General features: G+C 34.1%; 4 protein-coding genes across 4 annotated transcripts; 2 read left to right on the top strand and 2 right to left on the bottom strand.

Moving 5' to 3' along the window:
- The first annotated feature begins 44,368 nt into the window (after positions 1-44,368).
- On the top strand, positions 44,369-47,381 carry LOC145001999 (UDP-glucose 4-epimerase GEPI48-like). The gene is made up of 9 exons (XM_078961316.1): positions 44,369-44,991; positions 45,580-45,629; positions 45,714-45,849; positions 45,927-46,028; positions 46,103-46,330; positions 46,424-46,502; positions 46,599-46,681; positions 46,775-46,866; positions 46,981-47,381. The coding sequence occupies exons 1-9, from the start codon at positions 44,803-44,805 to the stop codon at positions 47,060-47,062; spliced, it is 1,041 nt and encodes a 346-aa protein (XP_078817442.1). The 5' UTR covers positions 44,369-44,802; the 3' UTR covers positions 47,063-47,381.
- Positions 47,382-47,628: 247 nt separating this feature from the next.
- LOC145002001 (photosystem I reaction center subunit II, chloroplastic-like) lies at positions 47,629-48,428 on the top strand. The gene has a single exon (XM_078961318.1). The coding sequence runs from the start codon at positions 47,734-47,736 to the stop codon at positions 48,340-48,342; it is 609 nt and encodes a 202-aa protein (XP_078817444.1). The 5' UTR covers positions 47,629-47,733; the 3' UTR covers positions 48,343-48,428.
- A 374-nt stretch (positions 48,429-48,802) lies between these two features.
- On the bottom strand, positions 48,803-49,607 carry LOC145002000 (uncharacterized). Its single transcript, XM_078961317.1, has one exon. It carries the CDS (start codon positions 49,505-49,507, stop codon positions 48,926-48,928), a length of 582 nt encoding a protein of 193 aa, XP_078817443.1. The 5' UTR covers positions 49,508-49,607; the 3' UTR covers positions 48,803-48,925.
- Positions 49,608-50,142: 535 nt separating this feature from the next.
- LOC145001028 (phosphatidylinositol 4-kinase gamma-like protein) lies at positions 50,143-52,928 on the bottom strand. Its single transcript, XM_078960347.1, has 2 exons — positions 50,910-52,928; positions 50,143-50,751 (listed from the first exon to the last, which is right to left on the bottom strand). The coding sequence occupies exons 1-2, from the start codon at positions 52,152-52,154 to the stop codon at positions 50,374-50,376; spliced, it is 1,623 nt and encodes a 540-aa protein (XP_078816473.1). The 5' UTR covers positions 52,155-52,928; the 3' UTR covers positions 50,143-50,373.
- Positions 52,929-72,089: the final 19,161 nt, after the last annotated feature.

Genomic DNA, 72,089 nt, shown 5'->3' with positions numbered 1-72,089 from the left:
TATTAAGTTTCTTTTGGAGATTCTTATTACATAATGTGAATGGGTCACATGTTGATGTTTTTTAAGAATCAAAGAAAGGATAGGAAGCTTAAAGTACGTATATGTTGGTTCTGATTGCAAAGGTGGGTTTCGATCGCATGGTTCGGTAATCAGAATTTTGAGCTGTTGCTTAAGAGTTATAATATATTGCTAATGAATAGATAACAATAAGGTTTTCATGTGGATTGTAAGGATAATTTTTTTCGCAAATTTTTAAAATAAAAGAAAAAAAACGGTTTTAATTTTATTTATTTTAAAAATATCCTTACAATGGCATCTGTGGAAAATGGTTGCTTATATGTTTCCAGTAATAGGAATATTGGAAAGTGGATTTGATTCCTTCATTTGTGGTAGTGTTTGAATTTACCAAATGAAGAAAGTTTTTCATCACCCAAGTTTCAATTGGACAGAAACTTGGAATCATACAAGTTGTATTTCATCACCCAAGTTTCAATTGGACAGAAACTTGGAATCATACAAGTTGTATTGTATGATGAATGAGAATTTTCATCTTTGAAAATTAATACTAATTCTTTGATCACATGTATATGTGAGTCAATTGAAGGACTAAGGAATTAGGTACATTGGGTGTGCGCTGGTCAAGGTCCACCACAAAGATTGATTTGTCATGATTTAGTAAATATTAGTAAATATGATTATACTTATAAGGTTAAGTATAATTCTGTAACATTGGAAAGGATACAATGTATGACTAAACAAATGAGAAGAATCAACTTAGGCAGAAAGATAAAAGTTTCTCAAATCCGAAAGGATGGGAGAGTACTTTAGTATCATATTTCATGATCATCTTAATGATTATGAAACCATATCACAAATTCATACTCTAAGGACGTCTTAGTGCATTGTTATGGCTAAGAAGAGAGGTCATGAATTGTTGTATTGGTTAAAATCAAGAAGATGAGTCATACTTCGTTCCAAAACAATTCTTAGAGTCATACTCCAAGATTGTAACATTGAGTGACATAAAGTAAGGTTTATTAACACTAGTCAAATGTAAGAGTAAAATGTTTTCTACTCTTGTACATTTGAGATTGGTAAGTTGTGATGTCTTGGATGAGACAAAGACCAACTAAGACCAATTGTGTGAAGTGTTAGTCTTGATAAGAATCCGCACTATCCCTTGAATATTAGTTTTGTCAAGGAATGGTTCTTGATTGGGGAAACTTATATGTCAAGGGGACAGTGGGAGCCTTAAAGATCCTGAAAGAGTTTCAAGATTTAATCAAGAGTAAAACCTGTAATTTATCACTAGCACACGACTTAAGGTTTGCAACCTATCGTATTGACATAATTCTTATTTCTGTACCTACTTCAAATAAGTTGATTTTGCATGTGAGTTATCAGAGTTCAACTTGGAAGCATTGGTGGGCCTTGTGCTACCAAGGTGACAAGAAACTAAGATTGAACAAGTTTGATCCATGTAAGGCTGAATTTGTCACTAACCTTATCTTGTGATTATGGTTTTGATAAATTCACATGCATAGGAACTCAAACACTATAAAATCTAAGTGTCATAAGGTTTCTCTCCGATTCATGAAAATGATGGTGAGGAAACGCTTTCACTAAGTAGATTTTACGTAGATATCAATTGTGTTATTTGCATTTTCAAAAGTCATTAGTGGAGCGCGTGTGGTTCACCGGCACACTAACATGGACTTGTGAGAAGTGGCAACGGTCTAAACAATTAAGACTATGATTACGGTATCCCTTTTCATAGTTCTGAAAATTGTTTAGACACACATGTGAGCTATCTAAGAAAGAGTGTATGAATCTAAATTTCAGAAGTCCAGCAGATTTCTGGAAATATGTCAGAGCTAGTGGGAGCATAAGTGTTATGCTGATAATCATAATGTTAGTGGGAGCATGATTATTATGTTTAGTGTTGCAAGTTAGCAATGTTAATTATAGAAAACAAAGTTTCAATTCATGAAGTTGCAGGGGTAGAAAAGTTGTTTTGCTATAATTAAGGGAGAGGAAACTATACTTCATTTCAATTCTAAAGCTTAGATTGATATTTTAATCATCTTTAGTCAAGAATATATATATATATATATATATATATATATATATATATATATATATTGCGTTTTCAAAATTCGATTATGATTACGGCATCCCTCTTCATAGTTAAATTTTGAAAACATGGCAAATAAAAAATATTGTAGCAAAAGACTGGTCTAGTATCATGTCTTTATGTCAAACATCATGAATCGTGTCCCATATGCTTCGGATATAGGATCGATTGCATGTGCTATAATATTCATCCTTTCTAAATTTTCCAAATGCTCAGGGCATTTAGAAGGGAAAAATCTAGAACTGGATATGACTAAAGTGATTAAGAAATTGTCGAGGACAATCTGAGGTTTGCCAAAGATTGGTTGCTCAGGGAAAGTTGGAAGTATGATGTAAGTTGTCGGAAAGGACTGTATTGACATGTTCTGAAAAGAAGTAACTCTTGTTCGGAAGTGATAGTCAAAATGGGACTATGGAAATGTCTCCATAGGTGGAAGTTATTCAACCTATGTAAGATTAGAAAACCTTAATGCAAGAAGGATGTTCAAAGCAATGTACTTTGAATATGAGACTTCCGTTCCATAGAAGTTGACCTTCTTTGGAATACTCTGTAATGACTGGTGACAGGGTTTTGGTGACTTTGTGAATAATCATTACAAGAGGAACATTGCATAAAAGTTTAAAATCTAACAGATTTTTTTTGGGTAAATGATAGGAATCGGGGATTCTCACATTTACAATAAGGATTGTGAAATGAGTATCATTGGAAATCATGTTCAATTGATCTACATCACAATGTAAGGATTATAGACAAACATAGTGTGCATACTTGGAGTATGGCATAACTATTGTTTAGAAAAACAAAGTGTACATGCTAGGAGCATGGGACGACTGTTGTTTTTATTCAAGTCTTAAGTTGATTATTTGAAACATTATACAATGAATAATGTGTAATCAATATGGTGATAAATAAAAGGTGGTTCTATTTATATTCAAAAGGGTTCTGAGACCATATTGGATTTGATTATTATTGTGTTTCACTTTGCATGTTTTGACTTCCAAAATATCTAGGTTATTCTTTCCGAATGACTAAGTTATTTAAACACTCCACAATTGTTCATATGTTGGAAGTAGGTATGAATCAAGACTGTCCTGAATCGAGTTTGTAGATGGCTAAATGGGTTTAGTCATAGCAATGGTTGCTACAACATTCATGAGTTCTCATAAGTTATGAGTATTGGAATAAACCCACGCTCACTTGTATCACTTCATGGAATTTATCTCGAGTGATCGTGAGACGATAATATCATATAAATCTTTAAACCTAGAGATATGAGTTGTTACCTATGAGTTGGTTGTGCATTGATTGCACGTAAATGCATCAGTAACTTGATGTTATAAAATGTGCCTTTGTGTACAATTCAACAAGTAGTAGAACAAGCATATGAGTCGAAGTTTATCCGTTCCTTCTAGAAATAGAAGCAATATCTGGTCCCCTCGATGATTTTGTTGTGACCTATGTACCGTCCGGTCAGAACTAAATTGATGTGTTCGATTAAGTTCTTTGTCAAACAAATCGAAAATCGGGAAACAAACTGTTGGACAATAAGTACGACGTTGTTCCATGTATTTTTCCGGCTGATATCATGAGAAAAGAGGATTATATGATCACTTATCTAAAATGGCGCTTCATAGTTCAACAGAGTTTTCGAGAGCTACGATTGCTGGTTGGTTCCTGAAGTAACATACGCAAATATAGTTATAAGACTTATCCAAGTGGGAGTCTGATGGATAAGGTGTCTAAGTCCATACCTTATTTGGTATATACTTGACCCGACCCGGCATGGTCCATTTGGGTTGCATTTCATCCAAATGATTTATGGATAATTTTATGAGAATTGTATACTTCCGATTTATTAATATATTATAAGTTATAATATATTAATATGAAGTCATGTTATTTAATTAGTTTTAGTCTTAAATTAATTATGAATTAATTTAAAGATTAAAAAGAAGACTGATTAAATTATGGGCTATTATATTTTATTTAGTGTGGGCTAATACTCATTTGTTAATGGGCTAAGCTAATATGGAAGTCCATGGATGATCCATGGAGCTTTTAACCCATGGATCCTTGGAAAGGAAAAGACATGGGTTATTAGGGTTTCACCCCAACCATGCACACTATATAAAGAAGCATATGATGCAAGAAATGAGACTCTAGTTGTGTGAGACTTAGTGGTGGCCGATTCCACATGAAAGTATACTACTCACTCAAAGTTTTCCAAACGTTTGTGGTGATTTGTGATTCCATTTGAGGCATTCACACTATTGGTTCTTGGCTCTCAAACTCCAAACAATCAACCATCATCAAAAGGTATGTATTTCTACTAGTAGTTTTATGATTCATAATTCTTATGCTATGCTAGTTAGGAAGAAATCTTGGAAATTATTATTTGCATGTATTTTAGAAGAAAACATAGATCCAAGGTTCATAGGGTTGCATGCACACTTAGGAAGTGTTAGATTGCTCAAAACCCAACAGGCTAATGCTCCATGGATAATCAAGTTGTGCTAAAACCCATAGGATGGTCCATGGATGCTCCATGGTGTATTTGAACCCATGCATCCAAGGAAATGGAAAGCCATGACAATTAGGGTTTACCCTAATTGTAACAACTATATAAGATCATATTCTTTGACAAAATCGGCCACTAAGTTAGGAAGAGAGTGAAGGGCTAGCCGATTTTAGAAGTGTTAAAGTTTCTCTCAAGTTATTCCAAGTGTATTTAGTGTCGTGTGAACCATTTGAGGTGTCACACTTGGGGCACTAGACACTCAATCTTCATGAGGACATTCTACACCAAATATGTATGTATTCTATCTTGTTATATTCATTGTTTTATATGCTAGATTAGGATAATACCTTGGATGTTCATATTTGCATGTATAATAGAGAAAACATAGATCCAAGGTATTTAGGGTTGCATGTACACTTAGGAGTGTTAGAATGCTCAAAACCCAACACACACTTCACACTAGGGAGTTTGCGACCGTACACAGCTTCTATGGTGGAGGCTACTAGGGCTTGTAATGATGTTTATATAGGGGAAAACCCTAAAATTAGGGTTTTCCTTAAACATCCCTGACTCACGGCCTTCCGACTCGTCGAGTTTCTTTCGACCCGTGCCTAAAATGCCTTGACCCTACTCGACGAGTTGGACTCCTAACTCGCTGAGTCCATGCATAACATTTCCCCCGAATGGTACTTTCTAACTGATACTCAAAATAGCTGTTACAAGCCTCCCCCACTTGAACTAGACTTCGTCCTCGAAGTCCGCCACCCCAAGCAAATCTGGGTAAAACTCTCGCATCTCTTCTTCTGACTCCCAAATCCATTCGGAGCCCCTTCGGTGCTTCCATTGCACCTATACCAATCTTGTTCCCCTATTTTGAAGGTCTTTGGTCTTCCTATCAAGAATTGCAACCTGCTTCTCCAGATAGTTCGGACTCTCATCTATCTGAATGTCATCCAATGAAACGTCAGCGGACTCGACCATGACACCCTTCCGAATCTAAGACACGTGGAAGGTGTTGTGATTCTGGCTAAGCCCCTGTGGCAGGTCCAAGTGATATGCCACATTGCCACCCGGACTGAGATCCTAAACGGCCTGAAAACCGCGGCCCCATCCTGCCTCTCTTCTAAAACCTGATAATCCCTTTCCAAGGAGAGACCCTTGGCAATGCGAAATCCACATCGACTCATCATTGAACTGGTTCCTCGAGAAAACCGTTCTAAATGGATTAATTCCCACTCGCAATAAAAAAATTCACCGATCCACCGCGACTAACGAATAACACAGAACCCAAATCAATGAAGTCGCTCCTACTCCTCTTGATGCCACATGGTTGTTTTCCAGAAGAGCAATCGGGGACCTCCCTGGCCCCAACCTGTCTACCCATTGTCCGGAACATCGTACACCTACCCGATTCTGAGCCAAACCACACTCAGCAGTCCCATGTGACCTCCGAAGGATACCTTGTTTAACCATAACTGTCCTATCTCGTTCCATCCGACTGATCCATCTGCTCATGATAGGCTGAAAATGTGTCGCCACTGAATCCGATGCAAAAAGGTGAGTACTACCATAATGGTTGTAGTCTTACATCAAACTTGGTCTCCTTCGACCTGCCGTTTCCTGATTCCAACATGTCGTGGATCTATAACAACTAGAGCCACCCGGGGACACATCCTAATGACTTAAACCACCATCAAACCAACCCGTTCACCAACCTGGAATTCTGTCGTCGAGGCCCTTGACATATAGGTGCCCCACATCCCATCTCGCTAAAATGAGATCCTGCATGAATTCCGATTTAGGTTCCTATATAAATCTGAATCGTTGCTCCTATCCAGAGATCAACGAATCGGCATTTGGATAATGCACCATGACCTCCTGCCCTCCTTTACTTGACCGGTTACTAAATACCCTGAGTCAATTCCCTGAGACTTCTAGTCTTGCACCCGGTCCAACCACGAGGTTCCTATGAGATCCTAAAACAGGGCTACCCATCTTCAACCCTACAGAAACATGCACCACTCGATCACAAGATCCTGCATCATAAGGTCCAACCCTTTGTTGGACTATATGTCTAAGCCCATAAATATTATTGGTATGTACTTGACCCGAGAGTAGCATGGTCCATTTGGGTTGGGTATCATCAGGACAATTTGTTAGGATGGACTTTTAAGAGAAGATGTTATATATGATCTGTTAATATATTATAAGTTATAATATATTAATATGAAATAATATGAGTTAATTAGTATTGATCAATAGCTAATTTGGAGATCAAAAGAGACTAATTAAATCAATAGGGACTAATTATGTTAATTAGTTATATTTATATGTGTTTTGCTTATGATCCATGTTGGACCAAGTTTATGTATGGATACATAAAGAGTAGGGCCACATGAACCATGGATCATTAAACCCATGGGTATGGATTTGGGTTATGGGTTACACCCATGACTCTTGGATTCCTCACACATATAAATAGATGCTTTTAGTCCAAAATCGACACTTACTCTAGTCTTAGAGTTCATGGAGTTTTTTGGTGCATGGAGATTTTCTCTCAAGTTCATTATTTGTCTATGATGTGTTGTGATTCCACTTGAGGATTCCACACTATTGGGGCTAAGCTCTTAAGGCTAGATACATCAAGACTACAAGCTCCTCCATAAGGTATGTTATCCTAACTAGATTCTTATGTAGTACATGATATTTGTATGCTAGTATAGGGTAATACCTTGGAAACTCCATATTTGCATGTATAATAGAGAAAACATAGATCCAAGGTATTTGAGGATGCATGTACACTTTAGGAGTGTTAGAATGCTCAAAACCCAATAGTGGTATCAGAGCCTAGGCTTGTTTTCAATTATACTTGATGCAAAGTGCTGAAAAATGCTAAAAAAAATCGATTTTCGGGCTGTCTGGGCACTGGACTCGCCGAGTGCATGAAGAAACTCATCCTACTCATCGAGTAGGTTCATACACTCGACGAGTAGGACCCCCTGACAGCATATTTTCGACTTTTAAGGCTAGATTTGGACTAGAATCATTACCCTAAGTTGTTTTTGAACCTATAAACCTGTTTTTGATGTGGTAATGTTCATTTTAATCCTATTCAAAAGATAATTATCAAAAGTTTCATGTTTTGTCTTAGTTTAATGATTAGGCTAATTACATGAAAAATTGTTTGATTTGAATTGTCTTGTTCATGTGAGTTTAATGAAGATTATGAATATTGCTATACATGTTTGTGATAGTTGTTTTCAATCAAAATTAATCTAAAGGTTATTCATTATATGTGTTTTTGTAAGTTGTCCTCAAGTTATATGAAAATTCAAATTAAAAAAGGTTATTAAAATCATAGGTTAAGAAACTTGAAGAGTCTTTTCCTCATAAATAGTTTTATGAACTCCATAACTTGTCCTTAAGTTATGGATGTTCAAGAGTCTCCATTAAAAGTTTTAAAAACCTAAATTAAACTCATATGTTATGAATATGAAAGGTTTTGAATAGTTTCAAAACTTGCCCTCAAGTTTTGGGAAGATGCAAAGTTACCTCCCCATGTATACTTTAATTGCAAATTAAACCCTAGAATTTTAAAAGTTTAAAATTCAACCTTATATTATTATAATATTAAAAGTTAATGGTTATATATATGTATAAGATAAAGTCAATCTTACTGTTAGTATGCCTCATTCACGAAGCCGATCTCTAAGAGGGGTATAAGGTTACTACCTATAAAATGGAAGTTTAATGGGTGTCCATTCTCATCCACCGCTTCCTTGACTGGTGGAGGGTCGTTAGCCGAACGGGTAGGATAGGATGCTAATTGTACTTTCATTAAAAGTATAATGATAAATACTAAGTAACTAAACACTTATAAATTCCCAATCTTAGTTACTTAGGAAAATATGAAATGGTGCTAACCCATTAAATTACACTTTTCACCCTTGTTAAGTCGTTAGTGGAGCGTGTGTGGTTAACCGTCACACTAACATGGGACTGACAATGTGTGGCAAAGGGTGACTTAAGTTTTATCATAGATCGGTGGAGCGCGTGTGGTTAACTGGCACATCGATTGGGTGATAAAATTAAGGGTACCAAGTCAATTTACATGGTTATTCACACCTTGTTTGTGATCCTCGACATCCCAGTCACAAACTTGAGAGGGCACAATCGAGATTTAAACATGTCATTGAAAGTTCAATGAAGCACAAAAGAACTAGGAGTTTCAAATCCAATTAAAACTTAATAATTTATTTTGTTTTCCATGGTGGAAATTGGTAAATTATCATTTACCTACCTTTAAATATTTTATAGCTTGGATTACGACATCCCTCATCCAAGTTATAAAATAGTTTGTTGGGTCCTAGCCTTAATATTTCATATTGGGTGTTATGTTGAGGACTTAAATCAACTGAAACTTGAATTTCTCCCTCATAGATGTCTAAGTTCAGACAACTATGATCTTCCACGTCCTTTTGGAACAATCTTTCCTAATGAAGATGATGTCTCGTGGTTGGCTCATGGAAATCGTACTTCACTTCCTCTACCTCCTCCAATTATTCTCCCTATCCCACAAGTTCAAATACTTGAAAATTTCAAGGTCACTCAATCCCTATTGGCAAGCTGGGAGAGTTGGGTGTCGAAGTCTCGAGGCAGCTGGTTGTTGACTTGGTTCTTCAGTCACACCCTGATAGCAGACTTTGACATGACCTATAATGATCTTACCTATTTGCTTGATGTTGCTAAATCAACAATGATTTGGGGCACTGGTATAGCAAAATTTTATTGGAAGATCAACTTTCCAAACTTCCATGGACATTAACAATGGTAACATTAGAAGTTCATAAAAGATTTCTCTTCCCAATGGAAAGAGATCCGCCATGGTCAAGTCATTTGACCTAATGGTAAAGAGAAAGGATAAGTCTAAGATAGTCTCATGTACCATTTCCAAAGAATCCATATGTTTCTTTTTCCAAAAGAAGGGGCATTGGTTGCGAAGCTTCCAGATATACCTGAAAAATCTGGTAAAGTTAAAAGTTTGACTCTACTTCAGGTAAAGTACATTATCTAACCCTATTAAGTGTCTTTTGGAGATTATTAATACATAATGTAATCTAATTACATTTTGATGTTTTAGAAAATCAAAGGAAGCTTAGAGAAAGAGTATTCTGATTCTGATCACGAAAATGGTTCGGTGATCATAATGTTGAGCAACTTCTTAAGAGTTAAGATAAATTGCTTAGGAATAGATATCAACATAGTTTTCATACGTATTTGCATTGTAAGGATGAGATTTTTCCACAAGTTTTAAAATAAAAAACAGTTTTGATTTATTTATTTTAAGTATCCTTATAATGACATTTGTGAAAAAATGTTGTTTATATGTTTCCATTGAAAGCAATATTAGAAAATAAAATTTGATTATTTCATTTATGGTAGTGTCATAATTTTCCAAATAAGGAAAGATTCTCATCACCCAAGTTTCAGTTGGATAGAAACTTGGATTCATGCAACTTGTATTGTATGATGAATAAGAATGATAATTTTTATCTTTAGGAAATTAAGACTAAGTCCTTGCTCACATGCATGTGTGAGTCAAGTGGGGGACTAAAGGATTAGGTACACCTGGTTGTGCACTGGTTAAGTCCACCACAAAGATCAATAAATTTATTCATTATGATTTACTAAATTTTAGTAAATATGGTTATACTTACAAGTTTAAGTGTAATTCTGAAACATTGGAAAAGTTTCAATGTATGACAGAATGAATAAGAAGAATCAAATTAGGCAGAAAGATAAAAGTTTCTCCAATCTGAAGAGATAGGAGAGTACTTCAGTATCTTGTTTTATGATTATCTTAGTGATTATGGAACCATATCACAATTGATCCTCTAAGAAAACTTTAGTGCATTTGTTTGGCTAAGGAAAGGAATCATGAATTGCTGAAATGGTCAAATCAAGAAGATAAATCATAATTCATCCCAAAGTCAAGTCTTAGAGTTGTACTCCAAGATTGTAACTTGAGTGACATAATCTTAAGGAAGGTTTATAACACTTGTTAAATGTAGAGTAAAATGCTTTCTCATTCTTGTGTATTTGAAATTGGTAAGTTGTGATGTTTTGGATAAAACAAAGACCAACTAAGACCAACTGTGTGAAGTGTTAGTCTTGATAATTATCACAAACTCTTGAATATTTGTTTTGTCAAGGAATGGTTCTTTACAAAGAGAATCTTATATATCAAGAGGACAGTAGGAGTCTTAAGGATCTTGAAATAATTTCAAGAACTAATCAAGAGTATTGTTAATCACTAGTCCACGACTTCAGGTTTGTAACCTATCATGTTGACATTTTCTTGTTTCTGTGCCCATTCCAGTTAAAGTTGACTTTGCATATGAGTTCTATGAGTTCTCGATTGTTTTCATAACAACTTGGAAGCAATGGTAGACCCTTGTGCTACCAGGAGGCACGAAATTAAGATTGAACAAGTTCAGTCCGTATGAATTTGGATTCGTCACTAACCTTGTCTTGTGATTAAAGTTATGACAGATTCACATGGATATGAACACTTACACCATTAAAAATATGAGTGTCATAAGGTTTCTCTCCGATTCATGAAAATGATGGTGAGGAAACTCTTTCACTAAGTGGATTTTAAGTAGTTAGCAATTGTGACATTTGCATTCTCAAAGTCATTAGTGGAGCGCGTGTGGTTAAGCGACACACTAACATGGACTTGTGAGAATGGAAAAAGGTCTAAACATTATGCTTACGACATCCCTCTTCATAATTGTTTAGACATACATGTGAGCTATCCAAGGAAAGGTGTATGATTTTGATAAAGTCTTATCAAAGCATCTCGTATTAGAAATCTGAACTTTGGTAAGAAAGTCAATAAAGTATTGATTTCAAGAAGTCCAGCTAATTTCTGGATACATGTCAGAGCTAGTTGGAGCATAAGTGTTATGCTAATAATCATCATGTTAGTGGGAGCATGATTATTATGTTAAGTGTTGCAAGTTAGCAATGTTAATTATAGAAAACAAAAGTTTCAATTCGCCTTGATAAGTTGTTTTGATATAATTAAGGGAGAGGATTTTATACTTCATTCCAATTCTACAAGCTTAGATTGAGATTTTAATTAACATTAGTCAAGGATATATATGAATGTTATGTTGGAATGGTTCAACATAAGGAAATTCTATATACGTTGCGTTCTCAAAATTTTATTATGAGTACGACATCCCACTTCATAGTTCGAATTGTGAGAACATGGCAAATAAAAATTCTATAGCATGAATCGTGTCCCATATGCTTTGGGTATAGGATCGATTACATCCATTCTAAATTTTCCAAATGATTAGGGCATTAAGAGGGAAAAAGGAATAAAACCGGATATGACTAAAATGATTAAGCAATTGTCGAGGACAATTTGAGGTTTACCAAAGATTGGTTGCTCGTGGACAATTAGAAGTATAATGTAAACTTTAGAAAGGACCATATTGACATATTCTGAAAATGAGGCAACTCTTGTTCACAAGTGATGGTCAAAATAGTAATATGGAATGGTTTCCATAGGCGGAAATTATTCTTTGAATCTGTGTAAGATTAGAAAGCTTAATGCAAGAAGGATGTTCAAAGGAATGAACTTTGAATTTGAGACTTCAGTTCCATGGAATTTCTCTCCATTGGAATTCTTTGTAATGTCTGTTGCCAAGTCATTGTGACTTTTGTGCGTAGTCATTACAAGAGAATCATTGCATATAAGTTTAGAATCTAATAGATTACAGTAAATGGCAAGAGTTTGGTATTCTTACATTTACAAAAGGGATTTGGATTGTGAAATGAGCATCATTGGAGTCGTGTTCAATTGATCTATTTCACAAAAGAAAGGACCATAGGTAAACATAGTGTGCATGCTTGGTGCATGACATGACTAATGTTTTTATTCAAGTATTTAGTTGATAAAATCGAAACATTGAATAATGAGTAATCAATATGGTGCTTAGATAAAAGGTGTTTTTATTTACTCTCAAAGTGTTGGAGCCATATAGGATTAGTATTATTCTTGTGTTTCACTTTGCATGTTTTGACTTCCCAAATAACTAAGTTATTCAAACTCTCCACAGTCAGTCATACGTTGGAAGTAGGTATTGAATTAAGATTGTCATGAATCTGGCTTGTAAGATTTGTGTAACGTGCATTAGACATAGCAATGGTTGCTACATCATTCATGAGTTCTCATAAGTTCTGAGTATTGGATTAAACCCACACTCATTTAACTCACTTCATGGATTTTATCACGAGTGAATCACGAGATGATAATATATTATATTCTTCAAACCTAGAGATATGAGTTATTGACTATGAGTTGGTTATAAATTGATTGTACGAAAACGTATCAATAACTTGATGTTATAAAATGTGCCTTTGTGTATGATTCAACAAGTAGTTAGTACAAGCATAAGTGTTGAAGTTTATCCATTCCTTTTACCTCATAAGGATAAAGCGATATATGTGGGCCCCTCGATGATTTAGTGATGACACCCCAAAGTGCTTGGCCAAGCCTAGACTGATATGATTTGTTCAATTAGTCAGTTGTCATAGATTGAAAATCGGGAAACAACAAATGGACAGAGAGAATGATTATAATCCATGTCTCAATCCATATGATATCTAGAATGGAGGAATATATGATCACTTATCTAATGGACACGTCATTTGGTTTGTTCAGAGTTCGACAACGGCTTTAAGAGCTACGATTGCTAGTCAGGTTATGAAGTCATACTTGCAATAATAGTTTTAGACTTATCCAAGTGGGAGACTGTTGGATTAGATGTCTAAGACCATAACTATTTGTGACAACCCCAAATATATTGCCGTTACAAACCCTATTTTCACTAACGGAATGCATCAACATACGTTATTTTATGTAATATTTGGAATCGTCAATATCCGAATATCTAATTATATGCATGTCTTAATATCATCATAAGCAATATAACTCGTACGTGTTAACCCCGTTTAACCTAATAGAGTTGTATTACTTTTTCAACCACTTCACCCGGGTAAAAAGTTTTAATCCAGTTAACTTTAAACATCGGGTAGCCGTGTATCGAGTGCGATACCCGAGACATATGAAATGGGTGTGCACAACATTTGAATACTCTTTTACCACACACCCACTTTCTCACTCTACTTTCTCTCTCTAGACTCGAAATCGGCCCCGAATCCGCTAATTTCCGACTTCCAAACGTAAGTACTCATCCTCTATCTTAATCTAGTCATGCTTCATTGAATTTAGGGGCCAAAATCATAGAAATCAAGGACCATAAAGGAGTTTACAACCTAAGAAGCTCCTTAGGCCGTAAACCCCTAAAATCATGCCAAAGATCAAGTTTTTCCTTATTTTAAGCTAGTATACTAATTAAGGCATGTATCTAGAAGAGTTTGGACACTAAAACACAAGGATTTGACATGTAAAAAGGAGTTTACGGCCCAAGCTTGTGCTTAGGCCGTAAACACCTCAAACACCCCCATAAATCTATGTTTAAAGCCCCAAAAACTCTTCTAAGATGTTTGGTAAATTGGACTTGCCTCCAAGGAACACTTAAATGCATCAAACAACTCCATTTGAGGACAAATTGAGGAGTTTACGGCCTAGCTTAAGCTTGGGCCGTAAACACCCAAAAATTGGTGTCAAACAAGTCCCTAAACTACTCTAGTGCTTGTAAGGAATTTAGCTAAGGCCTTTGGAAGTGTGTTGTACCATTTAACTTCACATTTGGATACAAAATGAAGAGTTTACGGCCAAGGATGTTCTTGGGCCGTAAACTCCCCAAACGTGCATGCCAAATTGTCCCAAAACTCACTATAGGGCCTTCTAGGATTTATCTAAGGTGTATGAGACCATGTTGTACCATTAAAACATACATCTTGAAGGATTTATTGGAGTTTACGGCCCAAGAACAATTCTTGGCTGTAAACTCCCCAAAAATGTCACAAATTATGATGTTTAATCCCTCCCTATTAGTCCAAGACACATACCATTAAATTAAGGAAGTGAAATAAGGCCCTAATCATACATTTTTGAGTGTCACAAGAGTTTACGGCCAAGCCTAGGGGGCTTACGGCAGTAAACTCCCAAAGGATGGCCTTTGGGCCATAAACTCCAAGGGAGTGAGCTCATGGACCCTCCCGTAAACCATTCATGACCTTGTACCACTCCCGGGAACCCTTTCTAGGCCTTAAAACCCCGAAAACGATGCTAGAATGTCCAAATACTATAATGAAAAGCATAAGATGATTAACTTCTTGTAAAATACATATTTCATATGACATTAGGGTCCTAGGAGGTGCTCAAGTGGTTATTTGGTACCAAACACTCAATCGACACTTTTACCCGATTTACCCGATTCACCCGATTTCCTCGATTTCAGGTGAGTTCATACCCCTTTAATGAACCTTTCAAATGTTTTAGATGTTCTAGGGGGGAGATACAAGTTGAATATACATGTTTATGAAAAGTTATACAAGACAATTTTTCATATTACAGACTTAATCACATGTGATTCACAACCTGTAGTTCAAATCACATGTGATTTATCACTATGCTTTATAAATAAATCAATTGTTTTCAAAACTATCTTGGATAAACAAACAAGCTTTATATGTTTCTTTTGTACAACACTTTTGTTTAACAAAACTCCTTATAAAAATGTAACCACACTAATATATTTATATAAGTAAGACTTGAAGGACTTAGGACCGATAGCTCGCCTTATTTCCTGTTTCTTGTTTGATTGTGGGCTTAGGGTAGTGGTTATCCGTCCGACTGTCATTGATTTCTTAGCTATATATCTCGTATATTAGTACGGATTACGAGTACTTATTATTTCATTAGATGCCTAAATCACTAACCTAACTAGAACCATACACACTAATTTAACTATAATAGGTATAGTTAAGGACTCTATCCCTTGTTTTAACTACTACTCTACACTACTATAATTCTCTCTATTATGAAGCAATACACTAATAAGAGAATACAATACAAGTTATACAAAAGACTACTATACTATAATACAAGAGAATGTACCAATCATGAGATAATTCATTAATCCACTACGAGATACTCTATACGCTACACACTACGCCCGAAGTTTTCCGATAGGAAGACGACACTATATGTATAGATCTATACGGGGCAGATGCTATTACATCCTGACTGATAACTTCAGTCCGAGCCGCTCAGGTCCAGGGATGCCTTTACTCTACTACACTATGCATGACAGGGAAGGTCATGAGGGTCCGCTATTACTCACACTATTGGTAACATACAAGAAAGACACTATAACCGTACTAAAATACTAAAAGAAAGATGAAGTAATATCCCGAAGTAAATAAGTATCTAATACTAAAGGATGCTGCACCACTATTATGTACTCCAAGAATAACTCACTATATTGCCTTACTTAATGGTGAGTCACTATTACACTTCTATGATAAATGGCTTTCAAAGATAGAACCAATATACTTCTTAAAGATTTTTATTTACTATACAGTTTTGGAAAATATAGGATTTTCTAGGTTTTACCATTACTTATGATTACAAACTTCAGTTTTCAGACTAATGATTCTAATGCTTTTTATATACAAGAATTCACACTAAACTCTTATGAACTCACCAGCTTTATGCTGATATTCTTTTCAAAATAACTTGTATCTTCAGGTTAAAGATAGACAGGTACAGCTGCAGCATTTTTGGAGAAGATGGAGTATGCAAGACCCATCTCTTATTTTTGTTTACTTTTGGTGTTTGTCAAACATTTCAAAACACACTTGTAAATACACTTACTATGTAAATGAAATGGTTGCATGTTTCTTGCTTTTACTATTATGCAATTGTGATGATACTGTACACTACGTCATCCACCCCGAAACGTATTCCGCCGTTATCAGTTTTGGGGTGTGACACTATTATTGGTAAGTACTTGACCCGAGAGTAGCATGATCCATTTGGGTTGCATATCGTCAGGACAATTTTTTAGGATGGACTTTTGAGATGAAATGTTATATATGATTTGTTAATATATTATAAGTTATAATATATTAATATGAAATCATATGAGTTAATTAGTATTGATCAATAATTAATTTGGAGATTAATTTGGTGATCAAAAGAGAGACTAATTAAAACAATGTGGACTAATTATGTTAATTACTTATATTTATATGTGTTGGGATTATGATCCATATTGGACCAAGTTTATGTATGGATACATAAAGAGTTGGGCAACATGAACCATGGATCATTAAACCCATGGGTATGGATTTGGGTTATGGGTTACACCCATGACTCTTGGATTCCTCACACATACAAATAGATGCTTCTAGCCTAAAAATCAGGACTTACTCTAGTCTTAGAGTTCATGGAGTTTTTTGGTGCATGGATATTCTCTGTAAAGTTCATTCTTTGTCTATGATGTGTATTGATTCCACTTGAGGCTTCCACACTATTGGAGCTAAGCTCTTAAGGCTAGATACATCAAGACTTCAAGATCCTCCATAAGGTATGTTATCCTAACTAGATTCTTGTGTATTATATGATATTTGTATGCTAGTATAGGGTAATACCTTGGAAACTCCATATTTGCATGTATAATAGAGATAACATAGATCCAAGGTATTTAGGGTTGCACGTACACTTTAGGAGTGTTAGAATGCTCAAAACACAACACCCTTAGCTCAGCAGTCTCTACCGGTTCCAACCTGGAACTCCTATACATGTCTGGGTTTGCCCTCGGATAACTAACCTATCAACCACCTCGAATCCTGATCCTAACTAGGTCATGGTTCTCCTACAACCCTGCAAACCAGCCTACCCTAGTCCAAATCACCTTAAAGAATCCGTGAATGCTACGGCACACCCGTAGTCTTACAACACTCTCTACCGCTAGTGAATCCTATGACATCCCCCCCCTCGTAGTCTTAAAACACTCTCTACTGCTAGTGAATGCTACGGCTCCCCCATAGTCTTACAACACTATACCATAACTGACCATTAGTGAATGTTATGGCTCCCCCATAGTCTTACATCACGTTCACCCCATCTGAACATTAGTGAATGCTACGGCTCCCCCGTAGTCTTACAACACCTTCACCCTTGCTTCTGACCCGAATACTGGGCGGGTCTCCCCCACTTTGATTCAACTAATTCTGTTTTGCACATGAAAATTGCAGGATTCCCAATCCTCATTACGTTCCAACGCTCACCTTCTTGATGATAGGTGCTTATCAAAGCTAAAACACCGTGCATAACTCTTCCCAACAACACATCTTTCGAAAACCAACTAACACTTCTAGAATCTGAACAATGCCAATGACTCTAGCTGCCCAGACTGATATTACACTTAGATCTCAAAATTCCAAATGTCGGATACTCCAATCAAAACTTCAGTATCAACTCTCTCTTCCTTTGACAACCCCGAATTCCTTTCCAAACATAATAGCTAAGGTTACTAGAACCTAGACATAATTCCCTCGTACGGACCCTTGAACCAAACCCAACCATTTCCCCAAGATGATACTCAAACACTGGACAATCCGCGATATACAAGAAGACGACCCCGTACTATTCCACCCAAAATCGTGGCATGCAGATGGCATTTAACTCTTCTTGAAGGTACATATTACTCAACCACGATCAAAGATAACAACCAATGATATGCCTACTCACGCTGGTTAGGAGGTAAAAGGGTACATACCTTGCACCCTTGCCTGTCGAAATTCTGATCTCTCCTGTCCGATCCTGTAAGTGGGTCCCCTCTTTGTTGGGCTCCGACTCTACCCTCTCATCCATTGGTTATCCGCAAAATAGCCGGAGCGGATACACTCACCGCTCTTCTCTTGATCATCAGGTAGTCGACCTCCTTGTCACCCACCTGCCCACAATGATAATATGATGGTCTTGCCCCCTATGGTTAGTCCCTGCTGTCGTGGCCAAAGTGCTACACCGGTAGCAATCCAGATCACCGAACAATTTCCGACAACGAATCGGAGCAATCACGGAATATGCTGGAACCGCTCCGCGAGATATGTCCGTTTGGAGGTTCCTCAAAATTCATCGGCATGCTATCTAACATCTGACAACCCTTGCTAACCCAGAAAATGTCAGAGAACCAAACCGAGATCCAACTTATCACCATTCCCAAAGCAATGCAAATTCTCGATATACACCGGGAATGACCGAAGATAGAATACCCGCAAACATCTGGAGGAATCCTGACCACTTCCTCCTGAGTTACCCCCCAACCATCCTGAGAACATGATGTAATACTTTCTTCTGATCCTAATGAAAATCCAACCCTTGGAGCGAAACTCCATCATGAAGTTTCTGCAAGCATTGCACCGAATTTGGCCCTCACTGGCCTCTCAAAAGCTTATCAAAGCTTCTAGATATCTTTCCGAGATCCTCTACTAACTTCACATGGCATGAACCTCTCTGCTCGAGGTATTCCTACTCAATCTTCCGCCTCGGGCTCTGGAATCCATATCATCCAGGGTCTCACACCCTGACCCACTCTCTGGCTCAATTGCCACGACTACATTGCAATAACTTGAGCAATAATTGCTCTAAACCGGGCTACATCTCCAAACCCGAATGTGCACCAAAACGTACCATCCTTGCCGCCTGATCTTAGGTGAACTCAAAATCCTGACATTCCTTCCGATATCTGGCTCACCACCAGAGTTGGGACCAAGCCCTGGTCCTTCTCCTTGCGTTCTCATCCACATTCTTCACAATAGCTATCCCCACGGTTCAATCATAATCAAAATTTCTCTTTTCCAGGCTTCTTAGATTCTCTAAGACTCTCAATCATTCGAGTATGGATCCTGTGCTTTCAGTAGTACGGGTCCATACTACCTTCGACAACTATCCATACTTTCCTCAGCAATCCTCTCGGATCCTCTAAGTCACCTACCCCATTAATGCATCGAATTTCCGCTAGACCGCAACACAATATCTCCCGGAGCACCTACTAGGCTTCCAACCTCACTGAACCGCCCACTATCTCACTAGAGCATAACCTAGGCTTTCCTAAGTTCCCAACCTCACCCTACCATCAGTTGTGTAGGAACTCCTCATGATGCCAACCATCCACCTCCTGGATATCGTCATATCCACTTAGTGGCTGGCATTCATCACTTAAGAGTTCTACGAAGCACGAAGCAAGCAACATTTGTGAAGAAACAATCCAATCCAAAGAATTGCCATAGATTGTCAAATAATTATACACAAAACAGGATCAAATAGATTGTCGAATAATTAACTCTACCCTAGGACCACAACCATACAAGGAACAGGAAATAAGGCCAAATCAATTATTCTAATGCTATAAGATCCTAACCGTATACAATTTTAAAAGCATACACATAGCAGTTACAAATACCAATTATCATTCTCATTCCAGCATGGCATCCAATATTCCAAGGCTACAAGCATCACATATCAAGCCAAACTATTTCTAACTACTCAACACTAGCATGCAAGTCTACCAGATCATATAGCATATACAGGCATCTCCCCTAGCCCTAACTAGCATGCGAGTCACATATTCATAAACCAAGTCATAAAAGACAACATATGTGGGTATTTTGGGAAACTTACTTGAGCTCGACTAATTGCATGCATCACACACATTGTTCTTTTCAAAGTTCTTTTCCCTTTTTAGCTTCTTTTTCAAATTCCTTTTTGTAAAAATGATTTTCTTTTGGAAAATTTTCATACCAAGTCCTCAATCTGAGGTACATTCCTATTCCCATTTAGGTATTTGCTCAATCACTGGAGGTTCAATCCTATTCCCATTCGCGTTCCCGAATCCGCTTCGGGTTCTTGCCATTTCGATCTATTCGCCAAATCAGACGTTCGGGGCGAAACAACGAGAATTAAGATAGGAAAGACTTTATTTACGATCGATGTGTAAATCTCCTTATTATTCTGAAAAGTTATATGCCAGTTCTACCGTAATTAAACGTTTAGAAATTTGAACACATAAAATATCCAGATCCGGTCGGCAACAAACCATAGATCCGTTCAAACTATAGCACCGTAAAACATCACAATTTATTTAGCACATAAAGCATGTTAGGCATTTTCCCTAAATAAGCTAGTGCTTGTGTCTATTCAGGTGTATTACCTAAATTTTATTAGACACACTCCTCATAATCATTGCTTAGCATTCTAAGTTTAAGTCTAGAAATAAATCCATATTCCTAGTTCGCTTAAAATAATGCTCTGATACCAACTGTGACATCTCCATTTTTACGGCCAGAAAAAACCAATTTTGTTTATGCTTTATGTAAATCAAAGTACTTCTTTTAATAAAAATGTTGCGGAATTTGTTCCCAGAAAAACATGATAAATACGTTATCAAAACATTTCTGGAGAAATGTATTTTTATTCTTTTAAAACAATTGGGGTGTCATCGTCAATTCAGAAACATAAGCATAAACAGAACTTTCATTCATTTACACTAGTGATCTACATCTCTTTTAAATCTCTCAGTGTAAAGTAGCTTCATATCGACACCTGTGATACAAATAAGCTTGAGTGGGTCACGTTGGGAAACCTGGTGAGTACATAGGGTTTTCAACCCACAATAATATAATCATTATGTTTAATCATCAAACACTCAATCAACCCAATTACCAATCCCCATTATCTTATTTACTCTTAAGGATCTACCCTAAGAATCAACTATTCCTCGTTCATTCATTCCTAAGGATTATCTTAAGGAATAGCTGCCAGAATTGTGACATTACTTACGAGGCGCATGTGCAGGTATTGTCCTTTAGGCACATCTGCCAAGGTTATGATGTTCGCTATTAGGCGCTTCTGCCGGTAGAGTCCTTTAGACGCATCTGCCAGGGTTATCTCGTTTATTGACAGTATCATTTTCGAGAGTCCAATCGCAATACATGTCAATGGGTTTCTAGAGTACACCGGTGAACACACCGTTTACAACATCTACATGTTGCGAGCCTACTAGTGTTCCACTGGACTATCTAGAATAGTCCGTGGTTGTCATCCATACTCTGCCAGATGACGGGGCCAACATTTGGGAAAAAGGCTTCTCACATCGTCCACCTCTCACCCTTACCTCATGATCTATATTACCTCTTAACTTATCGTCCAACTCATATTTCATCTACCCATGTTTTACCCAACATATTATGTATATATAAATACGTATACAGTTTAAATCATTTAAAACTTGTATAACATCATTTATCCAACATAGATAGCAAGTATACAGATAATATGCACACATAACATGTAGTTTATATAAAATACTTCATATCTGTGTGTAAGATGAAAGTAACTATGCACTCATAACACATAATTTATATTAAATACTTCATATCTACATGTAAGATGAAAGTAACTATGACTTCACCTGTAAATGTGGTGACTTGGTACTCGGACATCACTTCGTTTACTTAAAACAACTTCCTTGGACAAAACCTATTATCATTACCACTAAAGTTTAGTCTATTGTTAACGAAGACTAATTAATAGTCTTGCTATTATTACTATTATATAAGCGTTAAAACAATACTCTTCACCCACTATGTACAGACAGGGCCAAACATGGAACATCGGAGGACATGATCATTTTGGCATATAGCACTTCTGAGCCACAATAATAGCCCAAACATGGAACCCCGTACCGTGAGTTGTTAAAAAGATATTATAACGACACTTATATAACTCACAATAATAGCCCAAATATTTATTATAAGGTCCTAATAGCATTACTATGTTGAAACATAAGCTATACTAAAGATATGTTAGGCGTAGCTCACTTACAACGGGTTTTTCTCAAAAATGGGCTCCATTGGAGCAACGTTCCCGAGCCAAAAGGCTCTTTTATTAGAACCATCGGGCACTCCGGGGCTTCCGCCTCGTGCTAGGGAGGTTCCCTAGGCTTTTCGGGGGGGGGGGGTGGTTTGGGGCTAGAGAGAGGGGGAAGTGATGGGAGGTGTAAGGAATGAAGAGAGATTCACCTCTTATTTATAGGGGGATGGAGGAAGATTCACGTCATAAATTTCTTAATGTTCACGTCGTGAGTGAGCTTCGGCTCCAAGTCTAAGCCAGGTGCTGACATGTGGCATCGCACACAGGGTGGAAATCAGCCGATTTTCAAAAATTCATAATGTTCACATACGAGATCCATTTTTGACGTTCTTTATATCCACGCGTAATTATAAATAAGATCTATAACTTTCATTTTGACTCCATCGGCTAATTCTCGACCGATCTTAAATTTGATAGTACAAGGAGATTATACTGTTAAATGTCCGTGTAAAATTCATAACTTCTACATACAGACTCCGTTTTCGTTTTTCTTTTTACCGTTGAGTTCCTATTAATGAGATCTTTAACTCTCATTTAGGTCGCGTAGGCCAAAAACCACTCTATCTAAAATTCGAGTTTGGGGTTGTGCACTGCTATGCCAAATCTTAGAAAATTAGTAACTTCCTCATACAAAGTCAGATTTGAGCGCTTTTTTTGTATGTTCTCGGTTTAACATATACCACAACTTTTGTTTAGATTTCTAAGGCTAAAAAACCCTCCATCGTAAATTCACTATTTACGTCTCCCGGTGTCGTGCTCGTTTCACCGAAAAACTTCGACGGGTCATAACTTCTTCATTATAACTCGGATTTCGGAGTTCTTTATATGTACGGAACCCTTGTAACATATACTAACACTTGGAAAAGATTAATCATTCTAAATAATCTTCTATCGAAAACTCTTTTTTGTTGCTTATTGTCTTTAAATTGACTAGCCTGGATCTGCGGGTGTTACAATTATCCCCCCCCCTTATGATGATTACGTCCCAGAATCATCAACGAAACAGGGCAATATAATGACTCCATACATTATCTCTTCATCCTAGGTAATAATCGTAACTTTTTTGTTCCTTCGAATGAGTATCTAACTCTTAGACTCCTTGACTGCACGCGGTGCTCGATCTTGCACTTGATCCCTATCTTAAAAGGTAGCATTTCTAGCTACAAGCAACTATCGCGATACCTCTACTGATTTCTTTCATTATCTTTCATTTCAATCTTCCGGCTTAAGTCAAATGCTACCTCGAACTTGGTTTTTTGAACCACGTAACATACTCATCGTAGTCGGACTCAATTTGATATGACCACTGGGTACAGAATAACAATCATCTTCTTAGTCATTCCGACACAATGGTAACGACATACTTGAATAAAATGAATTCAATTACTAGCTCCTTGGTAACCTTGTGACTTTCCCTGATCCAAGTGTGAGTCCTGTGGTTCCGATAGTATAGGCCTCTACTACCATTCCCAAGTATTGTCTCGCAATTCTCCAAGTCACCATTCAAGAAAATCATATAAGAACTTAACACACCATATAACAAAATGATGGTTTTATATTATTACTTGAAACGACTACATAGGTGTTCAAGTTCACCCTAAAATATGCCTCTAATAGGCTACATCATATGAACTGCTCTCTTGGCTACTTCGTAATTTGGGTATGAATTCCTCATCCTCGATTCCTCACGTTGTTTTCTACTTCATCGAGGATCATGTGGAATGCCCTTGGCTTGGGTGGTGTATATGGCATCGCTGCCTCATTTTTCTTCGGGCAGTCTTTGTAAACACGCCCTTCTTTATTACATCTGTAACACACCGATGTGCACTTGCTGGCGTAATGCCCAGTCTTTCCACATTTGTAGCAACTCACTTCTTCGCTAAATTTACCAAAGTGTTTATTTTTACACTTCTCGCACCACTTAGCTTCACCCGCTCCTCCTTCAGACTTTGAGAATTTTCTTTCTTTGTTGGACTTTCCAGATCCCTCATGTTTCCTTTTCTTACCAACTTCAGCTTTCTCAAGACTCTTTTCTCTTATCTGGGTTTCCACATTCTTAGCAATCCAGATGCCAGCTTTCAGAGTGGTTGCTTGTTTGACTATTGGACCAAATTCCACTGGTAATCCATGGGCAAACTTGTTGACCTTGGAGAGCTCAGTTAGAACTAGGTAAGGAACAAGCTTCATCTTCTCCATAAAACTTGCAACATATTTAGTGACACTCATATATCCCTTCTTCAGATTCTGGAACTCATTGTTGATCTCTAGGAGATCCTGCTCAGAGCAGTACTGCAGTTTTAGTTGCACAAGGAAATCTTCCGAACACATCTTTCTTGCTTCTCCCTTGGGTATTGTATTGGCTAGTAGCTTCCACCAACTTAGCACCACAGACTTTAACATAGGAATCACGAGAGCAGTCTTCTGTCTATTGCTACACTCGCAACTCTCAAACATTGTCTCGATCTCGGAGATTTAGTCCATAACTTCCACCGGTGATGGGCTTCCAGAAAGACTCGGAGTTTAGATGCCATGAAATCCTTGTACTTGCATCCACGTCCGTCATTTCCTCCATCCTGATTGTTTTGTCTAACTATCAGTGGGTTGGCTTGACCAACGGTTCCAATGTAGTTCCCTCCTTCTGATTGCCCATCAATCAGATCGGGCTGTTCGATTGGTATTGTAGCTTCCTCTCGATTCTGTTCAAGAAAAAATATGGTTTCCTCCATCTGACGATCCAACATCATTTGGATCATCGCTTGTCCTCAGGCCATCATGATTGGCTCAAAGGTGGCTACCATAATGGGTATTTGCTCAATCACTGGAGGTTTATTCCTATTCCCATTCATGTTCCCGAATCCGCTTCGGGTGCTTTCCATTTCGATCTATTCACCAAATCAGACGTTCGGGGCGAAATGACTAGAATTAAGATAGGAAAGACTTTATTTACGATCGACGTGTAAATCTCCCTATTATTCCGAAAAGTTACATGCTAGTTCTACCGTAATTAAATGTTTAGAAATCTGAACACATAAAATTTCCAGATCCGGTCGGCAACAAACCATAGATCCGTTCAAACGATAACATCGTAAAACACCACATTATATTTAGCACATAAAAGCATGTTAGGCATTTTCCCTAAATAAGCTAGTGCTTGTGTCTATTCAGGTGTATTACCTAAATTTTATTAGACACACTACTCATAATCATTGCTTAGCATTCTAAGTTTAAGTCTAGAAATAAATCCATATTCCTAGTTCACTTAAAATAATGCTCTGATACCAACTGTGATATCTCCATTTTTACGGCCGGAAAAGACCGATTTTGTTTATGCTTTATGTAAATCAAAGTACTTCTTTTAATAAAAATGTTGTGGAATTTGTTCCCAGAAAAACATGATAAATACGTTATCAAAATATTTCAGTAGAAATGTATTTGTATTCATTTTAAAACATTTGGGGTGTCATCGTCAATACATAAACATAAGCATAAATAGAACGTACATTCATTTACACTAGTGATCTACATCTCTTTTAAATCTCTCAGTGTAAAGTAGCTTCATATTGACACCTGTGTACAAATAATCTTGAGTAGGTCTTGGAAAACTTGGTGAGTACATAGGGTTTTCAACCCACAATAATATAATCATTATGTTTAATCATCAGACACTCAATCAACCCAATTACCCATCCCTATTATCTTATTTACTCTTAAGGCTCTACCCTAAGAATCAGCTATTCCTCATTCATTCATTCCTAAGGATTATCGTAAAGAATAGGCACGAAATCCATCGTTGCTAATGACACATCTGTCAAGCACAACTACTAATATTATTACTTAGGCGCAATTTCTAGAATTGTGACATTCCTTATGAGGCACATCTGCCGATATTATCCTTTAGGCTCATCTGCCAAGGTTATGATGTTCGATATTAGGCGCTTCTTCCGGTAGAGTCCTTTAGATGTATCTGCCAGGGTTATATCGTTTATTGACAGTATCGTTTTCGAGAGTCCACTCGCAATACAAGTCAATAGGTTTTTTAGAGTACACCGGTGAACACATTGTTCACAACACCTACAGGTTGTGAGCCTGCTAGTGTTCCACTGGACTGTCTAGAATAGTCCTTAGTTGTCATCCATACTCTGCCAGATGACGGGGCCAACATTTGGCGAAAAGGCTTCTCACATCGTCCACCTCTCACCCTTACCTCATGATCTATATTACCTCTCAACTTATCGTCCAACTCATACTTCATCTACCCATATTTTACCCAACATATTATGTATGTATAAATACGTATACAGTTTAAATCATTTAAAACTTGTATAAAATCATTCATCCAGCATAGATAGCAACTATACATATAATATGCACACATAACATGTAGTTTATATAAAATACTTCATATCTGTGTGTAAGATGAAAGTAACTATGCACTCATAACACGTAATTTATATTAAATACTTCATATCTACATGTAAGATGAAAGTAACTATGCACTCACCTGTAAATGTGGTGACTTGGTACTCGGACATCACTTCGTTTACTTAAAACAACTTCCTTGGACAAAACCTATTATCATTACCACTAAAGTTTAGTCTAATGTTAACGAAAACTAATTAATAGTCTTGCTATTATTACTATTATATAAGCGTTAAAACAATACTCTTCACCCACTATGTACAGACAGGGCCAAACATGGAACACCGGAGGACATGATCATTTTAGCATATAACACTTCTGAAATCCAACAACCCAAGCGGCGCTCCAAACCAGACTCCCCGTACCGTGAGTGGTTAAAAATATATTATAACGACACTTATATAACTCACAATAATAGCCCAAATATTTATTATAAGGTCCTAATAGCATTACTATATCGAAACATAAGCTATACTAAAGATAGGTTAGGCGTAGCTCACTTACAAAGGGTTTTTCTCAAAATTAGGCTCCGTTGGAGCAACGTTCTCGAGTCAAAAGGCTCTTTTATTGGAGCCATCGGGCACTCCGGGGCACTCCGTTGGAGCAACGTTCTCGGTTTAACGTATACTACAACTTTTGTTTAGATTTCTAAGGCTAAAAAATCCCCCATCGTAAATTCACTATTTACGTCTCCCGGTGTCGTGTTGGTTTCGCCGAAAAACTTCGACGGGTCATAACTTCTTCATTATAACTCGGATTTCGGAGTTCTTTATATGTACGGAACCCTTGTAACATATACTAACACTTGGAAAATATTAATCCCTCTAAATAATCTTCTATCGAAAACTCTTTTTTGCGGCTTATTGTCTTTAAATTGACTAGCCTAGATCTGCGGGCGTTACAATTATCTTCCCCTTAGGATGATTACGTCTCGGAATCTTCAACGAAACAGGGCAGTATAATGACTCCATATATTATCTCTTCATCCTAGGTAATAATCGTAACTTCTTTGTTCCTTGAAATAAGTATCTAACTCTTAGACTCCTTGACTGCTGGCGGTGCTTGATCTTGTACTTGATCCCTGTCTCACGTTAGACTCGAAATAATGACCTTCAAGTCATAATCTCGATCCTCACTAGATATGAACTTAAGATAAGTTCTTTTATTACTACAATGGAACGATGTGTCATATTCTAATAACCTATCATTGTATGTTGCAACGCTTAGACTTATGTCTCTTAGAGTCTTCCAGAACATATTATACCTTCCTTCATATTCTAATGTGATATAATCACATCTTAAAAGGTAGCATTTCTAGCTACAAGTAACTATCGCGATACCTCTACTGATCGCGTTCATTATCTTTTATTTCAATCTTCCGGCTTAAGTCAGATGCTACATCGAACTTGGTTTTCTAAACCACGTAAAATACTCATCGTAGTCGGACTCAATTTGATATGACCACTGGGGTCAAAATAACAATCATCTTCTTAGTCTTTACCGAAACAATGGTAACGACATACTTGAATAAAACGAATTCAATTATTAGCTCCTTGGTAACCTTGTGACTTTCCCTGATCTAAGTGTGAGTCCTGTGCTTCCGATAGTATAGGCCTCTACTACCATTCACACCTACTCATACTCGTCCCAAGTATTGTCTCGTAATTCTCCAAGTCACCATTCAAGAAAATCACATAAGAACTTAACACAGCAGATAACAAAATGATGGTTTTATATTATTACTTGAAATGATTACATATGTGTTCAAGTTCACCCTAAACTATGCCTCTAATAGGCTACATCATATGAACTACTCTCTTGGCTACTTCGTAACTCGATCTTTGGGTATGAATTCCTCATCCTCGATTCCTCGTGTTGTTTTCTGCTTCATCGAGGATCATGTGGAATGCCCTTGGCCTGGGTGGTGCATCTGGCATCGCTGCCTCATTTTGTCAAAAATAAATGTTGGGTCTTTATTCGAGATTTCATATAAATGTAGGGTTAGGTTAATATGAGACCATCATATTTTGTGAGACATGGGGACGCAATCTTAACCATTATTTTTTTATATAAAAAATATTTTTAAAGCAAAATAAATGAAATTTTCAAAAAAAAAATGTAATATTAATTCCTCATTGTATTCTAAAAAAATAAAAATAAATTACCATTTTTTTTCAAAATATACGTGATATATTCTAATAGAATATTATACTGTAAATATTCAAATCAAAATTTTAAAATGTTAGAATATTCTATTGAAATATTAAACTATAAATATTAAAAAAAATTGTAATAGAATATTGGAATATTCTAACAAATCTAAAATTTCAAATAGAACATTAGATTCTTTTAACATATTTACCAATTTTAGTAGAATATCATATTATTCTAACATTCTGAAAATTCTATTTGATTATTTACAGTGTAATATTCTATTAAAATATTTAATTCATATTTCGAAAAGAACGATGATTTTGTTGATTTATTTTTATTTTCTTGGGATAAATTAGATAACAAAAATAGTATTTAAAAAATATACTTGGATTTTTTTTCTTTTATTTTGCATTATATATATTTTTTATTTTTCAATCTCCAATATGAGTGGCTAGAACAACATTCACATGTTTCACAAATTAGTATCGTCTTAAATGAATCGCTCTTTCTCTATATATATATATATATATATATATATATATATATATATATATATATATATATATATATATATATATATATATATATATATATATATATATATATATATATATATATATATATGGAAATCTGCGAAAAAGTCCCAATATTTTAGGCCAATTTACGATTTAGTCCCAAATTAAATTTTGTTTACAAAAAAGGACAGATTACCGGCTAAAACTTCGGATTAGCCCTTCGTGGCCGGTTTCACAGATTTAGCCGGTATCTCGTCTTTTTTCGTTAATTAATCCAATTTTTTGGGCTTTTTCATTAATTAATCAAAATTTTAGGACTTTTTCATTATTTATTACCAATAAACCAAAATATTTGGACTTTTTTGAAGATTACCTTTAAACTAATATATATTATATTATATGATCTAATTTAATATGTACTATTCCATATCGTCTTTCTTATGCTCTTCTAGGCTCACCGTGTGTTTTTATCGGTGTCGTCAAACCCAACAACAAAAATCTCACTCACAAGCCTCGTTAACTCCATCAATTTTCCAAAATTATATATTCACAACTCTATGATCATCTTTCAATCTCCAAATAAAGAATGGAGAAAATCCTTGTTGATTACGTGGATGTCCCTATTATCTAACCATGACTTAAACCGTGGTTCCAACACTTGGATGTTCCGATTACCTAACCATGACTTGAACCCATACACTAATGGCGTTGTCCATAGTGCTGTTAACAATAGAAGACGAATCTCACATGTTTAACCACTGATACATTGGCTCAAGTCTTACTTGACCCTTGTTTCCTTAGAACACTATAGAAGCCCCAACATAAGATGAATCCCACATGGTTCATCATTTATTGGTTTTTTTTGTCAAAAAGTAAAGCATTTTGGAAGCCCCAAATAGACTAAAACGTAATAATGACAATTATTGTAATATCACACCAATTATCATTATGACTTAAACGTAACATCACAACAATTGTCATTATTACATTTTAGTCTATTTGCGGCTTCCAGAATGCATTAGTTTTTGGCAAGACAAAAACCAATAAATGATGAAGTTTTTGATAAAGATCGGAACACAATCTTATTGATGGATCCAAGAGCTCCTTCTCGTCCCAAGCCTTTTTCTCCCCAATCTTCTTCCAAAAAATGCACTACAATATGCAATATTATCCCCTATTTCTCTCCTACAAGCATATAGCTTAATTAGGGTTTCTCTCAGAGTGTTAAGATGACAAGGGAGGCGGAAATGAAGGCTTAAGGTCCTTTAAATAGGACACAACCCCTGAAAATTAGGGTTTTCAAACTCAGCTCCTACTCGTCGAGTTGGGGTCCTCCAACTCGTCGAGTAGACTCTAGAAATTACACAACCATTAACACTCTCTACTCGGTGAGTTGGGGCCTCTAACTCGTCAAGTTGATAAGACAACAAGAATACAAATTAATTAAATATTATACCTGGGAGTCGGGATGTTACACCTATTGTAAGGAAACAAGGGTCAAGTAAGACTTGAGCCAGGGTATCAGTGGTTAAACCATGTGGGATTTGTATTTTATTGTTAATAAAACTATGGACAATGCCATTAGTGTATAGGTTCGAAATAAGGTTCGAGTCATGGTTAGGTAATAGGAACATCCGAGTGTTGGAACCGTAGCTCGTAGGTATATCAAATTAATATTTTAATAGTTTATGATGGATAGCTTGTTGACATTTTTTTTTAAAATTAGAGTTAACATTCTTCATGGTTTTCAGTACATAATATCGAGTTGGTTTTTTTTTTTACCTATGTTGTGTTTTTTAAGCTTAATGGTTCATTCTTCATGGTTTTTAAGCCCTATTGTAAGGAAACAAGGGTTATGTAAGACTTGAGCCAAGGTATCAGTGGTTAAACCATGTGGGATTCGTATTTTGTTGTGAACAACACTATGGACAATGTGAATAGTGTATGGGTTCGAAGTAGGATTCAATTCATGGTTAGCTAATAGGAACATCCATGTGTTGGAACCACGGTTTAAGACATGGTTAGGTAATAGGGACATCCACGTAATCAACAAGGATTTTCTCCATTCTTTATTTGGAGATTGAAAGATGATCATAGAGTTGTGAATATATAATTTTGGAAAATTGATAGAGTTAACGAGGCTTGTGAGTGAGATTTTTGTTGTTGGGTTTGACGACACCGATAAAAACACACGGTGAGCCTAGAAGAGCATAAAAAAGAAGATATGGAATAGTACATATTAAATTAGATCATATAATATATATTAGTTTAAAGGTAATCTTCAGAAAAGTCTAAATATTTTGATGTATTGGTAATAAATAATGAAAAAGCCCTAAAATTTTGATTAATTAATGAAAAAGCCCCAAAATTTGGATTAATTAACGAAAAAAGACGAGATACCGGCTAAATCTGTGAAACCGGCCACGAAGGGTTAATCCGAAGTTTTAGCCGGTAATCTGTCCTTTTTTGTAAACAAAATTTAATATGGGACTAAATCGTAAATTTAGCTAAAATATTGGAACTTTTTCGCAGATTTCCATATATATATATATATATATATATATATATATATATATATATATATATATATTTATATATATATATATATATATATATATATATATATATATATATATATATATATATATATATATATATATATATATATATATATATATATATTAAAAGTATCATTTAGTGAAACCAACCTTCACGTTTGATTATAACTTAGGTGGTCAATTTCTTTAAGGAGCAAAAAGTGGCAGTGCATTGACTTTTTTTATGTGCATATAGTTGACTATAATTGGTAAGATGCCACGTTAGGTGAAAGTTTAGTTTAAGTTTGTTCACTATAACGAAATTAGATTGCAAAGCACATATTCTATTGCAATAAATAAAAATCAGTTTTGCTAAATGTAATTTTATATTTTATTTTATTTGATACATTTCATTTGTCATGATTTTTTATTTATTGTTTTCTACTTATCATTTTGGTGATTTCTTTATTTTATTAAATTTTATATTATATTTAAATATAATAATTATAATAAATATAATAATAAATACATATCAATTTAATTAATGTAACTTCTTTTTAATCTCTAACTTTTTAAATTTAATTTAATTATTTTATTTGTTTATTTATTTAGATTATTTGTTTTAATTTTAAAAAATAAAAATAAAAAAGTTAAAAACAACAAATTAAAAATAACATTTTAACAATTCAATATTTTTATCTATTTCTTTATAAATTCAAACTTTTTAAATTTGTTGATCTTTATGTTTTTAATGATCTCGTATAATATAGAGGTCTCACAACTAGTTCAATGATACATAGAAAACCGAAAAAAATGAGTAAATTACAAATGTGTTTTGCGCTAAATTACAATTTTTGGTTTTATTTTTCTTTTCATTTGTATGAATTTTATAAGTTTGTGTTACTTATCTTTTCTTAATAATTGCAAAAAAATAAAATAAGTCTACATTGTTTATTATTTATTTTCCAAAAAAAGTGAAATCATCTTCCTCCACTTCCACACATAAAGAATAAAGAAGAGTCGTCACCATTTTTTTGAACTGGAACCATATACTAAAAAAGGTAGCTAAAAACTAGCAACAAAAAGTACAATCAATGAAGAACTGAAAATCGCTACCATACATTTAAGTTTTTGGACGCATTAGCGTTTCTAAACCAAAACCATTTAAAAAAACTACATTATAAAAATTGAATTAAAATTGAATTGTCTCCGGTACATACGATTGCCCAAAAACCATTACACCCTTATCACCATATCTTACTTACTCCATAAATTTTTTTCTATTTAAATAATAATATTTTTAAGTAAGATATGGACCAAACACGTAACAAAATAAAAATAGTAGGAACCACACGCGTAACAAAATAAAATATTAAGAACCTTCCGAGTTATAAAAATAAGTTATGGACGAAACGTACAAATAACCCCAAATCATAGGGACCATTTGTATAATTTACTCTTGTTTAGATAGTTATAAATTAATTATTGTATTGTTATTTCACACTTATTAACTTCTAAATATCTATTAACTGTTTGGGCTATATTTGCTTTAAGTATTGTACAAGATACTTAAAAGCCTTGTAGTATTTAAATAACAATTACATATTTTTATATCAAAGTTTTGAAACTAAAGTTGCAAGAGAGCACTTTGATTCATTATTTGTGGGCCAAGTATGCATACTACCATGTGAAATCCAGCATATATATATATATATATATATATATATATATATATATATATATATATATATATATATATATATATATATATATATATATATATATATATATATATATAAAACCGAACACACATTCCTACGTTTTTCTACTAGACTTGAAATCTTAATTTTTCAATCGGTGATAACGATTCCATCGAGATACGGTGTTTTCTGTCTCGTGGCAAATATATCATTATAAATAAAAAAAGTTCAAACAGTATAAATTAAGTTTTTGTAAATTTTCTTAACAAAATTTATATATTTGAAAAGTGCTCAAGTAATGTTTTTTTAATATAAACAATCATAAACCAGTTCCTCGTATTGTTCATCAGCTCGATCTTTATATGAAAATGCAATTCTGTGTTAGTAGATGCTGTTAGGCGTTCCATTGATTTTGATGACCATTTGAGAAATATAAAAAAATAGACCATATATATATATATATATAAAAGTAAAATTTCATTAATACTACGATAAGTCGATAAATATTATAAAAACAATCAAAACCAGAAAACGATAATATGATATATAATTTTACATAGTTATATGAATCGTGTGGCCCTTATTATTATAAACAAAGTTGGTCACCAACTTTTTGTAATCAATATTCTTTTATATACCATTCTTAATAATTATTATCGTCAATCCAGTTTGTTTTTTTTTTTTTTTTTTTTTTTTGTGACAATGTAGAACATAAGTAAGTCTTTAACAATTTTAGTTTGAAAAACTTAATTTTGCACACACCACTTTCACTAAAATAGTGAGCAAGACTTTATATGTAATAATTGCATTAAGAAAAAAAAATTAATATTTTTAAAACATTTGTAGAGTTGTCGGTAAAAACTCTTCGAACAACTTTAACACTAAATAAAATTCAATGGCATCAATATACTGATCATTCACTATTTTTAAGTGCGGGTTCGGTTGGCTACAACACATCTTAATATATGTGTCAATTAATTCTTTCAAAAAAATTTGGAAACAAAAAACCAATTTTTTATTTTCATATTCTTCGAATTGTTCAAATCTTTGTTTTAAGAAAAGTTATCGTTTGATCAACAATATGTAAAAAATAATTAACTTTAAAATTGTCATAATTTGAAAGTACGACATCTTGATTACTTGAATTCTCATAAAATTATTTTTTTATGAATAGAACACTTTAGAGGAATACCAAATCAATATTCATTTCAATCTAAAGTTCATAAACATCATCAATCATGTTTATTTAAATATGTGAAGAACTCAATCAACATATTTATTTCTTCAATAATAAGATCGAAAAGCATTTTGTTTGATTGAAAATTTTTGTTAACCAAATTCATTGTATGATATTTTAGCATGAGTTTTTAGAATTAGAACAAAACATAGGTTTTTGTCTTTGGATGATCTTATTCTCAATTGATAACCTTATGTAAAATTACCCCCTCCCTCCTCTCTCCTTTACAACACGGGTCATGTCGCCTCTCCTACACCCTTAAAGACGTCCTTGGATATTGTTACAAAAAAAATTGTTGCAAAAACTACGCTCTAATTAAGTATTTTAATGTAATGTTTTTTTTTTTTTAATACAAAACATATAATTTAATTTTTGTCTATCTTTTTTAATGGCAAATACAAATATATACTAAATTATTGCTAATTCCACTTATGTCAACAGTGGAACTTGAACCCTCGATATTAAGGAGTGACGGTAATACTGGATACCGTTGGGTTAGAAACCCTTTAAAACCAAAATTTCCTCCATTGAAGACGTAGCTGTTTGACCATCAAACTTTTATACAATGTAACAACTAAAATACCTAAAGCATTAATGTTTTCATATCGTGCACAATGGTAAAAATTGATGTGTTACTGTTACCCCTATAAATATAAAAAGTATTACCTAAACAAAATCTTGGTTTATGATATATTGTTACTATGTATATTTAACTAAATCTTGGTTGTTAGCGTGTATATATAAATGTCTAATACTAGTAATATTTATTTGCACGTATTGAACTATCATCAGCCGAATTAATTAATTAACACATTGTCTTAGTATCAAATGGTCATCGGTCTAATGATATCGGGTGTTTGAAATATACTCTTTTCCAAATGGTTAAGTTTAGAAGTATATGATTAAACGTGTGTGTGGGTTAACTATTCTAAGAGGGTGTTTGGTTTAGTTTTTTACAGTCAAGTCCTTTTTGAAAAAAAAAAAAAAAAAAAAGCAAAAAATATTTGGTAAACTAGTTTTAAAAAACTACTTTTGAAGTTTTTATACAAGAAAAATCAACTTTTTGAAAAAATCATGAAATCCTGATTTTTTATAATTTTTCCAAAAAAGATTTTTGAGCTTTAAGAAGCTAAACCAAACACCCCTTAAGGATGAAAATGAAAGAATCCATCCCCTTCCAACACACCATGTCATCTAAGTGTCACATCAATATTTCTTTCACCTTCTACTTCCAACTCTCAACTTACAATATAAGAAAATCAATACCTCCTAACTCACACCTTTCAATACAAGTTCTAATGCACATTTATAAGTGGATATAAGAAAGAAGACCAAGTTACCAAAATCACTCATCCCATATATTTCGTGGCACACACACCTCCCCCATCCGGAGGTTTTTGTGTTTAACTCCGAACACCCTAAAACACTATTTTTTTCTCGAAAGAGCCCTAAAACACTATCGTAACGACATGTTAAACTATATCATGGCATATAAATAAAAAGGTCTATTGTGAATGAAGGACTTAATAAAAAAACCAAGTTTAAATTTTTATTTTTTGGGAAAATGACTTTTGTTCTATTTCGGACTAACTATACGTCTAGTCCTGCCGAAAATACCCAATACCCGAATTATCCATCCGAATTTTTCGGTTATCGGGTAAATCGGGTCGGGTTAATACGGTATCGGGTTAACTTTTTTCAAGTTGGGTATAGGGTCCGTTTGTTGGGTTTTGGGTATACACAAATTACTTGAAGTATTTTAATTTTTTTTTCTTTCGTAGAGTTTGTACTCTATAGCAAAAATTGATCACACTTAAACTAATTATTACTCCTATTAATGTAAAATGGGAATCTATTTTATTATGGCATTATGACACTAACAATATTAAAAGTAATTGTTTATATTTCATTATGTTCTTTAAAATTTAACTATTTTGTAGATTATAGTTTTTATTGCAACTAACAAACTTATTATCTTCACGAAACTTCAGAAATGGAAAAACTTATGACTACATTTATCTTAAACATTTTACACTCTTAAACTAAGATCTTTAAGTATTTGTTTTTTAACTTATTAGATTAGATTAAGTTGTTAAAAGATTATTTAATATCTCAAGTATTATTAACTAAAAATTTCAATGTTCAAAGTTTGAGTAACTTTGTTTATACCTTATTTGTTTATATAAATAAGACTAATTGAACACGACATATTTATTTCATTAAATTTATTTTCAGGTTCCATTAAATATATATATATATATATATATATATATATATATATATATATATATATATATATATATATATATATCCTAATCTAATAAATAAGTAGATTTTTGACACGTGTTAATTGCTAAGGGCCTCCCCAAACTAATTTTCCCGCTCAAAACTTCAAACTGAAATTCCACAGTTTCGCTTAAAGTCAAACATATTATGACTAATCTAATCGACAGTATCCAAAAAATTCAGCAAGAAATTAGGAAATCTTCTATTGTTCATATTGTTCGACCGTTTCTTCTCCAATTTCGCCAATACTTTTGGAAACCAAATTAGTGATTGAAATTTTAAAACACGTCAAATCCCTAAACATTTCTCCATTCCGAAAAATCAGCACTCATTGATTAGCTAGATCGGATTTAATTCCATGGCAATCCATTAATTCTAGCTCCTTATTCTCTTTTTGTAACCCTAGGTATAAAAAATCAGCCGCTTCATTCCAAAAATATATCTCTATACTTTTGTTTAGATTAGGCTTCTTCCGGTTTTGGCTCTCCCAATTTTGCTTTTCAATGCAGGCTTTTGATTTTCTGAAACATCATATGGAAATCTATATCGTTCTCAATATTATATGCTCGAGTGCTGGATGTGCGTACATTTGGGGTTCTCGGTATATCAGTTTTGATTGTGCACTTTCTTCTTCAACTTCACTGGTAATGAAACCTCATCTACAACTTGTATCTCTATTCATTACTTTTGTTAAATTGTATCTAATGTACAGATTTGATTTTATATTATCCGAGAAGGTAACGAAAGTGTGTATTCATGAGGATTGAGGATGGGGAACTTCCGGCCGCCTTGGCACCTGTTCTGAGTTCGATAGCCTTTTTTCGACCAAAATTGAATTTAATTCTACAGATAGGAAAGAAAGGGTCAAAATCATCCAAATATCATCTGCCATCAGGTAAATATTTTTCTTAAGTTGTGTGTCTGATAATGATTTCTATGTTGCTGTTGTGTAGTTTATTTGTCTATTGCTGTTGTGTATAACAAAGACATCTTAAATCTGCACTAGCTTATAATTAATATTATTGTTATACCAAGCTTCATCAAGATAAGCAATGATACTACCAGGTTTCTGCAATATAGATACAACTTTAGAGTTTTATGGTTGAAATAATGAAAAATATAAATAAATGTAGTTGAAAGTGACTATACCTTTTCGATGAGATCTAGAACATCTTGGGTATCAACAAATTGAATGTAACTCCAATTGATAGCCTTTCTTTTTATTCTTTTTGCTCTATCTTAAAGGCATGTCGTTGTTCAAACAACTCATGCTAATAGTTAGTTATTTTAAAAATAATTATCTGGTTGAAATGTTGCTGCAAATTCTCATTTGTAAAGTTAATCGCAAATTGCTCAAAGTTGTGTGTATCATGAAATGGAGACAAGAATAACAAATGTGACTTGTTAAATCTTTTCAAAGTCAAAAATGGTAATACATTATTTGAAACTAGGTTACTAACCTGTACACTTGAAAAAATAAAATAACATTTATAAATTCTATTTTCTGTTTTAAAAGTTTCATATCATTACATTGTTTTTTGTTTTGTTTTGTTTTTTTTTTTTCAGTTTAAGTCGGCTAAATTAACATAAGAAATGATAAATTATGCCATTTTTTCCGAGAGTTTCATATTAGTAAGAGGTTCTTTTTTTATAGTAATTAAGAGGTCCACATGACAAAAAAGAAAAAAAATATGTCAAAATGACCAAATTGACCAATTATAGCAATGTACTTTGAAAGGAAAAAAAATGAAACTACACGCTATTATCAATTAAGCAATGTATGTAGTTGTAATGGGTAAATTAATAAAAAAAATCAAAAATATTTATTAGTTTTTAAGATTTCGAATTATAAATATTTTTTTTCTCACTAGAAATGTCAAAGATTGATAAACAATTAAACATGGTGGTGGTCAAGGTAAAGTTAAATAGTCATTTAAATAGGCTGGTGAATCTTGGTGTTAAGGTTAGAAATCCCTTAAACCAAAAAATGATATTTTAGGCATAAGCATTTACTTATTATTATTATTTTTTTTAAGTTGTGTATTAAGAATTTTTGACAGATTATACCACATGTAGTATCTTTGGCTAAAACAACGGATAAGAAGATACTTGGTAGCCATTTAGGTATAAAAAGTTGATATTTTGTTAGAGTTTTTTATTGTTATTATTATTTATTTTGTCATGTTGATTGCTAAATAATTATATATTTTATCAAAACTTAGACGGCCTCAGAGATTTTTACCTTTTGTAATTGGTAATCACATTCCCTTGACACCATATTGATAGATATGAAACCCGAGAATTACAAATACATTTCCTATATTATATTCCCTTGATAACATAATGTTTTTTTTTCCTTTTGTAATTGGTACCTTGAAATTTGTTTTCTTAGTACTAAATAACTCAGGACCTAAACAAACAAAAAGTATTTATCTTTTTGAGTAGTAATGAATTAATAGTAGTGTGGTTTGCTCAATATTTATCACTAATTTTAATTTTTATATCTGGTTGGTTGCATGTTAGACATAAATTATATGCATGATGTGGCATAGGTTAACGGGTTTTTTTACAGTCACTGTCCATGTGAAAAATATACGTATTTTGCTGTTTGGAGATATTCATTCTGCAAGTACTTATTTCTCCTTTCATCATATATGTTTAATGTACATGTATTAACATTGGAGGGTTGACTGTCATGTGTTATTAAAGCATTTCTGTTAATTATAGGACCACAGTAAGAAAATATCATGCGTTTTAATTTTAAAAATTGGGAACAAGTGAATGTTCATGCCCAGTTGTGACTTCTTGCATATTCGTGATTTAGCTAAGGTTTTATAAGGCCATTAAGAAATTTAGGAGTTGTGGACAATCGGACACATTAGGAGTAAGTTGAAATATTGTATTGATAGTTGTGAAACTCAAATAGAACACTCAATGATTTAGACAATTAAAAATTTAGACAAAAAAACTTATATCTTATTAATTTAATAAAATTTTATATATCTTTTGATTTTTAATTATCAATATTTTTTTCTTATCCATAGTTTCCACTGCACAGTACATTTTGCGTTAAATCATTTTTAATCTATATTCAAAAAAATAACAATGTAAAAAAATTGATTGTGTATTACAACAATGTATTGTAAAATATACCCAATTATAACATCATACTTGTGTCTCTACAAATGTCTTCTGACGCTCAATGCCATTGGGGCTGTTGTGATGATTGCTTCATAAGTCCCAGTCACTCTCATTGTTAAAGTGTTGGTTGGTGCTATGCATTTAAGAGTTAGTTGCTAAAGTTTGTTGCATCTTTTTAGGTTCTCAAGTTATTTAGCCATGACTTCTTTAAAACTCAAATTAAATCATAATTTTTCTTATTATTATTTTCTTCATTAAGACATTATATAATTGACAAGAAATGACAATGTATTTTTGTTGATTTACTTATTATAGGATCACACTTTTATTTTTTCCTGTTGTAACGTATTTTAAAAAATTACCAAACTATAGCATGCCATCCAATTAGATTTGAATATTGTTGCTTTTTTTTTTATTTATTGCAAACCACTTATTATGTATTAGTTTTGGTATTTTAATTTGTCAATCCGTGTATCACACGGGTTTTAACCTAGTGTATATATATATATATATATATATATATATATATATATATATATATATATATATATATATATATATATATTTCAGGTAATACCTAAACATTCCGTGTATCACATTCCGGTCAACATTTTGTATTCCAGATTATATATTCCAGATACCAGACATATTCTAGGAAAAAAAAACTATTTAGAAATTATTAAACGTGTATTTGTTGGTTAATTGTTCTAAAAAACATCATCTTAGTCGCACATTAAATTATATTTTGGGATATTAAAAAATTACAGTTATGAATAGATTTTCTTTAAAGGCAAATAAATATATACTTCATTTGTCTGGAATTAAACCAAGAGTCTCCTAGTTATGCGGGCTAGTCCAAACTTGTACCATTATGAATAGATGACTTAATAAAACGAACATGTTTTTTAAAGAGGAAAAATATGAGCTTTTGGAATATTTATTTTTGAACTAACTTTATGTCAAAACAAAATTACAAAAATAGTTTCTATGATTGGCAAAATTATATGATTTTGGTTCAAAAAAGTTTGGTGGTGCACAATTGGTCCAATTTTGGATATTTTTAGTGTTTTTGGTCCCTATACACTTACAATGTCTATTATACCCTTTAAATTTTTATATATTTTTTATTTTTTATATTTATATTAATGTTTTTAAATGATTAAAGATATTAAAATTCTCTCCCCCCCCTAAGAACACCCACCATACGCCACCCTCTCAAGAACACCTACCATATATCACCATCATCGTTCACCACCACGATCCGCTTGCTACCATCACTGTTCAACTCCAACAACCGCATGCCATCATCGCCATTTACCACCACCATCATCCTGCCACCATCGTTATTCTCCACCATCCTATTAAGAAAAAACACAATCTTTCTTTCTCTCTCCTCCTGCCACTATCACCATTCGCCACCACCATTCGTTGCCAACCACCTCCATCTCCCCCACCCTAACCTCTCACTCCTTAACTTGAGAACTATTCACCACCGACTACCAAACCACCACTCATCGAATTTTTTTCTAGAAAACACTACCAGATGCATATCCTTCCCAAATCTTGTTGGAAAAATCAACCCAAAAGCTTCGTAGATCTCCGACATCTTCTTATCATTCATGAAGACCTGAATCGTTAGAAAATCTACGGATTTAAAGAAGACGATGAATGTTGAACCACAGATCTATCTTCTATGGCGGCAGTCTTGAACCACAAAATCGTTGTATGTGCTGGATGTGGTTTGATATCGATTTTGTTGTCGAATGGCTGATGTTGCAAAAGGTGGCTTGAAGGGAACATATGAGGTTGATGGTGGCGGCACATCTATCAGAGAAAAAGAGAGTTGAGGGCTAGGGTTCTACTTCCCCACCGTCATTGTCCCATATCAGCTTCTAATTCATTCAAACAAGATAGGAATAAGAGGATAAGAAGTCGATTTCAAGCTGAGATTGGCATTTCCCTCTTAATTCAAGCTGAAATCAAACAACGGTGTAGAAATCGAGCAACTGTAGGAAAGGCGACAATTATCGATGATGGTGATAGTCCTGTTGTTATGGGTAGTCGATGAAGGTGGCTTTAGTATTCTTCAGTTGAAGCTTTCACTTGATTCTTTGATTCCATCAACACATTTTTAACTGGTTCGAGCCTAAATTTGTTAATGGTGTCATGATCTCATAGCGGGCAATCTAGGGTTTAAGGAAACATCAAGTTTTGGGACATCAGATGTGGTGAATTGGAGGAATGGTTGGAAATTTTCATTTGTGGCTAGAAGTAACAAGACGATGGTGTTTTCAGATTGTGCTTTTATGTTTATGTATGTGTTGAGAGTGAGAGAGAGAGAGGGAGAAAGAGAAAGAGAGAGAGAGAGAGAGGGAGAGAGAGAGAGAGAGATAGAGAAAGAGAGAGAGAAAGTGAGTTGGGTGGGCTGTATGTAGAGGGGTCTTTTTTTAAATAAAATAATAATTAAACATAATAAATTAAAAATGAGATATATAAGGGTATATTAGTCATTTCAGGTGGGGTATGGACCAAAACCACACAAAAATACCAACCATAGAGACCAAAACCACACAAATTATCCGAAATTGAACCACTGACGCACCGCCAAACTTTTTTGGACCAAAACACATCATTTTGTCAACCACAATGACCATTTTTGTAATTTTGTCTTATATCAAATTAAACATATTTTTTTTGTAACATTCTAGAATCCAGATTATAAACACGATGGAAAATAAATTATTATGGAATTTCAAGAAAATGTTCGAAATTCCATGAATAAATCTGGAATTTCAAAAAAAGTAATTTATATTTTTATTACAATTCAACAAAAAAAAAGCATAGAAAATTAAAAATAAATACAATCAAAAGACAAATATATATATATATATATATATATATATATATATATATATGGAAAAATGAATATGTGGCTGTTATGTACTTAAGCTTAGGTATATAACCTTTTAAACGACGTACTTTTAAACAAAAAAATCCAATTTCATCTTATCTTAGTTTTGTTTTAATAGAATACCATTGAATTAAGTTTAATTATGGAATGAAAAAGATGAATTATATATATTTTTTATTGCAAATAATTATTGAAGTTTATACATAAAATAAAAAATCAATAGTTTTTAACGAATATAACTCAAGCGTTTTGTATTTCAATTTAAAAACTATATCCAATGATTTTGTGAAAAACTTCATTGAGTTATGATATGTTCTTCTTTTATCTTTTATTTTATTAGTTTTCATTTACAATTTACTATGGTTGATTAAATGGTCACGACATTTAATGCTTTATGTTCTTAGACACAATGAAGAAAAAGAACATAAATTTGATCGATTTAGTAAGTTACATGATTAAGGAAAAATAGTAAAAGAGATATTATAATTAGTTTGGATATAAATGGATCAAAACTACATTGTTTGAGGGGTGTATATATAAACTTAGGTACATAATAACCACATATTCCTTAAGCCCATATATATATATATATATATATATATATATATATATATATATATATATATATATATATATATATATATATATATATATATATATATTATTGAAAACGGATAATATTAAACTTTCAAAATAGTAATAGATAACTTTTTGTAAAAATGTTCGGATACAAGTGATAAAACACATTATATATTTGTATTTTATATTGATTATATTAACATTTTCTTTAAAAAGAATAAAAGATAGAAGGAAAAGTGTGTTGTCTTCCACCAAACTTTATCTTTTCTTTCCCATTATGTAAGGCACATGAAGTTGAAAAAAATTTGGTTACAGCTCAAAAGATTTCAACCAATTCCCGCAAAGAAGTTGATCTTCCCCAAATTTCGTGTTTCCCCCAATTGGAATTGGAATTGGAATTGGGATTGCCAAATTTACACTAATCAAAACCCTACTTTAAACAATCTGTTCTGTCCCCACTCAATCAGTTACCACCCCACCACATGTATATGTATATATGGAACACCCAAACAATTGTCCCATTCAATTCTCCCATCTGTCAAAACCACACACCAATATTCTCTCTTCCCTTCCGCAGATCCCCCATATAAACTGTACATAACAAAAATCTCATTCTTTTGTAGATACATGTATATGCATACACATAGAAAAAGAGCGCGATTCGTGTAGATTCAGTCGCCTGCGGTTCAATCGGATTCCGATTTGATCGCGGTTTGGATTTGATACGTTCAATTTGTCAACGATTACAATGGCGCCACCGCATTGTGTATTGGTCACCGGTGGTGCCGGCTACATTGGCAGTCACACCGTGTTACAGCTGCTGTTAGGTGGTTACAAGACCGTGGTGATTGATAATCTTGACAACTCATCACAAATCGCTATCAATCGAGTCCAAGAACTCGCTGGTGATCATGCCGCTAACCTAGTTTTTCATCAGGTTAATGTTCTTCTTTTTCCCCCTTTTAATTTACTTACATTTTTAACAAATTGTTAGAGCTTTGAGCAATTAAGATCAGTTGGTCAATCGAAGTGTTTATATTCAATGCTTGATTTTCGAAATTGGGGTTTAACTAAACAGTTTTTTTAAGACCCTTTCAATTTCGCCATTGTTTCTGATTTCTTGAAGCGTCTTCTCGGTTCTAAATTCGCTTTCATTTTTATCAGTTTCCAGTTGATCTGGAGCCCTGAATTTGGGTTTCTAGTAGTTGAATTGTTTTTAAGTAGTTTTATTGGATGAATCTTTATCAAGTGATGTGACTTTATGTTTCAATTGAAAATTGATTGATGGAACAGTAATGGAAGTTGGTAGGATTTCCAATTTTATTGGAGGGCTAACTTTTCGATCTTTCCTTTTTCATCATTCTTAATCTTTCAAATTTAGCATGACAAACTGTTTTAGCTTTCAACCACCCCATTTCATACAAAAAAAAAAAAAAAAAAAAAATCCAATTTCATATTTTGTTCAAACAATTTTATCGCTAGTGTCTTTTTCTTATTTTCTTCCTCTTCTTTTTTTCTCTTGCAGATGGACATCAGGAACAAGCCTGCATTAGAGAAGCTTTTTGCTTCCACTAAGTAAACTCACAACACCTTTTAAATCTCATCATAAAAACTCTCATGAAACTTCAAATTTTTTAATTAACCAAAGATTTTACACAGATTTGATGCAGTTATACATTTTGCTGGACTAAAAGCTGTAGGAGAAAGTGTTGAAAAGCCATTGATGTATTATGACAACAATGTTGTTGGCACTTTAACCCTATTAGAAGTCATGAATACCCATGGATGCAAAAAGGTATTATTAATCTTTTTAACATTCTATTATTAATATTTTATACAAATCGATAACATGTTTGTTTATAAAATTTTCAGATTGTGTTCTCTTCATCAGCTACTGTTTATGGTTGGCCTAAGGAGGTGCCATGCACAGAAGATTTTCCTTTATCTGCAGCCAACCCGTATGGAAGAACCAAGGTGTAATTTTTTATTTTTTTTTTAATGAAAAATGATTTTGTTTTTTTGATGATTTGAATGTGTTTTATGAACAGCTGATGATTGAGGATATATTTCGTGATATATATGCATCGGATTGTGAGTGGAAAATGATAATGTTGAGGTATTTTAATCCGGTGGGGGCCCACCCAAGTGGTTATATTGGTGAAGATCCTCTTGGGACACCAAATAATCTTATGCCTTTTGTTCAACAAGTTGCTGTTGGAAGAATTCCTGCATTGAAAATATTTGGAACTGATTATTTAACCAAAGATGGAACAGGGGTATGTTTTTTTTTTTTTTTTTTTTTTTTTCTTTTAAAATTTTAATTTAGTTTGGAAAATAAATATATATTTTTTTTTAATATGAATTTACAGGTACGTGATTATATTCATGTTGCGGATTTAGCAAATGGGCATATGGCTGCGTTGAGGAAACTCTCTGATCCAAAAATAGGTTTGTGAATTGTGTCGCGTTTTCTATTATTATTTTTTTAAATATATTTTAAGAATCTTGAATGTTTTATTGATGATGTGATTATATATATTTTAGGTTGTGAGGTTTATAATTTGGGAACGGGTAAAGGAACTTCTGTTTTGGAGATGGTTGCAGCGTTTGAAAAGGCTTCAGGAAAGGTATATAGTCATTTTGATTTTTTTTTTTTTCAGATTTTATAAAAAGAAAAAAAAATAGTCCATTTTTATAATGTTTTATTTTTCGTGTTACAGGAAATTCCTCTAATAATAGCTGAACGAAGGCCTGGTGATGCTGAGGTTGTCTATGCTTCCACAGCAAAGGCAGAGCGTGAATTAAACTGGAAGTGAGTTTTATATTATTTTTCAATATTTTCATTTTCGTAAACATTCTTTTATTTTATATTATTCTTTTATCTGTATTAAATCGTTCTTTTTGTGTGTGTGTGTGTGTAATGTAGGGCAGAAAATGGGATAGAGGAGATGTGCAGAGACCAATGGAACTGGGCCAGCAAGAACCCGTATGGGTATCAGAACAAATAATCAAAGGGGTAAAATTGGAAATTTGCAAAGTCAGCGATATAATAGGAGTATAATACAAGTGATGTTTACCTGGTTTCCTTTTTGTCTTCTTGATAGAAGGTGTTACGTAGGCTAACGTCGAAAGTTAAAAACAAATAAACAAGTCAATAGTATTTAGTTATTATTATTATTTTTTTATTTAAAAACTGTATGGGGATCTTTTTACTTTTTACATATAGAGTCGGCTTCTTGTATATGATGAGATCTGGTGTCTGTGTAGCAATGAAGAAGAGACATATTACATATATAACAACATTCTGCATCTATTTATTTCTTTCCATTTTTCCTCTATGTTCTTTTATAAAACATGACATAACAAAAGGAATTATAGTCTATAGAGTATATACAACATAGCAAATTAGACCTTGAAATATTCTTTAAAGTGGTATTTTCCAAGTGGATTTTTGTTTGGATAGAATTATATTTACACGTGGCAATAGAAGAAGATATGAGGGTAGATCAGATACTACTCTCTCATTGGCTATAACAAAATCTTCTTATCCAATAACACCAACTAAAAACATCCATCCCACCTCCGTCACCACCCATCTAAAACTCACCACCGCCGCCACCCAACTTACACCAAATCCCCATTTCTTCGTCTTCTTGATTCTAATCAGCCACCACCACCCATGGCCATGGCTACCCAAGCTTCCCTCTTCGCACCCACAATCCCCAATCAAACCTCCCCATGGAAACAATCACAACTCACCTCCTTCACCACCGTCAAACCAACCAAACCCACCACCCGATTCACCACCATCAAGGCCGCGGCGGCAGGGGAAGTCCCCACCAAAGAAGCTCCGGTCGGATTCACCCCGCCTGAACTCGACCCCAACACCCCATCTCCAATCTTCGCCGGAAGCACCGGCGGCCTGCTCAGAAAAGCTCAGGTGGAGGAGTTCTACGTCATCACATGGGAATCACCAAAAGAACAGATCTTCGAAATGCCCACCGGCGGCGCCGCCATCATGAGGGAAGGACCGAATCTGTTGAAATTAGCGAGAAAAGAACAGTGTTTGGCTCTTGGGACAAGATTGAGGTCAAAATACAAGATTAAATACCAGTTTTACAGGGTGTTTCCGAATGGGGAAGTTCAGTATTTGCACCCCAAAGATGGAGTGTACCCGGAAAAAGTTAACGCCGGCCGGCAGGGGGTGGGTCAGAACATGAGGTCAATCGGAAAGAATGTTAGTCCGATTGAAGTCAAGTTCACCGGAAAACAACCCTACGATATTTGAATATGATCATGGATGGTTTTCTGATGGACTGTGATTATGTAATTTTCAAGTTAATTAATTTAAAGAAACATTTTCACAGTTTCAAAGTACATGTGAATTTTATAACATAACTAATCAACCTAACAAAAGATTTACGAACTAACTCCAGTCTTAAGACTTAAGAGACTTGTGAATTTATATGTGATCAACTTTTGTTATGTTTACTAGTGTTAACTTTTTTTTAACAAGTTAGATATTTTGGCATGATAAGAAAAAAAAATGAACCACAAGTTCCGATTTTCGCTGTTATGACCTTCGATATTATAATTGCTCAAACTTCTTAGCTTTGGAATTCGATTAACACACGAATGAACTAGCAATGTATCAACAAAAGTTTAAGTTTTTTGTTTTCAAAATTTTCAAACTACATGTGCTAAAACAATCTAAGACTAGTCATACAAAGTTACAAACCAAACTCTACTTGAGTTCAAAAGCCTAATCATCAAAACCTTTTATACAATTACATTGATTTATAAAAAGAAAAATATTACAATTGCAGAGAAAATGAGCTTCAAAATGCATCCAACACACAGTTATTACAAAACTAGCAACGAAAACCTAAAACAGATCCACCATTAATGGCGATAACGACTTTACACTCAGCTTTAGCTTCCACATGGTGTGTAAAGAAGTGCAAAACCCTGACCCGACCCGGCATCTCCATTTTAGTTTCTATCTCCAAACTGGGTCCGATCCGTAACCCATTCATCCCCTCCGGCTGACGGTTAATCACCGACAATAACGGAAAAGACTTGACGGAAAATGTGGCAGCCATGTACTGCGTACGACGGGCTTCAATCTTGCCGGAGGGAACAAACATGAACCCCACCTGGTTTCCGGCGTAGAGGAGTTGTAGAGAGCTGTCGTAATGTGTGAAAACGCCACGGTTGGGGTTGTTGACGGCGATGTAGTGGGAGATGGTGAAGGTGACGGTGGTGTTGGTGGTGGAGAAAGATGGAAGTTGGACGGCGGTGACGGCGATAGCGGGGGTTTTGGGCTTGAATAAGGTGAAGAAAATAATGAGGATGATGATTGTTATGAAGATTAAGAAGATGGTGGCTACGATGCATGAAGCTAGATTTGTCCTGCCGGACGGCGGCGGCGATAGATTTTTCCGGCCTCCCATTCGGGTGTTGGGTCAAAGAGGGCTCTGTTTTTCAAAAAAGAGCAATAAAACTTCTACTATTTCTCATGCTTTTACTTTTTCTCATGCAATGAGTTGAAATATCTATCTTTAATATAAAGTTTTTACATATAAATCAAGAAAATTTTAAAATGAGAAATTCACATATATATATATATATATATATATATATATTTATCTTCTTATAAAAAATCATTATTATTGATATGAAATTACTCAAATATCAGCAAAGAATTAACATTTTATTTTAAATTTAAGTTTAATCTGTAAAATTTTATAATTTTTATATATCTAATAAAAAAATTAAATATATTTAATAAATTATAAATCAGAGCTATAATTGTCTGGCACAAGGGAGCACAATAATTATTACTGACTTCCCTTGGGGCAAAATTGTCAAAAGCTGAAAAGAGAAAAGAGAGCAAGTGGGGCCAAACGGAGCTCGAACTGCGCGGAGGAGGAAGGTGGAGGTAGCGGTGGTCATCAGTCACACTCGTGGTGGGGTTGGGGAATCTTCCTTTAACCAGATTTAAGCTTTAAAAACCCTTCGATGTTAAATTTAAAAGGAAAAAAAAAATAAAAACAAACTCAAATTTACAAGTTTTTTAACACATCAATTATCATAAGCAACAAAAGCTTTGTTACATAACTACAAAATACAAATCATTCAACTACGAACCCAAATTCAGCAACAAGATCTAAAAAACACCATTGCTGATCATGATCACACTTTTATTCGTATCGCTCCAAACTTCCATCAATCACCTCAACAGAAATTCAAAGCAAATACTTCATAAAAAATAAAAAAAAACTAAAACCCAACAAATTACTCAAATCCTATACGAGCCCTAAACACACACATTCTCAAGCTCAGAATCCATGATCTTAGAGACAGTTTCAAGAAACACAGCCTCACTCCTTCCCGTGATCATGGAACCATAGGCTTTTCCAACAATCTTTTCAATCATGGATTCTTTGTTTAATGTTTCTCTACACATGATTTTGCCTATGGTGAAGGGGGAGAGCCCTTTTTTTGCACCTTTTTTTAGAAGCATGGTGGAGATGCGAAAGGTACGTGCACACTCGAGTGAAAGGTCCCACCCATATGAGCTTAAAAGTGCTATGTCTTGCTCTGCATCTAGCGAGTTTATGTAGTCAAGTGATTTTTGTGAGTAGGGTTTGCGCGCTTGTGGCCAATAGAGCCAATCAAACGTGCAATCTTCGAACTGTAAAACAAACAACAAATGCAAGTTAGACTGGACAAGACATGACATGACATGACAGAACAGAACAGGTTGTACTGCTCTAATGCTCTAATATAGATTAGGACATGACAGGACAGGACAAAACAGATTGTACTGGATTTGCAGATAAAGAGACTTACATTCTCGGGCAAGCAGTATCCATGATCGATAGGAATCAACACAATCCGATCACCTTCGCGGTTCATCAAAATATTTCCAGCATGCCTATCGGCATTTGCGGTTCTCAAATCAAACACCGTGATCTTATGAACCTCTTCCACTGGAAAATCCCGAGGCCCCAAATCCTCACAACTCCCACAATTCTTAACAAACATCTGCAAAGATCCAATCTTGATATTCTTTTCACCACCATCATACCCTTGTGGATGATTAAACTCTTCATTCAAACACTTTACCATGATTGTTGGGGGCACACCCGAAAAACCCATCTCCATTTTTGTTGACCGAGGTCCGGTCAACGGATGGTCAAGGATGTAGGCTGCAACTTCCCTCAATGCACCTTCGCCTACCTTAGTCCCCCTCTTTAGTCCTTCACCATTTGTTGATGGAGGTAGCCCTTGAGGGTTGTTAACAGCCATTGGTTCTTCATCTATGGGTTTGAAAATAGCAACGTGTTTTTTCCCTGATGGGTGTTGCATAAAATACGCGCCACCTGTCCCCTCGGATGATCTAATCGGTTTTTTCATCTTTTTTAAACCTTCTGATGCTGAATGTAACATGTCCCATATGACAGGTGGAATTTTCATTTCAGGATTGATGATAATAGGCTGCAAAAGTGATTTGTTTTGAATCTTTTTGTTTCCAAGATCTTTTCTAGGTTGAGATTCTTGAGGTTTCTGAACAACCAAATGAACAACAGCATCTTGATTCTTGCAAATGTCATCAATGAGTCTTTGATCATCAAGCTTTTCGCCATTACACAAGATTTCTTGATCATCAATGTTAACAAATGGAAACCCTTTTGCTTGTTCTGATATCTTCTGTTTCAGATGCCTTATGTTTCTAAACCTTTCAACTTGGAATTTGAATTCTTTTCTGAAAGCGGTTTCGACTGTGATTACAAGAAGGTTAGAGACCCTGAGAATTAAATGAAGAACATCACCACTTGAAACACCGTAGTCTGTAAGAAGAGTGTTGTTTCTTGATAATTCTTTTCCTTCGAAAACTAGCTTCTGTTTCTTCACTAGAAACCCTTTACATGTTTGAATCCTGAGTTTAACTGAAGCTATGGAATCGGATTCCAGAATACACATGGGAATCACAGAATCAGCGACAGTTAGGTATATGACAATGGATTTGTTCCGGTTATGAATGAAACCGGATTCTATGTGGATAGGACTCAAAGCAACATCAACAGCTGACATTGTAGCAATCCGATCACACAAAGTGTTAAACTTTTGGCTTCTTCTTCTTCTTCTTCCTCTTCACTATCTTCTTTTGTTACAACAATATTCGTCACATCTCAATCAAATAGAACATGTATTACACTTACAACAACAACAAAAAAACGAACCCTAAAGAATCAAAAGGTTTCAACAAACAAAAGTAATTACTTTGTTCAGAAACAGAAACAAAAGAAAAGAACCAAAACCCTAATGCCCTTTCAACAGAAGGACCCCCAAAAGAGCCTCGTATCAAAGGGCATTTTACTCGATTAACTCCAAAAGACGATTCAGCTGTGAGAATTTAAATAAGATCAACAATATCTCTTGTAATAGAAATCAAGTGGTAAAAAGCGAAGAGATCGGCGACACGAAGGGGGACAATCAAGAAATGGAGCGTGTTTCTAAAAGATGAAACTTTTTTTTTAAAACAATTTTCGTGGATTCTTACCTGGTTGGGAAGAACCAAAGGTCAATTTGAAGAAAGTGATGAGCTTATATCGATGTTGATGATGATGAATTGAGACGTGATCTGTTGATGAAGTGGTTACCAAAAATAGAAATGCATCGGAGGTGAGGTGGTGTGACTTGGTTTTAGGGTTCAAATGATTGTGCGAGAGTTTCGTCGGATTTATGATTCCGGGGAAAATGTCGATCGGTGGTGAAGTGAGAGAGCGAAAGTATAGCCGTTGAGTTTGGTTTTTGTCTTGACCTGAAACATCATCAACAATGATGCTTTGTATTATCAACTATCAACGGCACTTTCGAGCGTCTTGCTTTCAATTTTTGCTTTTATTTTTATTATATAATAGTAATAAAAAAAATAAACATATTATTTATTCATTTTTTAATGAACATACTTTTAGGAGTACAATTTTTATGAAACATAGTACAATTTTTATGAAACATAGTTTTAGAAATATTGTTTCTGAATTTATATTATAAACATATAATAGAAAAGCGACCGATTATTTAATATAAAACTTGGTTTGTGATAAATATTTTTTTATATTTAATTATAAACATAAAAGTTTCAAATTTTAATTTGAAAATATAGTTTCTTAAAATAAAATTTTATTAACACTCTGTTCCTGAGTTTAACTTAGGACGTGTTCGGTACAGAGCATTTGATAGCTTTTAACGTTTGACAGAACGTTCCGTTTTGAACAGAAAGCATTGTTCGTCACTACAAACTACAAGCGTTTAGTTTAAACAAAACGCTTTAAATCCAAATGTTACTTCATATGGCGTTTAACAAAACGTTATAAACTACCTGCTACCGGCTAATTTTGCCGAACACGCCCGTAATGAGGGAAAAGAAAGAAAATGAGTAGAATTGGAAAAAAGTTAAAAAAAAAAAAACTTGGTGTTCTAGAGTTTCATTAAAGGAATGAAGTAAAAGAATATGGAAGGATCGTGTTTCCTTCTAACTTTCCTTCCAATTTGGAAGGATTTAGAGAGAAGTAACAAAATGTTTAATTTTCCTCTCATTTATCTCCAACTCGGGCACACAAAATACAATTTTTTTTCCCCTTTCATTTCTCTTCCTTTCTGTTCTAAAACTCGAGAACTAAGTCTGTAACGTCCCAAAAATTATAAGGTAAAATTTTCATTTTTAATTCAACCAAAACACCAATTATCTTTTAATCATACATTTAAAGTGTAAGATAATAAAACAATCATTAGAGTACAATTCCAAAATCATCATATTGCGGAAACATGGGTAGATGCATTGTGATCAAGCCGGGTCCTTCCCTTTTGAACCAAAAGTACTTGAAACATAATCATAAAATTGTAAGCACAAAACTTAGTGAGTTACTCAAATACCACATATCATACATACCATTGGGCCTAGCCCTCGCATTGGGCTCAGCCCGCATATTGGCCCTAGCCCTGCCAAACCAATAGGCTAGCCCGATCATACAAATGAAAAATTTACAGAGACAGTTAGCACTCCACATAACATAGAATAGGCCTAGCCCTTCCTGATCCATAGGCCTAGCCCAACATACCATGCAAAAGTCACAAAGACAAATAGCATAACTTAACCTAGTGGGGTGACATTGGTGTCTTCAACCCACAGGTATAGTGAGGAAACTTACCTCAATCCGTTGATAATAAAAAAAAAATTGTTCGGGTCGCTGAACCGGATAATCTCGCACTAACTAACAATAAATACAACCTTAATTAATAGTTAACCCTCTAACCCAAAATCCAAAATCCAAGGCCCAAATCGTAATCCAACTTCCTAAAGGGTAAAAGATAAATTTACCCTTCCCATAACTAGTCCAACCTCTCATGGCCCAACCCCCAAAAGGTCCAATGCCCAAAAGGCCTAAATTAAACTCCCCAAGAGTACGCACCGCGTACTCACCCTCAAAGCACAATGCACAAGTTGTTTATGCACAAAACCAACATTACGCTGAGCAAATCTTAAATAATCTGAAATAAGTTCTTAATGGTTAAGACAAACACATCCAAACACTTATCCGACCCTAAATGATGTATTAACACATAAATTAGGCAACTTTACTCCTTTACATGACTTTATGGGACCAAATCCTTGTTTCTATCCATATTAAGAACACCAACTCATGCATGCATCAACAAGAACCCTCAAGATAACATTTTTATGACTTAATAACTCAACTAGGACCAAATATGAGGCTCAAAGGTCCTGGAGTAGCTTCTACTCATAAGAAAATGTTGAAATAGTGTCTAAGGCTGCAACTATATTTGGTAAGTACTTGACCCGATTGAGCATGGTCCTTTTGGGTTGCCTTCACCATAGCAACTTGACATGATGATTTATAATGAGAGAAGAAATATTATTAATATATTATGAGAATAATATAAGGAATAATAATATTGTTATTTGATTAATATAAGTCATAAATTAATTAGGATTTAATTTGGTGACTTAAAGAGATTAATTGAATAAAGGGGCATAAACTGTCAATTGTATGATAGTTGTATTTTGAGCAGTGATTCCTTGGGGATAAGGGGTGGAAGGATTTTAGGGTTTGGATAAGCCTATAAATCATCCAAAGGCTTATCAATAAGGAGATTGGATTTCTTAGAGCCTAAGTTATCCAATTAGGGTTTAAGGGTGAAACCCTATGAGGCTCACTAGTATAAATACACCATAGGGTTAAGAAAATCGACACACTTGGTATAGGAGAGACCCTGGCCGAATTTTCTCACCCTTCCATCTCTCTCAAATCATCCTCTTGCTAGTTGGTGTTTGTAAGCCATTAGAGGAGTGATATTTGTGACTCTAAGCTCCAAGGACAAGAAGATTCAAGCAAGTAATTCAGGGTATTCTTTTAGATCTGATTTCTTATATTATTATACTAGATCTATCAATCAAAGTCTTGGATGTATTGCATGTTCAATTAGAGAGACCTAGATCCAAGCATTAGGGTTTGTATGTGCACATAGGAATGTTCTTATGGCTCAAACCCATCAAAACAACCTTGGGACCAAAACATGGAAAACCCCGCCTAAAACTAGATCTTACCATAGAACCTTAAAGTTTGAAACTTTATACCCACAGAAGGTAGATCAAGATGCACAAAGCCTAGATCCACAAGCTTCAAGCAATCCCACATTTCTCCAAGCAGTTCCTTCTTCTTCAAAGAGCACCAAAATGCATGAAAACACACCAAAAGCTCAAGAACTACACTAATAAAGGCTAGGTTTTTGTTTCTAGGGTTTAAAGGGATAGAGGCTGAAGATAAGAGGGGTTGAACACAAGTTAACGAGCTTAAATAAGGTCCAAAACCCTAAATTAGGATTTAGGTCTTACTAGAGTACGCCCTGCGTACTTCTGGTATGCCTATCATACTCCATGAGGCTTTCGCGACCACCCTGGCTAGTACGCCCAGCGTACTAGGCTTAGCCTTTAAGCCTCCAAACTTCCAAAAGCCATAACTTCCTCGTTCTAAGTCTGTTTTTGACAATCCTTATATCCCCGAAAAGGTAATAAGAAGCTCCACACTTATATCAACTCTCCCTTGCCTTAAAACGTTTCGAACTTAAATATAAAATCCATAAAAGGTCTGAATTGACACTTTACCGATATACCCTTGAACTCTAAAACACAAACCGAACTCCCAGTTCATCAAATCTACATTTTCCACACCCAAAGGGGATTATTCTCTCTATCCCAAAGGCCCTAGGGCTTATAATAACCGATCTTCAGGTCGCGGCCCCAAATTAGGAAACGATTCAAAATAGGGTGTTTCAAGGTCTGCACGATATGTTTGTTTCAGAATAGGGTGAGAACCTATCCATGAATATACTTTTTCGCTAAGAAAGTCTCTACTGGGCGGGCTATTTCAATAATTACTTTTTTTTTCTAAGTACATAATTTACTTAAAAAAAATATAATGTAAGTATATAATACGCAAAAAAGTTACGTAACATTTTAAATATTTATGAATCGATTACTAATTAACAAACCATTTTCCATTTTTACATGTGTAACATCCTAAAAATACCGAGTAAAATTTTCATTTTAAATAAGTCAAAACCTTCATTAATTATCCCAAAAGACAATCAGAATAAAATTATTCTTAAAAAATCAGAGTAAAATCATATACAATCATTGCATATTAAATCTTCAGGGGATGCAGGGTGATCAAGTCGGACTCTTCCTTTTGAAACTGGAAGTACTTGAAACTATTTAAACCACAAAACTATAAGCACAAAATTTAGAGAGTTCCCCAAAATACCACATGTCATACTAATCAATGGGCCTAACCTTGGGGTATATTCCAACCCAACATACAATCATGGGCCCAACCCTATGGTATGTTTCAACCCGAACATGCAATAATAGGCCAAACCTTTGGGTTTATTTCAACCCACACATACAATACTAGGCCCAACCCTGGGGTGTATTTCAACCCAACAATACATGAAAGAGTCAGAAAGACAACTATCATTCTACATAACACAACCTAGTGGGATGGCATTAGTGTCTTCGACTCACAAGTACAGTGAAAAGACTTACATAAACTACTTAACATGTAACGCCCTCAGATTCGGGCTAGTCAATTTAGAGATAATGAGCGTCAAAAATGACTTTTTGATGAAAGATTATTTAGAGTAAATAATCTAAACCAAGTTATAGTATATGTCACAAGGGTTCCGTATATATAATGAACGCCGAAACTCGAGTTATAACGAAGAAGTTATGACCCGTCAAAGTTTTACGGCAAAATCAGCACGACACCGCGTAACGTAAAAAGTGAATTTTTGATAAATTAATTTTTAGCCTTAGCAATATAAACGAAAGTCATAGTATACGTAAAACCGAGAACATGCATAAAAAGAACGTCCAAATCTGACTGTGTGTGAGGAAGTTATGATTTTTCTAAGATTTAGCATATCAGTGCACAACCTGAAATTCGAATTTTAGATCGATCGACTTTTAGCCGACGTAACCTAAATCATAATTTAATATCTCATTAATAGGAGCTCAACTATAAAAAAACAGTCGAAAACCGAGTCCGTATGTAGTAGTTATGAATTTTACACGGTCGTTAACAATGTAATTTTATCATACTATTAAATTTAAAATCGGTCGATAATTAGCCGATGGAGTCAAAATAAGAGTTGTAGATCTTTTCAATATCTACGCGTGGATATAAAGAAGTTAAAAAACGGAGCTCTTATGCGAAAATTATGGAATTTAGAAATCGGAAGGGTGTTGCTACGAAAGGGGTGACGTGGCTTAATCTGGACCATTGCTTTCTCCCCACGCCTTGCAACCAGATGGTGACATGTGGCATCACTTCGACGAGTTGGAGGCCAAAACTCGACAAGTTTGACCTAATTCCAGCCTATAAATACAATGCGAGAGTGCCTTCATTTTTCACACCAAAACCCCTTCACTTCTCTCTCTAACTTCTCTCTAAGCCTCCTAAAACCCTGGTAACCTCAAGGTGCTAGAGGAAAGCCACAGAGCACCCGAAGGCTTCGAGAAAAAGAGCTTTTTTGCTCAAAAATTCTTCCCCGCAGAGCTCGATTCCTTTCTAAACCCACTGTAAGTTGAGTTATGGTTATCGTACTTTAAGTATAACTTATGTTTAAGTTCATTATCGTTATTATGAACCTATAAACTAGATTTATCAGTGATTCCAAGTAATTATATTGATTTATCTACTTACGGGGATGATGTCTAGGCTGTGATTTAGTAAGGTGTTTAAAGTGAGATTTCCAAACATTATACTTCGTATACCAAACATACCCTACCTCTAATATGATCCTACCTAATTGTTCCTTACTTGATAGATCATGAAAGTATACTTTGAGTTAATGATTAATCTATACTAACAATTAGTCTCAATAAAGATTAGACTAAAACTTAGCGATAATAATGTTAGGTTTCGTCGAAGGAAAATAGAATCGTTAGAAGCGAAGTGCTGCCCGAGTTTGGAATCATCACTTTAACAAGTGAGTGCATAGTACATTTCATGAACATGATTTTAATACAAGTATTAATTAAAGTATTAAATATCTGTTAAAGAGTTAAATATTTGTTAAAGAGTTTATGTGTGAGTGCATATTCCTTTTCATGAACATGATTTTAATACAAGTATTACTCAAAGTATTAAATATCTATTAAAGAGTTAAATATTTGTTAAAGAGGTTATGTGTGAGTGCATAATCCCTTTCATGAACATGATTTTAATACAAGTATTGATTAAAGTATTAAATATATGTTTATGTGTGAAATATTTGATATTGTTTGAAATACGTGTTAAGAGCATATATGATAATATATGTTGATTTAGGATACATAGTAAACCTAAATTAATTAAGAGGAATAATGGGTAGTATCTCCTTATGAGTACGAGTGAGATATACACAGAGGGTAGAACTTTAAGATCTATCATCGATCCGAGAGTATGGATTAGACATAGTCATTTGTCCTTTGTCCGAGAGTATGGAGAGGACATAGTTATTTATCATTAATCCGGGAGCATGGATTAGACATAGTCAATTATCCCTAGTCCGAGAGTATGGAATGTGCATAGTTATTGATCCAGGAGCATGGATAAGACATACCCGATCCAAGAGTACGGATTTGGTAAAGAGACTAATTTTAGATCCGAGAGTATGGATCGTGTTGTCGAGAGGATTGACGGGATGGGGTAAAATTGCTTATATGAGGTGAAATCGTATATATTGTGAGTTCTAATATATATATATATATATATATATATATATATATATATATATATATATATATATATATATATAACATTGTTGGATTCAAATCCCTATGTACTCACCATGTTTTCCAACCTGACACACTCAGTTTATTTGTATCATAGGTGTCGATATGAAGCTACATTACACTGAGAGATTAAAAGAGACGTAGATCACTAGTGTAAATGAGTGTAAGGTCTGTTTATGCTTATGTTTCTATATTGACGATGACATCCCGATGTTTTAAAATGACTAAAATACATTTCTTCGTAAATGATTTGATAATGTATTTATCATGTTTTTCTGGGAATAAATTCTGCAACATTTTTCTTTAAAAGGATATTTTGATTTTCAAATAAATAATAAACAAATCAGTCTTTTCTGGCCGTGAAATTGGGGATGTCACACAACAGAAGCTTAACAACTACCTTACAATAGAACAAACAATCCGAGCTACCTAGATCCAAATCGAGACCAGTCCTTAGTCAAATACTCAGTTCTATCCATGTTTGACCAAAAGTCAAACAGGTCAAAAGTCAACGGTCAAAGTCCACAAGTTCAACGGTCAAAATCAATGTCAACGTCACGTCGTGAGGATGCAAGGACAAAACAATCATGATTCTGGGCACCGTCACAGCGTGACATATCCTGAGTCATGTTGTGACTTTTGGCCAGAAAGCTAAATCTTCATTAAGTGTTTAATATCTTTAGACCAAAACATCAGATGTAGATCCTAAATAGCTTCATAGTGGATAAAGTTTCCAACTTTATCTATTAGTATGGTCCAAACAACCAAGATATAGTCTTTAAGTCTCAAAAGGGATAATAATGCATCTTTCTCGACTTAATCCATTAAGTCCAAGTCTCCAACCTTTAGATTTGAATCAACATGATGTTTAGATGGATAAAGCTTCCAACTTTATCCATCATAATGTCTCAAACTTTCAAGATCTAAACTTTAATACACTAAAATGACCTAAATAACCAATATAAATTGCATGACTAAAAGGGAAGGCAAAAGATCATAACTTTCCTAGTCCATGAGGTCCAAAAAGCATCCCAAACTGATCAAATTTCATTCGTGAGAACGGGTTTTCACCAAATTTCATTCCAACTTTAAATAATCATAACTTCTTCGTTTCAACTCTATTTTTGGTGATCTTTATATGGACGGAAAGGTATTGACGAGCCCTATAACCGTATCTAATTAATTTTTACTTAATACACGTCGAACTAAAACCATAATCCATGCAAGAAGCACAAAATATTACTTTACTATTTTACCCTTTTTCTTCCAAGCATAAATCAAAGGTTTTAATCACTTAACCAATATTATCATCATCCAATAAAGTGTAAACCCCATTCCCTTGAGGCTTTAAGCCTTTAATCAATCCATTTATAGTCCAAAATCTCGAAATGAGAAACTTTTCGAAACAGGATGTTAAAACATGCGATATCAAGAATATGTGTTTATACTAGGTCTAACCCTAACATTTGAATGTCTTGTGTGGAAATAAAACCGAGTCCCCATAAAAAATTAATGTAATGTGTTATTAAGTAAATTTTTTACCGCTCTAAATTCAATACTCAAAACTTAAAGTTGATAACAAATATTTCGTAAATTTTCTACCTAAGCACCGTATATCAATCTTTACTCCTTAGTAATAAATTGGAATTATTGCGAACAACTTTCTAAAATAAGAAAAACAACCAACACATTATAATTTTTTAAACATGTATCTTCTAGCATTTTTAGAATCAAATTCATCTATTATACTTTCATACCCAATATTTTCAAAAAAACTCGTTCAATATAAATCTTAGCCACAACGTTCAATCTCTCTAGACATTGTAGATTACAAATAAAATTTTAAAAGATTTTTATTTTGATAAGTTTCTTTTCATTGATGCATCTATAGTGGAAATCATCAACAATATCCTTTGTGCTAGACAAGAAATTGGATACATGTTTATCGTTTTTAATAAATTTGATATTGAGTTAGTTGTATTATGTATGATTAGTAATATTATTTAACAATTCTAGTTTGTTGAATAAATCACCACCATTGATGTCAGATATTTGAGCATTTTGTAACTTCTTCTCAAGATTTTAGCAACATGATTTTAGTTCATCAGTATTCAATAACTTCAACTTTTCTGTTGTGAATAAGAAACCAAAAATATTATCATACCGATTTTACTGCTAAAACTTATGCTCTAATAGACCAATAGCTTGATCAACAATGTATACAATATATTGAATCCTCAATGATTTTTGAAGCAAAAGTTCATGTACTAATGTTTTAATAGAATAATAGCTTGATCAACCATGTATATAATATATTGAATCATGAATCATTTTTGAAGTAAAAGTTTATGTACTAGTTTTGATAACATCACTCTCATCAAAATGTATTTCCTTTAAATTCTTATCTTATTATTATTCTTGAAAAATATGGGAAAATTCCTAAATAAAAAACTATAACCCTATCACAATTCAAAGCCTTTTCAAATTCATGATGTTGATAGTCTTTAAAAAACTCAAAAAGTTTTCTCACACTACTCATTTGCATCATTAATATACATTGTTTGAGATTGTAGTTATATGTTATTTAGTTTAACCAATATAGGATATCACATAGTGATATCGATTATAAAGTTAAATCTACAATATTAGACATATAGCTTCACGTTGTGATATAAAGTTCATACTATATTAGACATGTAGCTTCACGTATGATATTTGATATTTTTCTCCATTAACAAGTTTATGCAAAGCTTACACTATTCCATCTTCAGTCAAATCAAGTTTATAATCATCATTATCCCTAATAAATAAAAATAATTTTATCACATGTCATTCTCTCATGCATTATGTTACATGTTATTTTGTCATAATTTTAAGATATTTATTTTCCACTTGTCATTATCATTTACTTCATTTTTTTTTCATTTATCAATATATCATTAATTTAGTTTCTTTAAATTAAATATATCATAATAACTATATTAATTTCAAATTTCAAATTTCAATTTCAAACTTCAATTTATATTTTAGATAAATTTACAATTTAAACCTTCGTATTTAAAATTTTATTATAATTACCACTTTTAATACACAGATCTAACAACTAAACCCATAATTTTAATTTATTTTTTTGCATGTTTTTTTTTTAAATTTTTTTTTCGCATAATTTTGTACTTATTTCAAAATTTTCAAATTCAAAGAAACTTCCCGTTTAATCATTTGTATTTAACATCTTATTTTAATCAACCCGTATAATATATAAGTCTCACAACTAGTTGTCTATAATATTTGTTCAATTAAACATGGTCACCATTCAAATTACTTTAATTGTAAATGTCTACATGCTTTGAACAATTGTCTTCTAATTAATTTTTTTAGTAACTATAAAATGGAATTTTTGATCGGAAGCCCCTTACAATTTAAGGCTCCGTCCGACGACACCACCCGCACACATTCAAGGTCGTTACTCGTTTACAATCAATGTTTTAAAACCTGGGTTTTTGGTTGACCCGGTATGATGACCGGTTCACGGGTCAACCGGTTCAACCGTTGGGTCAACCTGGTTTATGGTCTTTTTCTATTTTTATATATTTTTACTTTCATGCATAATATATAAACATATAAAACCAATAATTTAATGTTCACAAAGTTTAAATATTTAAAAACATTGAAGAAACCGCAAACGGCTCGTTGTTTTGGCGTTCGCTACTTGTTTCCAACTATCCAAAACCTATTAAAACGGGTCAACCCGGTTTTAACAGGTTCGACATAAGCGGTTGAACCGCGGTTTAGAGGAAACCCGGCCGGTTCGATCCGGTTCGTATTTTTACAAAAAACCGGTCTCAATTGACCCGCCTTCTATCTCGGGTCACAGTCCAACCGGTTGAACCGGCCGGGTCAACCCGGGTTTTAAAACATTGTTTACAATAATAGAAGAAACTCATATCTTAGAAATTATGTAAAACATTAATAACGACACTTTACAGAGTCCACATCAAAACATCGTTACATTTTTATATAAATCAACTGTAAAGATTATTGATCGAAATTTGAGGAATAGTGCAAATAAAAAGGCATTAATTGACTTTATAAGTTGGGACTGTTTGTCTCCTACTAGCGAATCGGAAAGTGAAATATGCAGATACTAGGATTATTTTGTGATATAAGCTGAAAAAATATGGTTATTTAATACGGAACCTCCATATATACAACTAAGAAAATAAATGTAAATACTTTGTTATAAACAAGATAAAGTTCAATTCATGTAGACAAGTTGGATTTGTCATCTGAATTCTGAAACAACAAATCATATCAAACCAATCCATATCATTTAAATGAAATGTTAATTCAATACCTAATTCTGTTACTTTAAAATTAAACCGTATATATAAAGTTAAATTGGTAACTTTTGGACGTAGAAGCAAATTATATGCAACTGCAATAGAAAAGGGGTCCCATATCTAGATTACATATCTATCAAAGTACCCAATTCACCTTCCCCATTACCCTTGGAATTACCCTCCAATTGCAAGTTACTTTTTCTCTTTTACTTCTTTTTGTATATAGTTAAAACGTGTTAATTTGCTTCTGATTTAAAATAATTAGGGATTTCTTTCATGACTTTTCAGACGTATTAATCAATATTAGTCTCGAGATTTGTATTGTTTTATTATAGTTTGTCTTTCTTGCTTACACTTTTATATCATGCACGTTTAAGATTTTGTTGGATAGGAAACTTGCAAATAATGAAAACAAACATCACTTATTAAACAATGGAACTACAATAACTCAAAATTTTGTAAAGCCAAAACAAACAATAAGAAACTATAATAACCATGTAAAAGAATTAATAAAATAAAAAATAAAGGTATAAGCTATCAGAAGTCTTTAAATAATATTTGGTAAGTGGTCATACAATTGTTATTTCAAGATTTGCGTTTTGGTTGTTCGATAATAGTTTTACGGTTTAAAGTATGCATTTTGGGTCATACGTATACCAATGTTTTAAAAACTGATTTTTTAGTTGAACCGGTATGGTGATCGGTTCACGGTACAACCGGTTTAACCGGTTCGACCACCGGGTGAATCGGTTTCTATAGTTTTCATGTTTTTTTTTTCCTATTTTCCTACACATACATACATATATAAATTATGAATTTGATACTTACAAGTTCAAACATTAAAAATACGTTGTAGATGAATTTAAATACATTAAAATAACACACAACTATAAGTTTTAGTATTTATATCAATCTATATACGTCAAAAAGAAAATAAAGTATAATACTGAAACGAAATAATAACTTTGGTGGTTTTTTTTAAATCTATTTAGTTTTCTCAAAATAAAAATATATGGTAAATGTTATAAAGTTTTTTGATGTGTTTTTATTCGGTTTAACCGGTTTTATTTTGACCAGTTCAACCAGGTTTTTCTAAAAACTGGCCGATTCAATCCGGTTCAAAAATCAAAATAAAACCGGTGATTAGGGGTGTAAACGAGCCGAGCCGAGCCCGAGCCTGACCAAGCTCGAGCTCGGCTCGTTTAATTTTGAGAAAGCTCGAGCTCGATTCGAGCCTTAAAATGAAGCTCGAGCTCAGCTCGTGAACAATTTAGTGGGCTCGCGAGCCTAATCGAGCCTAAACGAGCCTCTATGTAATATATATATATATATATATATATATATATATATATATATATATATATATATATATACACACACACACACACACACACACACACACATATATATATATATATATATATATATATATATATATATATATAGGCTCGTTTAAGCTCGTTTAGGCTCGCGAGCCCATAAATTGAAGCTCGGCTCGAGCTCGTTTAATAAACGAGCCTCATGTTTAGGCTCGAGCTCGGCTCAAGCTCGTTTAATTCGATCTAGAGTCGAGCTTTTAACGAGTCGATCCCGAGTAGCTCACGGGTAGCTTGGCTCACTTACACCCCTACCGGTGATAGTTGAACCACTCATTCTCTTGGTTCCCGGTCCAACCGGTTCGACCGGCCGGTTTAAACCGATTTTTAAAACATTGACTTATACAATAACTACTTAGTATATTTTAAATAAATAAATACCATTAAAATGATTCCATAATATAAGTCTTGGGGATATGCATACTTTGAGTGGTGGACCTGTATAAAATTTTTAAATACGCTCTTGCATACATGGTGAAGATGGTCTTCTCAATTATCTCTTACCATGTCACCATGCAAGGTTTTATTGGATATGCATTTTGTGAACAATAAAGAGCCACAAAGAGAAAGGAACTGATCTTCATTATGAGTTTGAAAAGGATTTGGGGTAGTGACGAATCTAGAACAAAAAACAATGTGGTTCCTTATTTAAATGAAACTGAAAAAAATATGAAAGTGTAGATCTTTTAGCAAAAATATGATAGGTTCTAAAAATTTTCTATATATATTTGTTGTATTGAAGAAAAAAAGGGTAAGTCTCAGGACCTACCTTGTGAATGTTTAGCTAGGCCCCTGATTTTTTTTAATACAAAGTATAAAAGAAAAAGTTCAAGTTCTTCCTACCTTATATAATGCAAAGATCGACGATTTTCTAATTGTGGAAACAGATGCGTCATAAGACACTTGGGCAGGATGCGTAAAAGCAATCATACGTGGAAAAGTATTATTAGGATTAGATAGTGAGGGAAACCTCACATCTAACCCATCAAAAGTACACAATGATGAAGCATACATTGGTATGAAAATACCATCCGAAGTAAACAATGATAAAGTATATACAGTGATATGAAAATGTTACCAAAAGCATACACTGATATAAATGTATCACCTGAAGTATTAAAAACAGATACATATGAGCAAAAATTATGCAAGTATATATCGGGAACATTTTCCCAAACGGAGCAAAATTACAGCACACATGAACGAGAAACACTAGCATGTCTGAGAACATTGAAAAAATGGAAAGTCGACCTACTCCAAACCAGATTCGAGCTACGTACAGATTCCAAACATCTACTTGGCTTTTGGCGATATAAATTACAAGAAGATTATTGTCGTGGACGTTTAATCCGTTGGCAATTACAATTACATCAATTTCACCCATACCTCAAGTATATCAAAAGTGCCAACAATCATATAGCAGACACACTAACAAGAGAATGGAAGCCATCATAAAGCAACCCAAATAAGAAGCAACACTATTCATGGACGATTAACACAAGAATAAAAAAATATCTGCTTTTTCGGAGGCGGGAGGAATGACGTAAGCAATGATGTAAACATAAGCAATGACGTAAAAAGTCATTACTGAAGACACCTGTCCTTTCAATGTGGAAGGGATTATTATATTTTTAATTATGTAAAGTGTCGGCAAGAATAATTTATATTTGTCGTTTGTATTAAAATAGTGTCGGTAGGATGTAAGACCCTCCATAGTCTAGGGGTCTATATTGTAAATTATGTGTATCGTTTTGCAATCAAACGATTGCAACAATAACTGTAACTGGCTCCTTCGAGCCTATAAATAGGGCTTTCGCCCATATGAAATAAACAAGTTAAGTTTGAGTGTTTAAGACTTGAGTTGATCTCAAAGTTCTTCTCTGTTAAAATAGTTTGTCTATTTCTGAATAGCAGAGTTCTATCCAAACTATCCACATAGACATTCAATTATTCAACACAATCCATCATCAAGACAATCCAACGCATCAATCAAGTATAATATTATCCTAATATTCATTTATTCTTCATGTTGTTAAAATTGGTACTAATGATCTACTCTAGTTGAGTTGCTTAATCGAATAATCATTTATGATCAACATTACAGGTAGACGTGGGAGCTAGAGTCTAGATGGCACAGGCAATTACATAGTCTCTTCTACAATATGTTTATAGATAAAATGTCCTTAGTTGTGGGAGACATGCCTACTAGACGGAACGACTTGGTTAAATTCAAATTAAATGTCATGGTGTGGAGAAGGCGCCTAAATATATTACCTTAAAAGGTAAATTAAGACAAACATGGAATCAAAGTAGACATGATGTTGTATGCATCTTGCAATAGCAACATGGATACTTTAGAATGTATTTTATTTTTGTACCGTATTATTGTATTTTGAGTTTAATTAGTCCATGGTCGGACTTATATATCCTTGGACTTAGATATCCTACAGGTGACAATTGTTAACACTAAAGATTTGAGAGAGAGAGAGAGAGAGAGAGAGAGAATAGATTATTTTCAAACTTCATGTATTGATTAACTTGTCATTACAATGCAAAGAACTAAAATATGTACATATACGAGTCTCTCTAACAAAACAACCACATGTTAACTAACTTTGTAACTAACTAAATGTCGAATTATGGTAATACCCCTAACTATCTAACTATCTAACATAAATAATAACGGTAAAAATGATAGAAACTAACCCCCACCCCCACCTTTTCTCAAACTGGGGAATATGGAAGTAACCTAAGTTTGTTTGTTGCATCTTGATGTGCTGGCCCATACACAGGTTTAGTGAAAACATCAACTAGTTGTTGTTCAGTAAGAACATGAGATAAAGAAATTAGGCTAGTTTGTAGCTTCTGTCAAGTTCGATATGTTTTGTCCTCTCGTGATATACTAGATTAGTTGCAATGTAGATAAGAGCCTAATTGTCACAATTGAGAGGAATAGGAGTAATATTGTCCACTTGTAACTCAGACAGAAGACGAATTAACCATGCCAACTTTGCACAAACACATCTCATATGCCTGTATTATGCTTCAGCAGATGACAGAGAGACTGTTACTTGCTTTTTAGATTTCCATGAGATAGGTTAATTCCCAAAAAGTATAAAAAACACTAACACTTCTTCTAGTGATTGGGCAAGAAGTCCTATCCGAATCACAGAAGGCTTCATTGTTAAAGGAAGGACCTTTGTTGAAAAACAACCCTTGTATCATTGTTCCTTTAAGATACCTTAAGACATGGATGGTGGCATTGAAATGGGCTTGACAAGGTGTTTGACTAAATTGGCTAAAATACTGGACTGAATAAGCCAAAATAGGTCGAGTATGAAGGAGGAAATTCAACTTTCCAATGAGTTGTATATAGAGAGCAGGATCAGACAAAGGTGTTGGGTTTTGATACGAAATATAAGTTTGTTTTTCACAAAAAAACAGCAACGGAAGACCTTAAGAATAACAAGTTTATTTTTAGTTCATAAAAAAACCAAACCATCATGGATCCATTTATAGAGTTTAGAATGAAATAAAACCAACCATAGGATGTTTTAGAGATAACCTTTGAAGCCTTTGAACCCACTTTGTTTTGGGGTGTTGATGAAGATAACAAAAGATCAAAGTGTATGATTTTCTCTACGAGTATCCACCATCAAGAGTAAGGAACTTGGAATGCTAGTTCCTTTGTATTCTTGAGTGTCTTAAACCTTTAAGTGTTTAACTGAAATAAGCACTAAATGAGACAACTCAAGAGGGCTTCTAATCACCAAACTAATTTCAAAAGAGATAGAGAGAGAGAGGAAGAGAAGAAGAACCCACGGTTTTAGAGAGAAAAGAGAGGAAGAAGAAGTGCTTCACATGCACAAAATGCAAGCCTCATGCATCTCTTATATATTCCAAGAAAGGTAAGGCTTAACCATTAAAATACTCTAAAGTAATAGCTAGCCTTTAGAAGCATGAGAGACAAAGCATGGAGGTTGAAAAGCAACCCCCATATTTTAATATTTTTGGCCATACCTCTTGAAAATAGATGGATTCTTTATTTTTTATAAACTCAAAGTTTATAAAATATAAACTTTGGTTTTAGGTAAAAGACAAACGAATCCAACTAGTCCAAAATACTATATGACGTATAAATTCATATCATATGAAATAATAACTAGTTATACTCTCTTATAATTATTATTTTCACAAAATAATAATTATTACCTAATTAAATACAATAATTGATACTATTTATTAATAATCATATTAATAATAAATATACAAAATGTGCCAACTTGATAAAGGTGTGACCCTATATGATCATATGTTATTAGCAATATCACTCCATAATGATTCTTGGGCATATAGATCCAATAATCTCCCACTTGCACAAGATTCATTATAGACTGACATAGACAGTATTTGACGTCTAGTAACAGGTTACTGCCCCTAACAACATATGAAGGGTGTCATCTCATCAACAACCAATTTCAGGAGCTCTAATCTACACTTGTTACTAAAGGTGTGGTATCAATTATTCCTTTGTCTCAGACATCATGTCAAACATGAGATATGGATCGCGATCAATGTCATTTACTCTTCAACTATAACTAAGGCCTTATATGTCATGCTCTCGACGAATAATAGAGACAAATCCCATCTTGACTACATATGCCCATCAATGTAGTTTATGTCATACCCAAAAATGGCCGTTATGACTGCCTTTTACGAAACAACGTTAAACCATGTCAAAGCACAACAATTCCTACACTTTAAGTCCCAAATATATATCTCATGTCTAAGAATACAAAGATCATCTCAGCTACATACGCCTATCAATGTAGTTCATGTCATACCCAACAATGGCCATTATGACTGCCTTTTACGAAACAGTGTTAAACCATGTCAAATCACACCAATCCCTACACTTCAAGTCCCAAATATGTATCTCAGGTCTAAGATTAAAAAGATACAACCTTGATCAAAACATCACTCTTGACTACGATCCATAAAGTGGTTTTAAAGCAGGTAAAGTCCAATACTTATTCTCTTAATCAGGTATCTATGAAGTTGGTAGCAGCTCTTTGCTATTCTCATCTCCATGAGAATCCACCAATCCACTCATATTAGTCTTATCTCGTAGATGCTCCCACAACTATAAACGACTATGGATCTTTAGAATAACCTAGTTATTCAAGGATTTAAACATGCTAATATAGAACACAACAATTATTTAATGAAAGACTCATATCTAATATATCATTCATTACAATATATGTTGCTTATACCGTTCTAATATCCAAATACTAAATTTCAATCAAATATATCTACTTATATCAACAAGGCCCTATAACACCAACTTGACTTTCATGCTTTAGCTAATGAAAGGCCTTTGTTAAGTAGATTTGACAAACTCGATTTGTATAAAATTTACGAACACAAACATTTTCAGTTTTATATATATAACTCATATATAAAGAAAAACTATTGAGAATGAATTAGATGCTTTAATATGACTTAGATACCAATACTTATGTAATGGGATTACTCATAGTAATAATGAACTATACATTAAGCATCTTTGTGCGTGGTTCTCCAAACCACGAGGTACTCTAACTCTGATGTGTAACTATAATTAAAATCTACATGGAACCACTATCCATGTAACATCTCTTCATTCATAATGAGGACATGCCTGATTGTGACTGAGAGTCATCTCAATCTATTTGAAAATTTAGCACATGCGTAACAACTTTAAACATAGCTTTCTTTCAAATACTCTGTAGACTAGGAATATTTCTCTAGTTCTCTCAGGTACTTTATAATATTCCTATAAGTCAAACAATGACTTGTTCTCAGATTATACTTGTATCATTCGACATGCTCTAAGCATACGACTTATTTGGCCTTTATGCATAATCATGACATATATTATTTCTCCAACTGCAGCAACATATGGAAATTGACTCATCTCAGCTATCTCAGCCTCTGTACTCGGGCTCTAAGTCTTGCTCAGTTTGGCATTGCTTTGGATTGGTAGTTCTCCTTTCTTGGAATTCTGCATATTGAACCTTTTCAACACCTTATCCAAGTAAGTACTCTGACTAAGTCCAATTATTCTTTTACTCTTGTCTCTTCATATCCTTATCCATAGGATATAGGCATCCCCTCCAAGTTCCTTCATAGCAAAACACTTCCCAATCCAGGACTTCACTTCGTGAAAAGTTGGCATGTCGTTTCTGATGAGCAGTATGTCATCCAAATACAACACCAAGAAGCTAACTATACTCCCACTAGCTCTGACATAAAAACAAGACTCATCTTCGCTTCTTGAAAAGCCAAAATCTTTGACTTTCTCATCGAAACAAAGATTCCATCTGCGAGGTGCTTGTTTCAATCCATAGATGGATTTCTCAAGCTTACACACTCTATTCGGGTGCTCTATACTGACAAAACCCTCTAGCTGACTCATGTAAACATCCTCAACCAACTTCCCATTAAGGAAAGCGGTTTTGACATCTATTTGCCATATTTCATAGTCATGAAATGCAACAATGGCTAACATAACCCTAATAGACTTAATCTTTGCTACCGGTGAAAATGTCTCATCATAATCAACTCCCGGAGTTTGAGAAAAACCCTTTGCAACCAGTCGCGCCTTATAAGTGTGTACATTACTATCTATGGCAGTCTTCTTTTTGAAGATCTACTTGCACCCAACTGTCTTACGACCTGGTACATTGTCAACCAAGTTCCAAACTTGATTGTCATACATGGACTGTATCTTGTTGTCCATAGCCTCTTTCCATCTAGCAGCCTTAGGGCCTGCCATGGCTTCCGTGTAGCTATTAGGCGCATCCATATTTACCAGTGTACTATCACTGATAAGTGTGTCACCTTCTGCAGTAATATGGAAACCATAGTAATGATCAGGTGCATTCCTAACTCTCGTGGAATGCCTCAG

The sequence above is a fragment of the Lactuca saligna genome, chromosome 6, assembly GCF_052625555.1.
Source record: "Lactuca saligna cultivar CGN05327 chromosome 6, ASM5262555v1, whole genome shotgun sequence".
Taxonomy (NCBI): Eukaryota; Viridiplantae; Streptophyta; class Magnoliopsida; order Asterales; family Asteraceae; genus Lactuca; species Lactuca saligna.
The sequence above is the reverse complement of the archived record's forward strand: the minus strand, read 5'-3'. Positions and strand labels throughout refer to the sequence as shown.

Excerpts from the sequence above, each read along its gene's own strand:
- LOC145001999 (XM_078961316.1), top strand. The coding sequence starts at position 44,803 with ATGGCGCCACCGCATTGTGTATTGGTCACCGGTGGTGCCGGCTACATT. Across the intron at positions 44,992-45,579 it reads CTAACCTAGTTTTTCATCAG|ATGGACATCAGGAACAAGCC; the intron begins GTTAATGTTCTT and ends TTTCTCTTGCAG. Across the intron at positions 45,630-45,713 it reads AAGCTTTTTGCTTCCACTAA|ATTTGATGCAGTTATACATT; the intron begins GTAAACTCACAA and ends GATTTTACACAG.
- LOC145002001 (XM_078961318.1), top strand. The coding sequence starts at position 47,734 with ATGGCCATGGCTACCCAAGCTTCCCTCTTCGCACCCACAATCCCCAAT.
- LOC145002000 (XM_078961317.1), bottom strand. The coding sequence starts at position 49,507 with ATGGGAGGCCGGAAAAATCTATCGCCGCCGCCGTCCGGCAGGACAAAT.
- LOC145001028 (XM_078960347.1), bottom strand. The coding sequence starts at position 52,154 with ATGTCAGCTGTTGATGTTGCTTTGAGTCCTATCCACATAGAATCCGGT. Across the intron at positions 50,752-50,909 it reads GATACTGCTTGCCCGAGAAT|TTCGAAGATTGCACGTTTGA; the intron begins GTAAGTCTCTTT and ends TTTGTTTTACAG.